The 72089-nt window shown below is 42.2% G+C and overlaps 2 protein-coding genes across 10 annotated transcripts in view; both read left to right on the top strand.

Annotated features, from left to right (window-relative positions):
• LOC125738080 (transcription factor ETV6-like) overlaps positions 1 to 4992 on the top strand; it is a 22877-nt gene extending 17885 nt beyond the window's left edge. For all 8 annotated transcript variants that reach the window (XM_049006640.1, XM_049006637.1, XM_049006636.1 and 5 more), the window contains exons 5-8: positions 1709 to 2227; positions 3391 to 3533; positions 3844 to 3944; positions 4295 to 4992. In XM_049006640.1, the coding sequence (XP_048862597.1) occupies positions 1709 to 2227; positions 3391 to 3533; positions 3844 to 3944; positions 4295 to 4397 (866 nt within the window). In that variant the 3' untranslated portion in view covers positions 4398 to 4992. The remainder of the gene's footprint in view (positions 1 to 1708; positions 2228 to 3390; positions 3534 to 3843; positions 3945 to 4294) is intronic.
• A 6454-nt stretch (positions 4993 to 11446) lies between these two features.
• Positions 11447 to 45147, top strand: LOC125739549 (chemokine-like protein TAFA-2). 2 transcript variants are annotated; one of them, XM_049009775.1, is made up of 6 exons: positions 11447 to 12078; positions 33516 to 33622; positions 37718 to 37870; positions 40428 to 40552; positions 41711 to 41768; positions 44526 to 45147. In XM_049009775.1, exons 2-5 carry the CDS (start codon positions 33517 to 33519, stop codon positions 41738 to 41740), a joined length of 414 nt encoding a protein of 137 aa, XP_048865732.1. In that variant the 5' UTR covers positions 11447 to 12078; position 33516; the 3' UTR covers positions 41741 to 41768; positions 44526 to 45147. The 2 variants fall into 2 exon arrangements, with proteins under 2 accessions (XP_048865732.1, XP_048865733.1); XM_049009776.1 differs by lacking the exon at positions 11447 to 12078 and adding an exon at positions 29461 to 30173.
• Positions 45148 to 72089: the final 26942 nt, after the last annotated feature.

Below are 72089 nucleotides of genomic sequence, written 5' to 3'. Positions count from 1 at the left end.
TAGCAGGAGCCTTTGGGTATAATGGTGGCTTCTCATCCAAATGATGACTTTTATAAAGTTATTAAGAGAAGCATTCCATGATTTCCTAAAAAGCCGGATCTGTTATCCTTTAGTTGTAGGTGCAGTGCTGTTTTTATACACTGTTTATAAGCTGTAATTTCTCATCCACCCCATGCTGACTGTCAGGACACACATCAGGTTGACTAGTCGTCGCGACATCGTCAGATAAATCATCTTGACGTGCCTTAAATCGCCTTGGTAGCGACAGAGTGGATTTAAACGTGTCTGGCCTTGAGGGAATTCCGTTGAAAATGCTTCCTGTGTCACAGTCCTGTTGGGATGGGCATCTTCCATGCACAGACGTAGACTTTGGACTCTTGGCTACTCGGAAACTGGAATGTTGACCGCAAAACCGGTCCTACAAGGAAACGTGTGTATTTATAAACACACCGAGGCTAGCCACTTCCTTATCTTTCCCATTTTTCAAGGTGATTTTCTTTTATTTTAATGATGAGCTCAGAACTTCCCAGTTCTGTTCCAGGTTGCTGTTTAAACTGGTATTTAATATGCCTGACGATCAAAGTAATGTTGATAGACGCACCATGTTTAGGACGATTATGTCTCTTGTGGGGGTGTCGGAACTTTTGATTTCTTTTGAAAATACATACATCAACTGCATTATTAAGAAGGCGGGTGGGTACGTTTTATGATTTAACCATTTGAAATGCCTTGTGAATTATAGATAGTAACAATTGTCAAACAACCTCAAGACTTTTTCTTTTATTCTACAAAGCACCTTTTATTTATCGGTTGCAGGTCATTGATAAATCTTATGCATCTTAAACGATCCGATTTTTTGCCGCTTACCAGGAAATGAGGAAATTAACACTTGTAGGTGTGCCGTTGTTACAGGAGTTTGTGTTTATTTTCTCTGCATACACTGCATTACTTGCATAACTCCCCCGCAGAGCTATTTGAAAAATGTAAAACGAAATTGCTCTCAGCAAAGCATATCCTTAACCCACGACTGGGACTGCCCATAGAAGTCATGAAATTTTAAGCTACAGTGCAGCTATAGTCTGCTAGCCGAGTAATGTGGAATGTAGGATCGTTCCACCTCGAGGGCAGATTTCTCGCTTGGGCCGGATCCCGCCATCTCCTGGTGGAGATCGGAATTGTCAGGCTGAGATCTCTCGACTGTTTTGCTTATGAAAGAAGAGAAGATCAGAATCGACTTTATTGGCCAAGTATGTTTGCACATGCAAGGAATTTGTCTCTGGTTTTGTCGTTCTTACACCGAACAGACATACAGTAAAAACATGTATAGATACAGATACAGATATACAACAATAAAGTACAATATGTACAGTAAGGACTTGAGCCAAAGGACCATAGTACAATGGTGCAGAGTGCAGAGAGGCTGACTACTGTATATACATGAGGTCAGTGAGCCTGCCAGTATATACATATGCACTGTTATTAGTGTTCAACAGAGTGACGGCTTGTGGAACGTAACTGTTCATATGTGTGGTTGTTTTGGTGTACAGTGCTGTGTGAAATGTTATTTGGTAATCATTTTAAAAATGGAAAGAAACCGAAAGAGAGGGTTTCGTTCATGTGATGTCATCTTTGTTTTATGGCTAAATGTAACTGTTATTTTTAAAATGGCTGTTTGTGCAATCGCGTCGTTTTGCATCCTAACTCACAGAAACGGTACGGCGAACCGCACGGAATACAGAGCCCCTCCCCCAGCACACGCCCACCATCGAGCTGCGCCACCGGCCCCGCTCGCCTCTCCACCGTCCTTCTCCCATCCCCTGTTGCTCCCCCGCTGAGCTGACACACCAGGAGGACCCCCTGCAGGCGTCTTCCCAGCTGCCCGACAGCAACCACCACCCCGAAGACCACTACCAACTGTCAGTGTCACCAGCCAATCGGAGCAATGGGCGCTGTACTACCCCCCACGAGGCAGCTCGGCCGGAGACCCCTGGCCAGGAGAGCCCGCGGGTCATCCAGCTGGTGCCCAGTGCCATTATGAACCCGCTGAACCTCAACGCCCGCGTGGGGGGCGCAGACTTCAAGCTTGCACGTGCCCCCCCTGAAGACGTGCGCGAGGCGAAGGGCTTGCCCGCAGTCCAAGCCCGCGAGGACGTCTTCTACCGTAACCACATCATGTTGCCCATCTCGCCCCCCAAAGAGCAGGCTGTGCCCATTGGCCGGATAGCAGGTGAGGTTTAGGGTGCCAGGGGCCGCCACTGTTGTGCCCTCATCTAGAATACCAGCTGTCGTAATAAAATATCACATTTTATGACATCTCTTTTTTTTTTTTTTTTTTTTTTTTTAACAAGTGCTTTTTTTCTCCTGTGTTGGTTCTATTGCATTTAAACAATTGCAGTAGCTAGATGTAACACTTTTATTTAAGGCTTATGTCGTAAAGTCATAAGATCTTTCAGGTTAAGTGCACTTTCAGTGGCTTTCAGGCTTCTGTTTTTAGAGCCGCTAGGGTACGATTGGCAGACCCTTGAGGGTACAGCCCCAATGACAAGTTACGGTACAAATCAGTTATCTATTTCTAATCTTTTTTTTTTATTGCGATCAGTAACTTTCTTAAAAATATTGAAATCCAGCTTGTACTTGCTTGCAGGTGGTATTTTTTGTGAAAATGTATAATCTGTACATCACAGGTTTAGGTTATTCCAACTTTATTACACAATAAAAATCAATTTATATGAACACACACACACATTATATATATATATATATATTTTTTTTTTTTTCCCCTCAATTCTTGGATAGTTTGTTACTTTTTCTCATCTCCTTAAATCTTGCAGTGGATTTCATGTAATACTTTTGTTTATTATAGGAATAAATGGTAATATAACAAAACTAATTAACTACCCCAGAGGCAAGAGCTGTATAATTTCACTCTGTCTTCAAACTAATTTTAAAAATCAGAGAAAATTGATTTTACAGTAATGAGTTTGTGAGAATGACGCGGATATTCCCCTTTGTGTTAATTCTACATTAATTTAGGGCTTCAATGTGTAAATGTTTAGGATTTTAAGGTTTAATGTTAGGCGCGATTAATCACAGAAAACTGTAATATTATACATACATATATATGTAATTAGTATTAATTTGTCTAATGTGAAGTGGCATGTGCATAATAAGTGTTAGGTTTTGCATTTATTTAAAGGGACTTTCACAAAGTCACACAGTCAAGTAATTTAAGAAAGTAAGCAGCAAATGCATCTTTAAAATGTGGTAAATGTCACCGGTCATTATTACTGTGATCATTACAGATTGGGGCAGTGACATCATAAGGATCTTTGTACACATGAAGAGAAGGGGGGGGGTTGTTTACACTGTTTACACTGTTCCTGCCTCCAGACTGCAGGTTACTTTGGGACTACGTGTACCAGCTTCTGTCCGACAGCCGGTACGAGAACTACATTCGCTGGGAGGACAAAGTCACGAAAGTGTTTCGGATTGTGGACCCCAATGGCCTCGCTCGGTTGTGGGGTAACCACAAGGTAACTAGTCCTATTGAGGTTTTTAGAAGACATTGACAGTACTGTGCGTAAGTCAAGTTAAGACTGGCAATGTTTTTCTAGGGCTAATTGTGAGCATTTCCAATCTCTTTAATCTTACTCTGCCATGAAATAAAAGACTGATGGAATTTCCCTTTAAACTCTCCATTCCAAGGTTTCCAGTCCAATTCCACTCAAAGGGCAATGCGTTCTAGATTTAATTTAATAGTATTTTTGGAAAAAAAAAAAAGTTTTATACTCTGTTGGGTTGCATTCTGGGGCCAAATCAGCTTTGTTGTTGTGTGAAATTCAGAACAGAACCAACATGACGTATGAGAAGATGTCACGGGCGCTGAGACATTACTACAAGCTGAACATCATCAGGAAGGAGCCGGGCCAGCGACTGCTCTTCAGGTGAGAGGCCTGACCCTCGCCCAACCCCAGCCTCCTGAAACAACAGGGCTTTGACGTTAGCCTCGGGCTCGCGCATGATGAAAGCGAACTGCTGTATCTCGGTCATTATTATTCTTGATAATTGTTTAAGATCTTGGGAAAATCGTATCGTGGATAAAAAAAAATACCCTGAATTCTGTAGTTTCCTGTTTACGTGACAGACCCTAACAGGTAACGGACCAGTTTATTCACAAGTCCAGTTAACTGACTCATCTCTGCTCCGCCGACACCCATTTGCATGTTATAACCGATTACGGTTTGTACGGAGTTGTTGACGTGTAGCTAAGAGTCTGCGTCTTGGCTTGTTTAAGGTTTATGAAAACCCCGGATGAAATAATGAGCGGCCAGACCGACAGACTGGAGCACCTGGAATCTGACCTGGATGAACAAATGTACGTCAAGGAGGAATGCTGAAAGATTCCCAAGGACTGCTTTAGAAATGGACCAGGCAGCCTGGCGGAACATGGAGCAAGAAATCGCTGGGAAGCCAGGGACTGCGACAAGCACAAGAATTTTGTGATTTCTTGGGTATGGCAAAGGAGCTTGTTACTTGGCCTCAGACCTAAGATTTTATTCATGTTTATTAAAGTTTTTTTTTTTTTTTTAAAAAAGGAAATGCTAACATAATATCCAAAAGACAATCCACTATGTGTGTGAGAACATTCCATTTGTGCCATAGAAACTGCCAGAACTGTCATTTTTTTTGTTCTTTTGGTGTTGGGTTTTCCGAATATTCCTTATACATTGTGGTGTTGCTATTCTGTGCAAATATTACTGGGGGCAGAGTTAGAGATTTTCCAGTATATATACAGAAATAAAACTGTTCGAATTTGGTTGTGACGGCGGGGAATCCTTCTTTATTGTTATTTGTTTGAATTAAGATGAAATTTTGTTGCGTTTACGGATGTCTGTGAGGAGTGTGTGGACCGCTCCTACTCAATGCTTGTCTTCATGGAGTGATACAATCACGTCATGTCTGTGAGGACATTAAAAAAAAAATCACCTTTGACTTTTGTATTTCATTGCATTTTTTTCTTCTTGGGGATGTGGGGGGGCATTAGTGGTACCGGAAACAGAAGTGATATGGCGAACGTGAGATCCGGTCTGGAAAGAAACCAGTACAAAACCCATCAATGGAACCTACTGCAGAACTGCCTTGTTTTCTTACATAAATTCTGTGTGTAGCTTCTTAACATAGGGCTACCCTACAGATCCATGCAGGACAGGCCAGCTGAAAGAATGTTAATGAGGGGTATATACCTCGAGATATTTCACTTGAATTGCCACAGTTACATGCCCATCTGTATAATAAACCTAAGTCGGCTTTAGATAAGATACGATGATTCGACTTATAATATTTCAGCTTTATGATGCGATAGCGATGCACATTCAGTAGTGCTGGGTGATGACGGCATCCATTCAGCCACGTTTCCAGTGCCTGTAGCGATCACGAGTGTAAGCATGTCATACGCTGATGAACAACGTATTTTACGGTGTTGTTTTTTTAAATTTGACCAAATAAACATTCATTTACTTACATTTCAATTACTGGTATTTAGTTAGCTACAGTAGTTATTTATTGACTTATTCAGTGACGGTAATTACTTATATATATCATATCATATATATTCAAGTTTGACTTGCAGCATTTTCCACTTCCAATGGGTTCAGTGGAACATGATCCCACTCTCAAGTCCGGGAGGACTTGTATACTCCTATTGAGTTGTACAGAAATCCATTTTTAATGTAACATTTTTAAAATACAGGTCTAGCTATGGCGATGTAAAGCTTAAAAAGCTTCAGGCAGACTCCAAGTGGCATGTTCCGCCCGTGGTCCCTGCAAAGCCACAAATGGTGGGTGATGGTGAGGATTTCCTGTCTCGACTAGACTGCTTTCCTGCTCTCCAGTTCTCCTTGGGTCTTCAGTACTCGAATGAAGTTCAGTCCTTTATTTGGCCTTAACTTGCTGTCGGTGGAGAGTTCCAAAAGATATGACTCCTCATTCAGTTATCTCCCATATGCTGCTGATATCCAGGCAATGACTCAAGCTCTTTTATTGTGCAGAATATTCCGGTTAATCTGTTTTCAATGAGGTTTTGGAGCTAGTTTGAAGAAATGGATATTCTCCAGAACACTGCAATATTGCCTCTGTAAATGTCGTCAGATGTCTGTCATTTCTGGGGAAGCGATTCACACGATGCAGAGAAAGGAAGAGTGTGATGAAGACAAGCAGGTCTGGAGTGGCAGGTGAGTCACAGGAAGTATCTGTTTCTGCCCTGGGGGGGGGGGGGACATGGAGGAGCGCCGTGTTCATCTCGGAGCTGCATTACCCAAGAACCGTCCTCCATGTTGTTCTCAGTTCCACCATTTCCCCCTCTGGATCTCCCAGCAGCCTCTCTGTCTCTTTCTCTCTCTTGGTTTCTCTCGCTTCCTCTCTCTGTCTCTCTCTGTCTCTCTCTCTGCCTCTCTCTCTTTCTGTTTCTCTCTCTTGGTCTCTCTATCTCTCTGTTTCTCTCTCCTTTTCTTCCATATGGTCTCTCTCTCGGTCTCTAGTTCTCTCTCTTGTTCTCTCTATCTGTTTCTACCTCTCTCTGTTTCTCTCTCCATTTCTCTCATATGGTCTCTCTTGCACTCTCTCTCTCTCTTCCTATTTCTCTCTAATGGTCTCTCTTACTGTCTCTCTGATTCTCTGTCTTGGTCTCTCTTACTATATCTGTTTCTCTCTCTCTGTTTCTCTCCGTTTCTCTCACATGGTCTCTCTCTTGGTCTCTCTGTCTGTCTCTCTCTCTCTCTCTCTCTCTGTTTCTCTCTCTCTCTGTGCCCCCCCCCCCCCATCAAAGCAGGCCCTGCGGCCGGAAATCCTTAACGACCAGCGTGATTTTCTGCGGCACAACGCCCTGCTCCATGTCATCGCACCTGACAGTCGTTTATATTCTGCTCCTTGGCCCCAATCCGACTGCTGCAAGCGGGGAGCCGGCTGGTGAAAAATCACAGAATTCTCCTCAGCACTTCACACGCTTCCTGCTTTTCTCATTCCTAAGCTGTGGGTCAGGACAACGCATCACATGGGGCCCCAGACATCCGGTCTTTAACCCAAACCTGAATATCTAGTCTGTCTGTCTGGTCCGTCTCGTCTTCTCTGTCTGTCTGTCATTTCTGTCAGTCAGTCAGTCAGTCATTAAGCCCACAGCCTAAATATAATGTGCTTTTTTTAGCTAGACCTTGCCTTACATTTGCAGTTCCTGCTACTGCTGGCACTAGCACTGCATGCCAAAGCCGATGGCCTGCCTTTCCCAAAACAGGCTCTGTGTTTTGTGTTCCCCGTTGATTATTTTGTCCTTGACTTTCCTTTGTTCGCAATGGCTTGTCTGAACAGGTCATTGCCAAGGTGCGCCCGTCTCATAAAGCCCACTACCATGCCCAGAATGTTCTCTGAGCAGTAGAGCTGCTTTACAATCTCCACCAGAGGAAGTGCTGACCTCGTTTCCTCACAGTAGGTGACACATTCTGGGTTTTTTTTAATGGTCCTTTTCAGTTTGGTGCTCTGCAGTGGTATTGGTGTAAAGAAAATACAGGAAGGATCCCCAGTAGCACTTCTTAGCACACTGGTGAAATCAGCCAGTGGCTAAATGTGCTCCAGGGTGGCGCCCCCTGGAGTGGAAGGGCAGAATTGTTCATGATGTTGTTCAATTTTGCCATTATCCTCTTTGCAAATGCCTCCGGGGGACCAGGGTCAGTCCTGTAATGGAGCTGGCCTTCCTGATGGGTTTAATCGGGTATTTAGTGTCACCTGAACTGACGCCGCTTCCCCAGCAGAGCACAGCGAGGCAAATTGCTGGCCACCGTGGGCTGGTATAACAGCCCCAGCTGCCTGCTACACACATCAAAAGACATGAACTTCCTCTGAAAGTAGAGTCTGCTCTGGCTTTTCTTCTACAATGTTGCTATGTTGTTTTCCCAGTCCAATATGCTCTTCAGATGGACCTCCATTGACTTGTAGCCCTGCACCACCTCAACATCCTCCCACTGGATGCTGTCTGGTCTCAGGGGCTTCCTGATATATCAGAAGTCGACCACAAGCTCTTTCTGCTTGCCGATGTTGAACTGCAGGCTGTTCTCCCTGCACCAGAATACAAAGTCCTTTGCTAGTCCTCTGTCCTCTGGCTTGTCTCCGTTGCTGATGTATCCTACGACGGAAGAGCCGTCAGAGAACTTCTCTGGATAGCAAGAGCTGGTGTTGTACTGGGAATACAATGTGTAGTGTATAACCAGAATGGTTTCTTGAGGTGTCACATTGTCACTCACCACTATCTCACACATGGTTGAGGAGTATAATGCAATTCAACCACAAACGCTGCGCGTTAGCTCCCCTTAGGAAGGCCGGAGAAGATATCTTCTGTCAGAGAAGACAATCAACCCTTTGTTTGATGTCGGTGAGTTCTCTATTAAACTACAAAAACCTGTGTATCTTGCTATGGACATCTATCGCAGATGTTCATGTGCTTTGTTCTGATGATGAATTATAATTAAACATAATTAATTAGGATTTTTTTTTTAATTCTGTGGAGAATTCCATGTACTATGTAGAATATCTCAAAAGTTCAAAATGGGTGAATACTGTAACGAGGTGAGTCAGAGAATGATTATATACTTACTAGCAACAGAATGGACTTCAGACTTTATATATATATTCAAACCTTTAAATATATATATATATATATATATATATATATATTTAAAGATGTGCAAATAAAGCAAAGCTAATGTACTGTACATTTTTAGCAAATCATTTATTATTTCATTTGAAATTTTGTATGTGGTAATATTTACTGTAAAACAAACATTTTCCATGTTTATGGTTAATCGACTGGCCCATGTGGGTGCCTCTCACAACCTGTCCAGAAACACGTTTCAGAACAGCAGCCCAAACCCCTTATGATCAGCATTGTGAAGATTCTGAGAAGGTTTCTTGGAGAGGAGATTGAATTTTGGAATCCTTGGAGAAGCTTCCACTTCTAAACACCTCGACCCCTAGTCTCTGGTGATATATAGAGGTAAAATCGGACTTGAGAATAAATAATTGCTAGCTGTGTGTGTGTGTGTGGGGGGGGGGTTGTCAGAAATTTAACAAGGCTTTATAATTATGAGCTCCTGCTGATTTAAGCAGAAGGTTCAATGAGGCAGAGCTCAATGGAGAGTGATGACTAACATGTACCTGCTGAGTTGTTGGTTACCTGTAATGTCCCGTATAAACAACACCGTAAGGTAAAACAAGGTAATTTCCATTCCAAGTCTTTTTCAAAATCGCATTTCATTTTCTTTTTTAGTGTTTTTCTTCCAATATATATTACACTTTACACCAATAACATTCATCACCAATAACATTTATCCAAAGTGAAGTTCTTCTGAGAAAGCTGGACGGGCAAGTCCCTGGAGTACTTGTGGTTAAGCTATAGGCGCTGCTCAAGGGTCCAAGGGTGAAACAGCCCTGCTGACTACGGAATTTTGAACTGTTGATCTTTCAATCACAGAGCGATCCCCCCCCCCCCCCCCCCCCCCGAGCAACACATCACCCCTTTCAACTAAGCATCCAGGGGTCAAGAAATGTGCCACTGAAGGGTGATGTGTACTGAGTATCTGCTTTAAAGGCACCTGCTGGTTACAAGTTACAGCCTATTGCCCTAAACAGCAAATCATGCGACTGTAAGGCAGTATATACAGCAGACAGACTGGGTTACAAAGTTCACCGACTGTGAGGCTAAGCATTATAATGACTAAGGTGTGATTATACACCTGATTCTGAAAGTGGCAGGATTGCTGGTAGTGGATCCAATGAACCCAGAATCCCAGAAACCTCCCTCCTTACTCCTTAAAAGTATTAATTTGTACCTTCATTAGTCACTGAGGTGGTACCTTCATGGGTCTGCCAATCGTACCCCATAGCTGTAGGTAAATGTACCTTTTAAGGTACAAAAAAGGACATCCCCGGGGTATAAACAACATGAATGTACCCCCAATGGTACAAAAATGTTACTCGTAGTCAATTTCTGTATCTTATAAGGTACATTTCCCCTTGAGGGTGTAGACCCAGTGACAGCAAAGGTACAAACTGCTATTCCTTTTTCCTGACAGTGTGGGACAGTGAGTGTGCCCTACGATGGGCTGGCCCCCAATCCTGGGTTGTTCCCTGCCTCGTGCCCATTGCTTCCGGGATAGGCTCTGGACCCCCCGCGACCCAGTAGGATAAGCAGTTTGGAAAATGGATGGATGGATAGTCAGTGGCATCGCTGTGGCCAAATACGCATTGCTAATGAGAGAAGTCAGAGAAGAATGGTCAGACTAAATGAAACTGACAGGAAGGTCACAAATGCAAAAATAAGAGCTCAGAACAACTGTGGTGTGCAAGAAGGCATCTCAATGGGCACAGCCCTGGAGACAATTAGTTCCTACCTGAGACTGTGTGGGGGTACTTAATGAAGTGGACAATATCTTTAAGAAGAAAGACTAGAAATGTTCAGAGTATGTTCTTTTTGTATTGTCATATTTGTGAAAGGTGGACAATTAAGAAGTTGACCATGGAAAGTATTTTACGCTTTTTGAGATTTGGTGCTGGTGAACGCTTCTAAAAATACCACGGACTTCAAGGATAACAGGGCGATTCTTGATCAAAATCCAGTCTGAATTTGCACTTGAAATGACAAGCTGAAGCTGTCTTATTTTGAGCGCATTCTTAGAATACCCGGTGTATTGGAGAAGGTAATGTGAAGAGATGGAATAGTTGAAAACAAAAGAGAAAGAAGCGACTAGCAACATCTGCCACAAATGCAGTGCGAAATTATAAAATTAACTGTAATCTTGCGTTATCGGCTAATACTGTGCGTCCTCGTTATTCACACACGATGGCGCTATTGTATCGCTCTTAATTATACATAATTCCTTTTCTTATAGACCTTTGCTGACATATTCACAATCCTGCATTAGGCAGCTCACGATAATATTAAGCATTCATTGATAAGTTTCAGTTTTTTTATTAGATCAAGTTATTCTATTACTTTACTATTAATTTCATAAATACTTTTTGACAAATCTTACTGGAAGATGCTGAAGTTCAATATGTAACATAAACGAATATTTAATTATCTTTTTTTCCTACCATGAAGGGTGTAAATCCTATATTTTCGAAAAATACACGTGTGCTGAAAAGAATCGCTAGTAGCCTAACATCACAGTGCGATTCTACTAATTAATGTTACGCTGAGTGCATCTTGCACTTTGCCAGCGTTAATATAGATGTAATTTAACTGAATTGGAAGTTATTCTGGGGAATCGCACAGTTTAAATTAACCAGTGAAGCGCGTAGGTCAGATCAGAAATAGGCGGGTGTTAATTACCCATTGTAATCAAATGTGCCTGATGAATGCTTTTCATTGCTGGCATGAGTGATCTGTCTTCACTGGTATATTTGTTATTAATTGGAGGCGGTGCTGAAAACCTCTGGATGCTGTTAAGTTCGTGCGCCGGAGACTCGCCGGCTCAGTCTCCGGTGTGGCGCCATAGAGAGAGCAGCGCTTCCGCTGTCACCGGAGCTGTCGGGACGGATTGATGTATTTCACCTGTCGCTGTTACCATTTCACTTGGCAAAGTGCCTTCGACATAACCAGTAATTTCACTGTTTTCACTTTTTTTTTGTTCACGTGTATTGGCACACGCAGGGTTGCCTGATCGCTCCTGCTGCTTCGAGTTAAGTAGAAAACCATTGAAAAGCCCTCTCCAGATAAGAAAGAAACCACAAATACCTTACAATAAGAGAAGAGGGGAGGACTGGGCTCCGTCGATACCGAAGTGTGCGTGAACAGCCGGATTGCGCCTATCGGCCGCTCTTTCGTGATTTTTAATTACTTTAAAAAATCGGATTGTGTTTGTAAAAGGAGCGGATGCTTTCCACTGGGTCCTGGCTTTTAAACATTTGTTTGGGGGCTTTTCGAAGTCTCAGCCTGATGAAGGGAAAATAGACACAGTGGTTTTCGGCAGAGCAGATGGATTAAGCGGGGCTATTTTCTGAAGTCAAGGTCGAGAGGAGGTAGCGGGGTACCAGGTACGTAGCCTATCGCCCGCGACGGGGGCTGGGATTTTACTGCGCCTCTCTCATTTGGGTGCTGTGTGAATGACATCCATACAGATCAGTCCGATGGTGGAGGCGCTAACGAAATGTATCCTAATCAAATGGACAAACCCAGATCTCTCGCTAGTATCTCGGAACTTCAAAGACGTTAAATAATGGACTGTAATGTCAATTATCAAGTTGGTATAAGTACAATTTATTCAAATTATAATGCATACAATGATATTTTCATTATTAATCTCACTAGTACGATGTAAACTGAAATAATAAATACCGGTATTTTCAGGGTAATTGTTTTAATAATTTCATCTTGTTCCTTTTTCCCCCCGACCTCGGCTAGAATACCCTATAATGTTGTGTTCACTTCTACTGCCAGATTATGAATTTGGTATTTTTTTCCCTACCTTTTAACGACATTCCTTTGCTTTATGTCGCGCACCTTGTCATAATAAGAAACCCGATTAAAGGTGTATGTCAGTAGTTATTTTAGAAATGCACGTTCGGCCTCTACGGCAGAAAATCCGATTTTAGAAATTGTGGAGTTAAGAAACTTTCTGAAGTTATTTGCAGCGACCTTTTCATCTTGAACTCAATGTTGTTTTCCCATTTTAATGCCATGGTTGTGTTTGCTGAAGTTACATGGAACAACACGCCTACAAATTTTATAATATTAATATTACATGCCAGCTACATAAAACAACAAAATACAAAGTTTTCAGTCTTTTAAAAACGTAATACCTCTCAATCATAAGTAATAAACCGATAGATCTGTCATTGACAAATCAATGCTTACATTACATATTTGACCCTTGACACCACATTAAACTCCTAAGATTCACAATTTCATAAAACACCCGACAACGATAGACAGGCAATAAACTTTAAATGCAAGTGATTTTCACGTCTGGTTTTACATTGATTACGTTTTTTTTCCAATTGTTATTTACAAAACAGCAATAGAAAGAGATTTTTTTTTAAACTGGCCAAATAAATAAAAGGTGAAATGTATTCAGAATAGCTGGAAACACGTTTTTGGGTGTATTTCACTCTGGTTTTATTCTGTAACACGCGTAGCTTCTTTTCTGACTTCGGCGCTCACCAGAGACGTAGTGTCCTCTGAGCCGGACCGAAAAGCTCAAAACGCCTAAGCGGAAGGCGTCTTCCGTGGTAGTGTGCAGATGTTTCTTTATCCAAAATTATTGCACTTTATCTAGATTAATATACACGCACCTGGACAGCAACCAATAATATACCAGGTGGTTCATGGCAATTCATGAAAATGCATTAAATGCATGTGAATGTTCAGAAATCGGCCCCATGGGTCTTTTACTGACATATTCCAGCTGATGTTTAAATAGTACATCCAAACCTAATGTTTGTCCCCCCCAAGTTTAACAGTAAAATTACAGAAAGGTTAAGCTTAGCAGTGCTAATGACATGGTCATAAGGCAAGACATGAGCTGACATTTTGTGTTCACTTGTCGCATGTCAAAATTTGGTACGATGGAAAGAAGGAAAAATGCAATATAGACCAAAAAGTTCAATTATTCATTATTCATGGTGTGGAAAGCAAATAGCTTAGAAATACTGGGGGCAAGTCCATCAGAAGTTCAATTTTCACTTGATTAGCCGGAATTAGTGATGTCTACAAACTTGCCTCATTTTGACAGGTATGACAGCACTGATATGACACATAAGAAATAGAAAAAAAAACATTATATCGATGTGTTACACGTGATGGTGAGGAAGCCATTAAAAAAAATAGTTGTCTAGGATAATCATAGAAAATATTACAAAAATGTGGGTATTCAATGCTTTGAAATGTATTTTTCTTCCTGTTTTTATTGTCGGCTTAGAATAGAATCTCATTTTAAAGGTATTTTTAGGTTGATAGTGTTAAATTCAACATTTACTGTACAATTCATTGTGACATGCAGCCTTCTGTGTATAAAATACAGGTGGAGCACCTTGTGATTTATAAGAAGATTTTCTATTAAATACAGCGTTTCCTATGGACCGTCTGCGTATATAGCGAATAAATACAGCACATTATATTGTTAGTCATCTGAGTGATACCCAGAGATACACAGATGTCTTCAGACACTCACTTAGTGAGTGAAGCCTTTCCCTGTAATGTGCATTTTAGGTGTGCAGATGTGTCTATCTACCCAGGTCGGTTCACATTGGCTCTGGTGAGATTTTGGGGCTGACTAGTAACGGCCTGTCGGCGTCAACTGCACCGACGCGCCTACTGATGTCCCAGCTCTGTAACCAAAGCCTCTTTAGACCAGATCTTTGGATTGATGAGGTCAGTCTTTGTCCCACGAGATGTCAGTATCCTCGATCGCGGCCTGCCGGAGCGAGCTGCCCCACGGCACATGAAGCAGGTGTGCAGTGAGGCAGGGCCACTGCACTGATGTTCTCCTAGGTCCTGGGATGGATCCGAATCCCGCATAATTCCTGATAACAGCTGTAGGCATTTTTCATATGAACTTTGATACTCGGGCGAAGCTTGGTTGGTGATGTTATGGGGAATTCTTGGGATAACCAGTCATGGAGTGACCTGTCCCACTGTTCTTTTTGTAGACCTGTAACCAAAGAATACCAACAGCAATACGTATATTTTGGTTACCTTCATTGGGACTGAGTGTATTTTTATGCTGTGTTCCTTTAACTAAGATATATGATTTTACACTTATACATTTAGGTTAAGTTACCTCAAAGGGTCATACAATATATGGATATTTTATTGTTCTATTATGATGGTCAGGATATAACCATAATAATAAATTTGGTATAGACCACAAACTCAAATCATCTCGGGCGTGAGGTCGGGCCCAACCTATTTCAACTCTAGTTTCTGGAATTTCACTCTTTGTTATTATTTTGTTGATGGAAATCAGGCTAATTATTCAGGCTCATTTAGTAAAATCTTGTGAATGGAATCAGCAATTTATTTATTTTTGCTTCCTTTTGCTTTGTTCCCCTTTGTAAATGTAAAAAGAGAGGGGATTTGTGCACCATTCCCATAACTATCCAGACCTTGCTGTGTTTGACCCGTCATGCAAGCTGCATTTAAAGTCATTTACCCGTTTACTTGCTATTTAAGATTCTTTGTGCATGTGTCTGAAAGGCCTTAAGCGCACTGTGGGTAGCAGTGCGTCTGTTGGCATTAAGCCTGCCCCGAGCGTCACTGCGACGTCTGTCCCCCGCTTCGGCCAGCAACCCGTGTGAGTGAACTGCTCTCGGCATCAGTGGAATACGATCTGACCTCAGGTAATGGTAACATATCGATCAGCCATTTGGGGTTATTGGTACACCTGTTAGCCTGGCCAGGTGAAACTGTAGTGTACTTATACTGCATAGTTTTGGCGTACACCATAGCATATAAAGCAGGCTGAACCGAAATAAGCCCTGCATGCTGAAATAAATGGTTTTTCCATATGGTGATCATCTTGGAGAATTGCGTGGACAGTTCACCAGTAGTAGTGCACCGCAGTGAGCCGGCTGATCGAAGTACTGTTGTGTTTACAGTATGATGTCACCATGAATTTTTATCTCCGTGTTGTCAGGGCTGATGTGAGGCGTGGTAATTATGTTGATACCTGAATGCAGTATTAGTGGGGAACTAAGTGCCCACTGTTATGGCACCGTTTCCCAACCCGGTCCTCGGGGGCCCATAGACGCTGCATGTTTTCGCTCCCTCCCAACTCTCAAGCTAAAATGTGGACTGGCTGGGAGGGAGCAAAAACATGGAGCGTTTGTGGGTCCCCGAGGACCGGATTGGGTAACACTGCCTTAAGGTTAAGCTTGGAAAGATAAACTTGGAAACCTCAGCTCCTCATCATCCTTAACACGTAAGAAAGTTGAGAGTGATCAGAGAGTTTCATCAGACCGATATCCCTGCAGGGCCTGTTTGTCAGCATTACTATCCTTGTGACTAGAGGATGTGTACACAGAGACACCGGGAGACAGACACACCCTCAGGCTTTACTGCTTACTAATCTGTCCCCCTCCCCTCTGCTGCTGCCAGTACTTCCACTGCCTGTCCGCCTTCCCAGCATCCGTCTTCTCGCCGTCATCCTCACCCGACTCGGCTCTGCATCGGTGCCCCATGGAAGCGGCTGTCACCAATCGGATACCCCTTCCATGTCTTGGCAGCTGCTAATTGGATTTCATAACGCAGAGCATGTGCGGGACCTGCCCATGAGCCGGTGATGTCTGCACTCATTTTAGATGTAATGCGTGAGGCTGCCTTTTTATAAACCACCACTTATGTCAGTCACAGAGGGAATAAATGTTTATCTCGGAACTTAATACTTATAATCAGATTATTTTCATGTAGCTCTGGTAAATTCTTAGAAGCATTAAATACACAATAATGACCGTATACAGCATAAATGGTAGAAGATGATGGATGGATGGATGGATGGATGCATGCATGCATGCATGAATGGATGGATGGATTAATGGATGCATGGATGGATGGATGGGTGGATGGATGGGTGGATTGATGGATGGATGGATGGGTGGACTGAGGGATGGATGCATGCATGCATGAATGGATGGATGAATGGATGGATTTATGGATGCATGGATGGGTGGATTGATGGATGGATGGATGGATTAATGGTGTGGTGCACCGGCTCAGTGAGCAGCACTGACCTGACTCACATCGCCAGGGTTATGTTTCCTAAATTGCTTGTAGTGTGTGTCTTCTTGTCTGTGTGTGTGTGCCTTTTAATGCCATCCAATGCCTTCCCCAGCCCAATTCCCTGCATTTCCTGGGCCAGACTTCACATGACCCTTTTTGGGATAATTGGTTATGGGACATAGACCCATGTATCATGCCCAGACTACTGTTCGCTTTAATTGATAGTGTGCAATTTCAAATACCACTTTTATAGAGATCAGTGGTATTGAAAGGTCATGCTCTTAAACTTTATTGTTCGGGAAAAACAACCGCCTCTTTGGCTGCTACATGCCATGCCATTTCTCTGGCTTGGAGGTGCAGATATTTCTCCGGTAATAACCGTAGCCCTATCTTCAGGTTTGGTGAAAACACAATTATCTTTCCTTATATACATGATTTTCCAGGCCAACCATCACTTGCCGTGAATGTGAATCGGGAAACAGGTTTAGACACTGAATAAAGCGGCATTTCGATTATTTATTCACATATTCATTAGCATATTTCTTTCTACATTCATATTTCACATCCGTTTGTTTTGAGTTACCCCCACAGGTTATAGCTGGTCTCCTTTCTTCTGGGTAGCTGATGTGTGGCAGGTATGGTAATGTGAGGTGATGGAGGTTTTGCTTTGACTTAGAGGGGCCACGTTCTGGGGAGGGGGGGTCGGAGGCGGGGGGTGGTCTTGTTTTGCTTGCTGCGACGAACAACAACAGAAGCCGTTCATTTCTGCTTGTCAAGGTTTCCTTTGCGGTTTTCCTTCATTGTTCCTTCATTGTGACTCAGGCGATCTGAGCGGATGCGATTCCTCTTCCTATCGAGCTCATGAAGAGACGGACCAGCGCAAAATTTAGGAAACAGCAGCGAGGAAAATCAGCATTAATATCACTTCCATATGCATGATGCAGGCTACAGAGGGAGCCTCTAGTTTGTTTCATATGCATTAATAGCAAGCAGAGGTCTGCTCTCTGCTGGAGAACCCGGTAATCCTGCCTCACCTTAGACGAAAGCTCTCCTCCAAATACAAAAGATAAGAAACTAACACCGATCCGTGTTTGACTAGGGTTGAAAGAGCCACACACGCTATTTCATTGTGTCAGGCTCACACATCAGCCAGATGTTCGCTACAGAACCTGAGGCCTACTCTGAGAAAGTTCTCCAATTTTTTTTTTATCTTGACAACCTGTCAGACTGGTGCATGCACATCTGCTCGTCCATACTTGACGGCGTCCTGTTCAATCTTGTTTGTGTAGCTGTGTGTGTGTGTGTGTGTGTTTCTCAGCGCAGTTTTTCTTTAACATGTTCTGCCCTTCAGTGTGAGGCCAGATGCCATGCTGCTCTGGCATGTCGCGAGCGGCTTCTCTGCCTGGGGCCGTCTGACCTTGAGGTTTAACCCAAAGGCCGCAACCCATAGACAGCCAAGCGTGGAAAAAAATATAAATCGCCAGCTGCTAAACCTGCGAGATCCCAGGAACATGCTATTTTAATTGGCTGCATCACAAAATGAGAAGATAGAGGGGAAAAAACCATGAAACATGATAATACATGTACATAAAAAAAAAAAAAAATCTAATATCCTGTACGGAGGGGGGGGGGGGGGTGGAACCCTCGACAGCAATGCTGTCGATAAGCTGTGTTCCTTGGGACTCTGGTGACAGCAGGACGGCATGAAGGAGGCTCCTCAGTGGCTTCTCGCCGAAGATGGATCCCTGTGTGGCTCACAGTGCTTGAGGGCTCGTTCCTACGCTGCAGCCGACCAGCGGCTAATTATCATAAGTAACCATCTGGAACATGGTGGGATTTCCGCGGCTGATAAGAGCGCTAATCTCAAACCTCGGGTTCAAAACCGTTTGCAGAGAATCCACCGAGCTTGTCGAGTGCCACCAGTAGGGCACCAGGGAATCCAGCGGACTCGGCTATTTAACCCGAAATCCGTATGAGGGAATATATGTTTAATAAAAAAAAATATGCTTATGTAGTTTGCTGAGAGCGGAATGCAGCTGCGAAGGTACTAGTATGAATGAATCGGAACCAGGTTTATTGCCTGAGTATGGTCACACAGCAGGGAATTTGTTTCCAGTTGTCAGTGGCTCACATACATAAACACCAGACAAAGGTGACATATAATTTAGTTGATACAGAGCTGATTGTACACTGAGAAGTTTAGTCCAACTAACCCTCCTATCGTCCTGTCCTCCTTCCACCAATACATTTTTGTCTTCTGTACAAAAACTACACATGCCACTTTATTAACTTCTATTGGTCCTTAAAGAGGGAAGATAGGGCTTTCAGATGACATCACAAGTGCGGGGGTGTGACTTTGCCAACTTCCTCTTCCTGTCAATCAAAATGTTAATCAATACTAAAAGAGTTTTTTTCCCCTGGATCTCAGGATGGATACATTATGTAAGACATATAAAACCCTACAGTCCATTGTTGTCCATCTAGACTCCAACCAAAATCTTTCAACATCAGATGTTCTATTTGTCAATGTTTTATATTAATAATGAAACACTAGAAGGCAAGAAACCTGTGTGGTTTAAACCCCAGGCTGCCACACCAAAGAGACCAAACCTACCGCTCTGTTAGATTGAAGCTCCAGATGACAGCATCCAGAATGGCTACAGCATCACTCACATTGAAAAATGATCAGTTCTAAAGCTTGGCTATGTGTTAAAGTAGCAAAAGCTTGATTGTTCCTCGGCACTGCAACTGAAACACCCCCACCCCCCCCCACCCCGCCCACCCCTCACAAACACACGCAATCTACTTGATACTTTTCTGTGCGTCGAATTTTCATTCGTGAACCGCTTATCTTATTTTTGGCTTATTCTTCCTTTTTTAACTCAGTAATTTGATTGGATGTGAGTTCTGTTCCTACTGACCAATTACATTTGTACTGGAAAATGATTTGTTCATAATTACCTTTTTTTATTGCAGCCCTCCATTTACAAGACTAAAATTGTGTTGAACAAGTTTGACACACGTGCCGAATGCTCAGTTAGTTTCTTCTAGATTTCTGTATGTATATGTGGTATGTATAAAGAGGTTTTAAATTATGTGTGTGTGTATCATGATTTTCCCCTAACTGGGAGCCTAATATGCTTTGTGCTACCCCAACTCCAGTCAGGGTCTTTGAATGATCTGGCAATATTGCCACCAGGGCAGATAAAACTCAGTAATTATAGTGAGTCCGTAATTTTTAATCCTGTGTCTCGAGAGGATCACTGGCTCTTTATTGATATTTCCTCCCATGCTCTGTGAGGAAATTTGATTTTGCGGTTGTTTAATTGTATGCCAACCACCGACCCCCCCCTTGCTGGAGTAATATGCTTCATAAGTCACATGTCTTGTTGATTATACTCAACAATAGCAGGGAAGTAGATAACAGCTGATAGCTTTAGGAAACAGAAAACAGCTGCACAGTGAGCAAAGCATGTCAACAAATATCCCCGAGGTTTTTCCTTCGAAGAAATTGCATGTGAAGATGAAACCTTATATTGGTGCTTATTGTGTGTGTTTTATGAACAATGTAATACTTACACTTTTAAATGATCTAACTATATAAGTTAAATATATTTTTTTCAGAAATCTCTGGAATAAGACTATTAATATTTTCACCGCTGTAATAATCAGAACATTGTTTTGTGACTCTATCTATCTATCTATCTATCTATCTATCTATCTATCTATCTATCTATCTATCTATCTATCTATCTATCTATCGTAATGGTCTCTAACTTATAATCTACAACTATGTAGAACTGTACAAAATCCTTTTTCATTTCAAAGACAAACCTTCCGGTGGATTTAATCTGGTGATTGTACTTTGATAAATCTGTGTAGTTGCTTGTCAGCTATTGGTTTCTGCAAACTGCTTTTTATACAGTTCTTGGGGAGAAAGTGGTTAGTCGTTATTTTTGTTATGAATTATGAATTTAAGAGGTTGATTTAAAAATATAAATGCATATCAATAGTGATATGTGTTCAAACAAAGTATGCAATAGGTTGAAACTGCAACACTGCAGATAATAGATTTTAATTCAATAAAATATACCTGTATATATATTATCGGATCATATAAACCTATAATTTCAACACATCAATATGAAGTGCAAATACAGTACACACATCTCAGATCCCAGGTTCAGCCAGGGCAAGAATAAGAAAAGATTTGCTTTTGCAAATTGTAGGGTAATGGGTAATTCGCTATACAAATCACAAAACCAAAAAATTTTAATATTGGTCCTACACAAATTATTTAAAAACCAAAATAATTATGGGGATTCTGCACTGCTTACTCTAGTTAGGAAAGAGCACAGATATTGGACAAATGAATGACATACCACATAATTTCATTAGCACAAATTGATAGTTTTGGTTATAACTTGAAATCAGCCCGAAAACATAACCTAATTAACCCCACCCCCCAAAAACATACCCTGATGAACTACTTCTAATGCAGGGTAAACCCCTGAATTTCATTCCACCCTTTGTGATGCACCACCATTTATTTTCCCTGCTTTTTGCTGGAATAAAAACAGGCATGGGGAATGGTACGCTATTTGGCTGTCCAAAGTTCGTTGAAATCAAAAAACGCAATAAATCGATGCATAAGATATGTAGATACTTTAAGTGGCTGTAAGCTGCCCTGAATTCATTGATTGCGCTACACGAAATATAGAAGGATAACGAAACAGAACTCCGATTTATAACAAAACCTAACTTTACCCAAGGAGCCCAGTAATATTAAGTCTGAGGCGCAGGGCTGACTACGTTGAGAGCTGAAAATTACGCTCACCATATCTGAGCACATTTCCTCTTTCCAGTGAGGCTTAAGATTGCTGCAGCTTCGCATTTAAAGAGCCTGAATTATCGCTACCCGGGGCGCGGTATCTGCAAGGCAAAAAGCACCAGATGTGTCGGATATAAATGCCGATTATGGTCTGCAGTGAAACATGGAAACAGCGAGCGATAACAGGTTATAATAGGTGAATGGTGAACAGAGGTTACTAGTTGTCAGTTAATAGGCCAATAGCTATTTGGAGGTAGGTTTGCGAGATTGAGGTGAACAGGCAAATTCTGCAGGGACTGCTTTCTGGGTACCGGGAAAAGAGCACCTTTCCTTATATTTTCCTGTCATATTTTGCATCCCTAGACTGTACATAAAGAATACGTTCATCAGGAACTGATTTGTAAGGCAGAAATGTCCTGTGCAGCATTAGGCCCACGTGCTAGAGATGTCTGAATGCTGAATATACAGTGGAGGTTGTTTTATTTAATCTAACTTCGGATGTTCAGATGTTCCCTTGGATATATATTAAAAGAAAATTGACTGTATTGATATTCTGCTTTAAGGTGCGTTTTCCATATTCGCGTCAATATGCGGCCAAAACTATTGCAAAATATTTAAATATACACCCTTCACATTCACGGAGGTTATGGGCCGGAGACTCCTGCCAATGTGAAACTTAGTGAATAATACTTGTCCCCCCCCCCCCCCCATCCCCAACCCATAACAGTCTGATAGACTAATGATATAAAAGAAAAATTTATTACTAATTTCTAAATAAACTTGAATGTACTCTACTGTACACCTTGCATTTCAAATAACCTTGTCATTTTCTATCTGGCCTTTATATACTGTATGCTATACAAACCATCTAAATTATGTCCCTGTACAAAGTTACTACTGCATGCACTGGGAGCTCTATACTCATTATTAGTAATGCGAAATTAACGGCACTGAAAACTTTAAAAGTTACCGGGAGGAAGCTTAAATTTGCACTTGAAACACTGAACGATAACTACGCATAAAGATGAAAGGGTTAAAAGCTATTTATTTAAGTAGTAATAGTATATTTACATAGATAAACAGTTTAATAGTTACTGATATCTAATTGGATGAGTATAAGAACAGTACTTCAGGTCCGAAACCTCTCCAAAGAGGCACCCCAGTCATTCTTTGTATTTGTTAAATTTCACCACCAACTCAATTAATTAATTTAATTAGTTAAATAAATAAGCCACGAGTCATAGTTTTACACCGACACAAAGAATGTTTAGACAAATTTTTCTTTGACTGCCAAAGACTTTTGCCCAGTACTGTATATCCACGCAGAACAGACCATTTATATCTCAGATATCACCTGAACATGTCTTTGAACATGAACTGCCTTGGGAGCATGGGAATAGTACTCAAAATAATACCCAGAAAAAGACCCCCAAGGGGTGAGGCTGGACTCAAAGTCGAACCCGTGACCATGAAGGTGTCGGGTAACAGCACAGTCAGTCGAGCTTCTGTGCCCTCCTCTGCTCTCTCTATAGAAAATAATCAGTCCATGTAAAATCCTTCCCAGGTGATTACTGTTCAGGAAATTACACGTTTTCCCTGAGCCGCTTCCACATGTGGCAACAACCTCATCTCACCAGCCATCCTTAAAGGGCCAGGACCCCTCCCTCTGCCAGGTCACATGACATTTTAGTTGCTCTGTTTCTTTTCTTGGGGATAAAGTACAATGTCACAGAGTTAATATGGTGGGTTTGGACAGAGCCTTGCAGACTGTAGCCTAATTCATGCTTCACTTATCTGTGTCCGGTTACAGTCTGTGCATGGTTGTCCATGCAGATTGTTGTGTACATACTACATTTGTTCATGGATACAGACAGTTGCAGTCAGCGCATGCATGTAGGCATAATACTTCACCTGATCAAGAGAGCACAGATATATTGCATATGAAAAATTAGATATGCGAGTACCATCACACCTCTTCAAATAGCTGCTCACCTTAACTACAGCTACACAACATCTGTTCTTCTTCTACTCTTTCTACATTGATGTCTGCTCTGTACAAGTCAGTGCTGCCACCTGCTGGATACACCTGGTCCTTGCACATGTGCAGTCAACGTGCATTGACAAACATAATGTCTGCCAGACATAAAAATCTGGGCTGCATGGGCACAGTTCTCCAGACGCCTCCCATGACAAAATTTACGTCGTCACTTACCCTGTGCCCAGACTGTAAGCACACCGGGAAAAGTGAAGTGTGAATTGGCCTTGATGGTAATTGATTTAAATCCCAGTAAGTTCTGCCTTTGCTCAAGGTACTTAATATGACTCATGCAATGCAATGGAATACTGTATCCCGGACATCTGCATTGTGTTGTTGAAGTCACCCACAGTATCACATGGCCTGACTTACTGAGGCCCACCAATGCAATGAGAGCAGCCCTATGGATGACAGCCATGTAGCAAACCGGAGCTGCTCCATGACCAGATATCTGTCGCCCCCATTTGACCTGGAGGAGCCAAAGATGGCTGGGCAGGATGTCTTGCATCCTGCTCTGTCTTAATACAACCTGAAAATACTCATCTTTTTGCCTGAATGGGAAGGAGAAACAGATGCTGTTTTACTAAAACGCCAATCCACACACAGTCACTCCCTGCCTTCAGTGTCTGGTCTAGTATCCAGCAGCAACTTTTAATTTTGCAAAATGTTCCTCCCATTAGTTCCGCTCTGCGCCAGTACATTTCCACAGTCTTCCATTTCTCCATTTCAGCCTGAATATCAGAGCAGCTCAGGAATGAATTCTAACTAATCCCTCTATTTGGAATTTCTTTTAATTACTTGTCCTGGCTTTAGACACCATGAACAGTTTGCTGAAATAACGTATTTGTAATGGCATCTGGTACAGATTTAGAAAAACCCTTTTCCCCTCAGGGCTGGATGCTGTAATCAGGCGTAGTGTCATCTTTTGAGGGATGCAGAAAACTGACTCTCGCTGCCGCGGACCATCCATGCCTGTATCTGATAGTTCGGATGCGAGGCCAGGACCTCGTAAAATGCATCCCCGCCATCCGTAGAGAGGATGGGCCCTCTGTTGTACTTCCTATGCCTTCTTAGTGCACTCTAATAGAGAAATCCGTGCCGATATCAACGTTCGAATGAAACCTTGTTAAAAATAACATTAAGGCTGTGCATGAACATAAATAATAAAGCGAATTTATTCCTTATTTGGCTTGCAGCACAGCTCATGAGAGGACAGAATACAATTAGAATGCCTGTTTACTATATTGTTATTATTTGGAAATTGCTATTTCATTTCTATGCTTCCGTGCACACATCTCTGTTGAATTTCCAGTGGACTCTCCGTAATTAGATTAGTACTTTTTTTAGGTTCTCCACTCATTCCATTAGAATAAACACATGCATTTTAACCCCTGAAGGAACATTTGGTGGACAGAAGCCTGCTAAGTTTTCACGGTAACTAACGATGCAAAATATGGCTGTTTGATTGGTTATCTCTCTGAACCAATCATTTTTCCTTCTCTCCTCAGAACATTTTTGTGTGATTACAATTCCCACAAGCTGATTTCTCATTTACTAGAGTTATTCCTAGCTTTGGAACATTACTAGATTGATTTAAATAGTCTAAATATTATAAAGCTACTGGACTCTTCTGTGGAATTTATTAGTAGCTTGGTGCATCAAATGTTGTTGTACAGTCTCTTTAGATGTTGATGCAACATTGTACATGCAAGACCTATTTCAGAAAATGAGCACAGCATCTGGCTGCAACATTTACTGTCGCATCTAGTGATGCATTGGTCAGCATGCTGGCTGTATTTTATCATTCAGAAACCTTTAGATGTGTTCCAGAAACCTAATTTTTATAGCATTTTCTTGTGTCTTACAAACCAGTACACTAATTTATGATAAATCTTACACACAACATCATCCCATTTTCATGCACATTTTCACTTAGCAACAAGGCTATCCTTAATGAATAATTTTTGCTAGTTAGTCTCAACTATTCTGGAATATTTACAAAATTCAATAGAAATGCTCATTAGCGATTTTATGAACTGGGTACAATTTGTGCGTAGACGTAAAATTAAAAAGTGAACAAAAAACAAAAACAAAATAGTTCTGCACCTGCAGAGGATAACCTTAAACAAAAGGTTTCTGCTTGAATATTATATTTTTTTAGGTGAAATAATCAAGAAATTAACTATTTGAAATATGCAGCACGTTGGGCGCGGGCTCCATCCTCCACCCTCAGCACTTCCTTGGTGTACTCCTGCCAGTGTCTAATTAAAACCACCGCATAATCACCTGTCATTTTCCGGCTGCCCTTCATATGAGGTATGAATTTCATGAAAAGCCCCTAAAAATAGCTTTGTCTCACTCTGTTGCTTTTCCACACCTTTTGCCAAACAGCCTAAAATACCAGCAGCAAACCTGCACCCCCATCCTCCTGTCCCGTCGTTTCTTTGTCTTGGATCCCAGAAATCTTCTCATTCGGGGGCTGAATTGGTGCTTAAAACAGAAACGTCAAATGAAACGTTTGTCTGTTGCCTATAAAGCGTTGAGCCATATAATTAGCATGAAAACAACCATCCCTTAAAGATCCTGGGCATTTCTTACAACTTACTGCAGGACCCTCATACTGAAGAACAAATTATCAGTTTGAGGGCATGGTGGCCATTCTGTGAGGGTCATACTGCTCGTGCAGAAGCATAAAAACCCAGCAAGAGAGATGTGGCTCCATCCTGGGTTGTGATGCCTGACACAACAGCACAGCACAACTTTCAGGTTCAACACATCCAGCTCACAAGTCTTTGAAATACACTGGTTACATGCAAGGGAGTCTTTGATTTAACACTGGGTACATGCAAGGGGGGTCTTTGATTTAATACTGGGTACATGAAAGGGGGTCTTTAATTTAACACTCAAGATGTGCATGGAGTCTTTCATTTAAAATTTCAGATAAAAATGGGTTCTTTGATTTAACACTGCATGCATGTAAGGGAGTCTGATTCACCACTGGATACATTCAAGGGGGTCTTTGATTGAACACTCGGATATGCCTGAGATCCGCCCTGTGTTCTGCGCTGTATGCACTAGAATCAAATGCAAATATCCATTTTGTATAATAGCCCTTTCTGAGTGATTTTTAATGTAATGTTTGTAAAAGTATTGTTTCATATTGTCATATTTCAGATGTAGGTTAGAGATTGTTAATCAGAGGTTAGAGATAGCTAAATTCGGCCTGGTCTATTTAAAATTAACATCGGGCAATTTTACCTGTATTTATACATTTACAATATTAATTACACAATATAAATTTTCATTTCTACTAATTTTCTTACCATTTTCGTAAGAGGAGACACCGTGTTCTCTGTGTTAAAATCGGGGGGGGAGCGTAAACTTGTGACAGCTCTCTCATCCCACAGCTCAGGCCTTCTGAAATAGCCAATCTGCCGACAATATAACAGCCACAAAATCTTATCATTCACAAGAAATGGCGCCATTTGAATTCTGGCTACAGGAAGCCAGCGCGCCGTGCAGGGTTGCATCACACAAGGTAATTTCAAAGAAATGTCAAGATTGTTTTTTTTGTTTCGTTTTTCCCCCCCCCTCTCCATTCTGGCATTTCCCTGCGAGCAAATGCTATTCTTACTTGCTTGCAAACGGCTGTGGCTGGGACCCTCATCTTTGAAACCAGTTTGGAGAAAATTAAAACCAGGCAGAGAGGCTTGCTGAGGGTGACGGAGGCAGATCTCGGTGGAGGACACCTTTGACTAGTGACAAAAGGGCCATCGTCCTTGTCTCTGAAGACAGAGACTCTAAGCCAGAGGCCATACTTCAGTGTGCTGGCTCACTCTGCGCCCCGCACTGTCCAATCACAGCTGTCCCTTGCAATTCCTGGAATGACCTCCAGGTTCACTGTGATTCTGCACTGGATGAGAAGTTATAGATAGACAGATGGATAAGTAACAACATACATTACGTAAGCTTTTAACTTTATCTCTGAGTTTCCACGTTGCTGATTTCAGTATAACATCTACAACACTGTACATCGTTTGTTGCCTGCTTGACCTTTTATAAATATATTTCTTGATGATCATTTTAGACCGAGCAATTTATTCTGGCTAACCGGAGCTATTCGGCTTTAACGTGCTACCTATGTATTCCGGGGCCTCTTCAGATGTTCCCCTTCCCTCTCATCGCTGTTACTTGGTGCAGGCTTCAGCCTCACTGTCACCTAACACTGGATGAGTAATACGGAAAATAATATATTCACACATGTATGTTTCTGTATTCAATACATTGTGTATATTTGTTTCTTTTGCACATGTAGGTTTTATCGTTAATACAGCTCAGGAAAAAAATTAAGAGTCCACAACTCATATATTAATTTATGGGTATGCGCCTGTGTAAAATATGTTTTTTTTTTTGTTGTTGTTGCAAACTGCAGCCTGGCTCTTCCCTGCTTCTCATAGATGAAGGGCTTCTTCCTTGCTTTATGGGTCTTTACTCCTGCTTCCAGCAGCCTGTTATGAATTGTCCTAGCAGTGCACTTCACACCACTTAATGTTTCCCATTCTTCTTGAAGGTCACTTGAGGTCATCCTCCGATTTATGAGGCACTGCTGGATACATTGATGACTGTTTTTTTTTTTTTTGTCATTCCCAGTGTCTCCTGCTTCACCTCGTTCTTCTGTACTGCTGTCTTAGAAACTTTGAGCCTGGAAGCAGCCTGCCTCGCAGTGTAGCCTTCTGCCAGCAGAACCAGGATTAAACCAGGATTTAAAAATATATATTTTTTAAATATAGTGATCTATTCATTTTTTCCAGAGCTGTAGGTACATCCCTTATCTACCCCTTTTCTACAATGAAACATATCCTTGCAAATAATGCGTAACAGTATCAAATGCAACACTCAGTAAATATAAAAGCAGGTCAGAGAAACAGTGCCCCTAAGCATTGATTTCTTTTCCTGCCCTTACTGACGCTGTAATGCAACGCAATTGCCATGGTGTCCCTTCCCCTTTCCTCTGCTCTCACCTTTAAAAGTACCGCGAGATATACGATGCCTTGCCGGGGTCATTCATAATTCATCCATCCTTCATAAGTGAATATTTACTGCCAGGTCAGAAATAGATCCGTGTGCTTTTCAGACCGCAGCTGGACGGCTTGACACTGTGATGTTAAATGGGTAAACGACTGCGATTTATTTGCATCACATCTCTTAATCGATGATCGGTATTAATCGGATTTAATTACAAAACTGGCTTGGAAAGGTTTTTCCTGTATTGAAAATAAAATATATGTTATGAAAAATGGCAAAGAACAACTTTTAACCCCCCCCCCCCCCAAAGTATCATTATACCGTAATAGATATCACATTAATACTAGGGGGTCATTAATTCATAGGATCTGCGTTGATAAACACCGGGTCACACGGATATGTGACATTTGCGTATCAGTCGCCTATTCCTCTCTGTATCCCGACCCAAGGCCATTAAGCCCACTGGATGGTAAAAGCGCTAATAAAATATATCGCTAATACTGGGTGACAGTTATCAAGCTGAATGATGAATCTGTCGTAGTTGGTTTCGACTGTGATACTTAATTATAAAAGTTTTGTACGTAATGGTAAGGAAACCAAGAACTGCCATGCTTGTAATTATTTTATTAATGCCACTAGCTCGAGATAACCAGACAATTGTTATCTCGAGATAACAAAGCTCGTTTTTTTCCCCGAGATATCCGTTCTCTTAACAAAATGCGGCGCCATCCCGAGAGCGGCGGAAAAGGACGACGAGGCGCGAAATCGCACGAAGTTGCTCTATTAATAAAACGTTTAGAAGCGCTGCATTCAAGCAACAATATAACGATACGAAAACAGGCCCACACACGGTAGGATAATTACACAATGGCTAGGGACATGTCACGATCGCACATACAGCACTAGTAAAAGTACACGCGACACTTCGGAGTTAACACTAAAAACAATTACACCCTGGGCCATTTACAGTGGCTCACGAGCATGCCGGGATATGGTGTACACTATTATGACGCCACAGGGCTGTCATGCCATAGGCAGTATATGCACTGAAACCGTGTTACTTAATGAATGCATCCATGTAGGCCTATTTAATGTTGAAATTGAGTGATGTGCCCATGTGGCATAGAAATCCCATGTCATTTCACTGAGCGCAACATGTGTAGATAATATTCTCGGCTTCCGTACAATAATACGGCATAACCTGTAAAAACACGGGTAATCTTCTTTCTGCATATTGGCTCGCATTCGCTTATGAACAGACCTTTGTGTTTCCTCTCAGGCAAAACATTTACCTTGACTTTCCCCCTGTACCTGCATTTAAAGGGGAATGTAGCCTGAATCCGTAATGTATCCGAGGCCGTTTTCGGGGGCTTCTACAGCGGCGTCCTTTACAGTGTGTATCCTTGAAGGAGGCCACTCAATATGCAGGCTCCGGCAAGGCGGCGCTGGCTTTCTGAGTGTACGTCTTCTTAGCCGCCGCGAGTCCCACCAACCATCTGTCTCTCGTCTAGAGAGATTAAAAGGTGAGTCGTCATTCTGAAGAAGAAGAAAAAACAGTCTGGGGAAAAAAAAATCTGTTTGTCGTCTGGGGGGAGCGTGGTGGTGGTATTTATTGTTAGAAACACTGTTTTTAAATGAGGTGAAAAGGTTGCCGTCTGGAATTAAGAATAAAGCTCAATGTGGGGGTTGATGAGGGGCGGAGGTGGATCTGAGTGGTTGTGTGAGTTTTAATGTATGTTTGGTGCTACACTGCTGCTGGCTGTGTGAAAGGCTGTGACGGGCCCCCCTCCCCTGGTCCACCTGCAAGTGCACACATCTCATTCCTGTTTCTGGTTCCCCCTCAGCAAGGGTGACGTCGCGCTCCCCAGCGCGCAGTTCGATCACAACTGCAATTCGGGGGGAGAATACGGGCGAATGTCACCGCACGGACCGGGGCAACTGGATGGTGTTTCTGTGGCTAAGAAGGGGGCTGAGTTTGAAGTTTTTCCCCCCTTGATTTCCAATTTAATGTTTTTTTTTCCTTTCTGTCATCGTGCCCACATTTGCTCAAACCTCTTCAGCACACATACGTGTCTGGGGAAGCGAAGTCTCCACAGAAACAGAGCAGAGAATCAAACGCGCATTTTCTTTCTGAGGCATGTAAGCAGAGAAGCGAGGTCGGACTCTTTGAACCTCTGAATGCGGACAGCCTCGTTCTCGGCCCATTTGGCTGTTTTCTGTTTGCACGTAACATGATAACATTGATATCCACAGTACGTCTTGAAGAGGTGATCTCCTGATGCGACTATTTCCGTTATTTTACGCCCGGCATAAATTTAATGATGTTAATTGGCAATTTGCTTCCAATCATCATGTAAAGAATTACCTTCGGCTATAAAATGTTACTCATTATACACAGTTAACCATGAAGAAGGAAGAAGACTTAATATTTTTATTGAAGGGTTCAAGTGCATGAAGAGTTCAAGAGCAAAATCGAATGGTGTAATTGGATAATTAAATGACCATACATCTAAGTGATTTGCTGGTCAAGTGGAATTTGTGGGAATCACTGTTTTAAGCTTGTTTCTTTCTTTGGAGAAAGGAAAAAATCGAGAAAGAACCGTAAAAACCTCCTGCTCCTTGTTTATCTTGATTTCCTTGGAACTTTGGACTTTCTAGATGTAAATAGGCACAGTTTGTGACACTGATGTTTCTCTCACATGGGGGAATTCAATAGTTAGAATAATGCTGTTATATATAAACCTCCATAATAATGTTTTGCTGTTATCAAATGCCTGTATCATCTCGTTTTCACACGTCGGCTATGGATCCTACATGCATTTTCAGAGCACATTTTTCGGCAAACAAGCATACATTAAACTTTGTCCTCGGAGTCTAATACGACACGCAATTAAAACTTGCCCGAAGCTTGACATTTCCGGGACAAAGGATTCAAAAACAGTTTTGATGCCGTAATTGCGTGGGTTCATGCTGCACAAATATAACTGTGTGTAAATCAAAGGCAACCAGTTTGTCAGAAACAGGATAGGTCACTGACACAAACAGTAAATAGCAAAAAAATAAAAACGGAAACCAGTAACTCCTGAACGTATGATGACAGTGCATTAGATTTGAATGTCGCCTTTGCGTGGAGTTGGCATGTTCTCTGCATGTTTATGTGGGTTTTCTCTGAGTACTCCAGTATCTTCCTGCAGTCCAACTTCTGTTGATTGCTGTCTGAAAGTTCTCCATATTTTGTTTGTGGGTACCCCGTGACCAGCTAATGTGCTTCCTCAAATAAACTAAATGTTTGGTCTGACCTTGTTACTGGATAAGCAGTTGGGGGATTTTATTTATTTATTTTTTTTCGAACGTTTGCTGTGACCTTTTAACGGCGTCATGATCATTAAGGAGACTGCCCATGCTAAGATTACAGCCCCCTTTGTTGCAAACCACCTGAATAGAATGAGATGGATAAAACGTGCAGATACACTTTTGAGAAGCACAGACTCCCCAGTACAGATAAAGAGGTCAGCAGTTCTCATTCTGGAAAACAGCCAAATACAGTTAATTTCCCTGCTATTTAAGGGTATATGTATTTTAGAAGAGTTACGGCTTTGTTGCAGTTCAGATAGGAACCTGTGGTGCGTATCCGCTGTCCACTTTATTAATTACAGGGACATGAAAAGGAACTTTTTTGAAAGTGCACTGCAGTGTGTGTCATTTTTGCAAGTTGTGTAAAGCACAGCGCAGACCTTTTCAGTGCGTCATTGTGGCTGGGGGCGTTGGCGTGCGGACGACGCAGGGTGGGGCTGGTGATGGGCCTGATTAACGTGTGGTGTGAACACTCTGACACCCCTTAACACCTCCTTGGCAACAGCTCCCTCAGAGTCCAGGCAGCCCCCCCCACTGTAATGTCCAACATCCAAATTAGCTGTTCGTATGACCTGCCTTTAAGGTCCAGCCTAACCCTCCATTACACATGTGCTTATGGGTAATTTGTGGATGGTGTTTGTGGTGATTTTTGCTATTAAAATGCATAATTTTGACTCCAATTACTCCTCATGTGTACATGTTGATTGCAATATTGCAACATCAACATAAAATACAATTACGATGTGCAAACAGGGACAGTGTATCATGGAGGGTGAAGCAAACTTCTGTTGAATTTTGTGCACTTTCCTGTAAATAAAGATTCCCTAAGAGACACATTAAAACAGCCTTATCTGCAATCCATTTTCATTTCCTCTTTCTAACGGTTTAGCATGGGAACAGCAAAAAGGCTTCCCATTTTCCCCAAGCTGATGCCGGCCCACGGTGTTTTAGCTCTCCTGCCAGTCCAGCTTCAGGCTGAGCATCAGCCCTTGGGGTCAGGAGAGTCCAGATTCATGTTAGATTAATCAAGGCAGAATATAGGGCTGGGAAGGTGCTTCAGCCTCGGGGTCATTAAGGGTCAGCACTATGCAATCATGCACTCAGCTATGTCAGTTCATGTTACCAAACATGCTCCCAAAGTCTGGGCCGATCCACCCTATAGGTGACATACTGTAGCCGATCACTTAGGGCACCATTTGATTAGGGGGTGCAAAATAGTAAGTAGGGTGCCAGAACACCCAGGGTCGGCCGGGTAACAAGTTCCGGTTCAAATCCAGAAAAGTCCATCGTGCTGTGGGTAGATATTTCCCACACTTCGTTTTTGCAACATTAACCCATGAGTAATTATGCTCACACATTTCAGCATTAATATTTATATTTCACGTCGTGTTTTTCTTCCTCTCCACAAATGTTGTGTCTTAGAGACTATAAATAAATCCAATCAAAGAGCTGCCACATGTAACGTATCAGCCTCCCACTGATGGGATTCTCTGGGTCTCCTTTCCCTCCAGGATGAGTAAGAGAGTGACGCAGTACAAAGGCAGAAGGGCGTTAGTTCTAATGATCTGCATCATTACCCTGTGGGAGAAGGCGGTGGCGGCCACAGGCAGCCAGAAAGGTAAGCGACAAACTCCCCCCTCACCCCCCCCCCCCCAGCTGCCTGCCCCAGTCCACAGCAAATAAAACCAGGCGTCCTTTTTGGGGAAGCTGAGCCAGGTAACCCACTCAGGGAATCAAGAACAGCTTCGGGTTACGAACCCACATCCTTACCGAACACACAGCCCGGGCGGGAGATTACAGGATTACAGCATCTTTGAGAGGCTTACATGCCTTCCCGCTGTAAAGCTCATGACCTCAACGAGTATCACTGCGACGTGAAACAAGGGCACTGAATTTGTCTGTATAAAGTATTCTGCCATTCAGGATAAATGCAGTATAGCCAGATGAGGCCAACGAATGCATGACCAAAAACTAGTTTTTGTCTAGCTCATTGTATCTGAACTGTTACCACCAGGCCTTCAATGTCCACACTACCAGACTTAAGAGCATTATTTACCTCAACACAGTAGCCAGGCTGAACTGGACAGTGAAGGACTCTCACACATGACCACCACACAGCACAACCACATTCTATTTATCACATTTGTACTTTTGCACATATTGGCTGTTTTCTATGTACTGTTTACATATTACATGTCTCATCTTTTGCTTTTCTCTGCACTTCTCAGGGAGTTGTTAGCTCAGTGTCAATCTGCTGTTGAATCTTGAATTTGTCATGTAGCTTTCGCTACATTTCATTTCCCTTATATTTTTCGTTTCGTAATCTATCTGATTTTACAGTATGTATTTGCATTTTCTGTAAATGAAGAATCTATCTGGAATAATTCCACAAAATATTTACCCGTCGGATCGAATGAGCAGCGTGCAGTATCAAGTCCCAACCAATTCACGGCGAGAGTTTTTTTCAAATCAAATTATCTGCCAGAGAAATGCCGCCTAAATCAACAAAATCAAACATCTCCTTCCTTCGCTGCCACTCCAGCAGTCTGAATTTTCTGAAGGGTCTACGAAAATATTCTCTTTCTTTTGTGTCAAACTGTGACGGCAATATAAACAATAAACAGCATTTTTTCCCTTAGAAGCACACAGACATTCTTCTATGTACAAAAATAGATCAGTACGAAAGTGATTCAAAACGGCCCCTTGAAATGAAAAGTTCAAACACAACATTCGGCTGATTTTAATGATGTACTTCATGCAATAAGCTGAATAAGATACAATTTCATGTAATACAGATCTATACCAGACCACATCCACATAAATACAAACTTAAGTAATGACCGTGCTTCAGCATTCATCCATTTAGATGTTTCTACCCTTTAATAATTCAGGTACTTCTAGAAAGTGAGTTATCTATCTGCAGTGATGGGGAAATTACTCAACCAGTTCAGCTCTCTGTGACTCTTGATACTCAATTGGTTGGTTGAAACACAGCCTTGGTTTGGATTTGCACTTTCTGTGCCTGAACTTTCCTCCTCTGTCTATAACAGTTTACTTTAGTGAATAACTTTCCCAACACTGTCTATGTGCAATGCACTGAAAGACACCTGCTTTCAATCTTTAAAAAAAAAAATGTTACCACTAAGTGTTTTTTTTTAATTAAGACTTCACCTGAAGGACTGCTGACGATTCTCATGTGCAGGTGATGCTAAGCGACAGTCTGGGTGAGAGGATAGAGGTTGGAAAGGAAATGCGCTTCTTTCACACCCCTGCCACGTGCATAACTTACCTCCGCCGTTCTTCCCGTTGCTGTGGCGCTCTGTGGTGCCCTGCCATTTGTTCAGCATCAGATCTAATGACATTATTTATGAGATGTACCGGTGAAGAGTTGTTACAGATGTTCCTGAACTTACTATGGTGTTACGTTCAGATGAATCCATCGTAAGCTGAAAATATCGTAAGCTGAAATGACCGATGATTGAATGACTTTTGAATATTATGGTAACAACTGAGCTCAAGGATATAAACTGTACAGCGTATTACTTATAAAATTTGAAAGCTTTTGTACGGTATTATAATTTGATATATCTGAAAAAGGCTGGGGAAAAGCATTTAGATTTCCTCTCCTACATTAGTTATGAACGTCTAACAATCCATTTACCTGCTTTAGTAAATGTAGACAAAATGGACACCTCTTTCCAATGTCTTGCTGTGGGCTGGTAACTCCAGTAATCTGATATAATGTTACTGATCAAATAGACCAAGGCCAGTTTGCAGAGGGCAGGTGATAAGATTCTGGCTAATTCCACATGTCTGCTTGGTGTGTTTATCACTACTTCTATGGCGTAATTACAGGGAAAACCAACTCAAAACTCCCCTAGTGGACAGGGTGGGGGTTGCTTTCAAATTCTAAGACTGTGAGCAGTCATTGAGTGAATCTCAGTGAATGATTGTACTTGATCGTACTTGTCTACCTGATCATGTTCCTGTGTGACTCGTTTTACATCACCTTCCATTGCCGGAGACCATTTCCAATACTCAAGAACAGAAGTACAGAGGACAGTAAAGATCCCCCGATGCTGATGTTACTACCCCAAATTTCAAGGATACACTGCTTGCATCCTCGCTGAACGAGACCACTCCCATGATTCATTGCGCCCCAAGTTCGTTCTTGGAAGGGAAGTTAGCAAGACCGCTCTTGCCAAGACCACAAGTATGATCTTTGCCTTCTTGGTATTGAGATTCAACCTCTCTGTTGTTCTTCTGGCGCCATGCAGATACTGATGTCCAATTTGACTGCCTGTCATTGTACAGGCAGCTGTGATTATGTACATTAGCAGGTGAGGCTAATGGGGTGGGGGTGTCGGCCACCTTCATGAAGACCCTGGGTTTCTGTGTCTCCGTTTTCATCAGCTTGCCTTCGTGGCTCATGGTCCTGATGCTCTCCCTCAGTTTTCTTTCTCTTGTCTTGATTTGACATGACAGCTGAGTGATTCCGTCTGTCACGCTGTAACTGTGTAACGCTTTAACAGAGTGTGCAGACACCCATTCTGTCCTCCACTGTCAATTTTATCAATCACAAGCAGGTAATAGGAGCCTGGGAGATGCTCGGTAAGGTGTTTAGCAACCTCACAGTAACAGTAATTGCCGGAATGCCACAAGTGCTTCCAATACAGGATGGCATTTCATTAGAGTGACCCGAGACAATTCAGGCTTATTTGGAAATCTTAGAAGGCATAAAGAAATAGATGTCAGGCCAGATATTTAAACGTTTTTAGGAAATGGAAGTCACTGACAGCCTGCATCTCGTAATTAGCGTAACGTGACAAGACAGGAGTGGAACGCTGTGTCGTCCTGCCTGAGCAGCTGCCTGGATGATTTCTCATAGCCGGATGAATAGGCTCCTTTGAGGGCGATGAGTGGCGCAGTGCAGACTCTACAGCGTCACTTTATAATTAGGTGACAGAGGTCTAATCTACACACAGGGGGCTGAATCTGGAAGTGACTGGAAGGTGGCGAGGGTGGCGTTAGCTTTGGCGGGGAGCAACAGTTAAGGGCTTCTTTGTCTAGGGCTGTGTGAACTTGTCTTAGGTCGACATATCTCCCTCAAACGTGGAGCCAAGTTCACTTTACGCCAAAGTCATCTGCCGTGTGGCAAATTTTTGAGCTTTGTGACATCTGTATGAAATTTTAACATGAAAGGTGCCTTAATAATTCTGTTTGATGTTTATGAATGTGTTTCTAGGTTTCCTCGAAGCCTGTAAAACTGTGCTTCCTCTTAGAAATAGAGCTTTCAAATCCCTAAATTAAAATAATGCAAAATTGAATACTTAAGCCATCAGTTAATAAATGGACATATTTATTTATTATGCGTTTACTTTGGGTTCAACAAACCTGCATTGGTAAACAACGTTTTAAGCATTTTAATGAGACGTTCCTGTCTGCCGTTGCATTATGGACGCTTCTGAGACAAGTATTACAACTTCCTAATTAGTCATTTACCACACAAGGGTGAGCTCCTTTCCCTAGACAGATGCTGCTTGAAAATGTCACTTTCAATTAAAAAATAACGGGGCGCATCACGCGTTAAATAATTCAGACGCGGCAGCCTGAGTTGGAAATCGGAGGGGAGGGGGGTAATTGCAGGAGGACCGGAGATGAAAGCGACTTCCTACATCGTCGCACGCTTTATCTCTCCCCTCCGTGTCCGCAGTGCAGCACGTCCGGACTGGGACCTGCGAGGTGGTGGCTATTCACCGGTGCTGCAACAAGAACAAGATCGAGGAGCGATCGCAGACCGTCAAGTGCTCCTGCTTTCCCGGGCAGGTTGCCGGAACCACCCGAGCCGCGCCCTCCTGCGTCGATGGTAATTCCTTTTCAAGGGCGTCTCAGGCCACACTGATTGGCATCCAACTGACATCCTTTTTAGCTTTTGTAGTTCAATTAATCTGTACTGCGTAATTGCGCTTGTGGAATCTGTAAAATCTGGCGGTGTTATTTTCATTCACAGCACAGCTTGCTGTTTTGTGACAGCCAGCATCGACATCCTCCGGTTTCAAATTAACAAGTTTTCCCTATTTTTAATATGTTTGTGTTAACGCATTAAGGAAAACACATGTATATTGCCATACCATACAATGTAATGACGTAAATCTTACAAAAAGCCATAGGTAATATGTACTGGTGGCCAAAATTCTGGAAACACCTAGCATTTTTGGCATTATGCTATAAAAATTACCTCATGAATATTGGCAGTGATGTTTATAAACAATCAAAGAATATTAAATATATCATACAATGGACTAAATACGGAAATGTAGAAGCAGTTGAATAAAGTTCTGGAATGTATAAAAATTGGAAGAGTTTCCACAATTTTTGGCCAGGAATGCATCTGCCTTCCAGCTACTTCAGAGGTACAGGGTTGTGGAGAGTCTGAAGTCCAACCTCAATAGCATGGGACGTAAGGCACCTTGGATGGCATGCCGGTTCAATGCACGTCAATCCAGCAATCTGTCTTTGTACTGTGGTAGAAAGGCCACACGACACAATGACAGCATGCAAACCCCATACTAAGGTAGAAGCAGGATGCAAGCCCCCCAGTCCTGGCGGTGTGAGGCAGCAAGACTGATCCACTGGCCCATCAGATTATAAGAAATGTAATCCTAAAATGAGTACCACAAATTTAGCTGTAAGTGGGCGGTCCTTATTTTGCGCACATTTTATTTGCAGCCCAACACATCAGAGCAGGAGTAAGTAAGGTGCATGCTGATCAACTATAACATTAATACCACCTGCCTAATATTGTGTAGGTGCCCCTCATGCCACCAAAACAGCTTAGACCAATCGAGGCATGGACTCCACAAGACCTCTGAAGGTGTGCTGTGGTATCTGGCACTTATTTGTCCATCTCATCTCACAAACACTCGATAAGATTGAGATTTGAGTAATTCGGAGGCCAAGTCAACACCTGGAACGATTTGGAATATTCTTCCAACCATTCGATTTTTGCCGGGTGGCAGGGCACATTATCCTGCTGAAAGAAGCCACTGGCATCAGGGAATACCACTGCCATGAAGGGGTGTACTTGGTCTGCAGTAAGGTTTAGGTAGGTGGTACATGTCAAAGTAACATCCACATGAATGCCAGGACCCAAGGTTTCCCAGCAGAACATTGCCCAGAGCATCACGCTGCCTCCACTGGCTTGCCTTCTTCCCATAGTGCACCCTAGTTCCATCTCTTCCCAAGGTAAACGTCACACACACCTGGCTGTCCCCATGATATAACAGAAAATGTGACTTATCAGACCCACCTTCTTCTATTGCTCCATGGTCCAGCTTTGATGATCACGTCCCCATCGTAGGCGCTTCCCACAGAGGACACGGGGCATCTAGAATGCACTGTGTTCTAACACCTTTCTATCACAGTCAGCAGTTTGTGCTACGTTAGCTCTCCTGTGGGATCGGGCCTGACGAGCTCGCTTTTGCTCCTCACGCGTATTGATGAGCTTTGGTTACCCATGACCCTGATGCCCATTCACCGGTGGGTGCTCATTGTGGGCAGTGGTGGCTTAATGGTTAGGGAAGCGCTTTTGTAATTGATTGCAGGGTCGAATACCTAACCAGCAAGGTACCATCCTCAAGCACTGCTCCCCGGGCGATGAATTTGCTATCCCTTGCTATGCCACATATGGGTTAAATACAAAGAACATGTTTTGTTGTTGTGTGCTGTGAATCACTAAATTCACTAATTCGAATTATACCACTTTTATTTACTGGGTACCGTATTCCGGGAACACCCCACAAGACCTCCCATTTTGGAGATATTCTGACCCAGTCATGTAGCCATCATAATTTGGCCCTTGTCAAAGTCGCTCAGATCCTTAAACTTGCCCATTTTTCCTGCTTCCAACACATCAACTTCAAGAACCGACAGCAAACTGGCTGCCTAATATATAATGACATTCTTGACAGATGCCATTGTAACGAGATAATCAATGTTATTCACGTCACCTGTCAATGGTTATAATGTTATGGCTGATCGGTGGAGATTACAGGGATTATCGTGTGAGGAAAAGGTATGAGAAAAGTTGAAGACAAAAGAAATTATCTGTACTGTGTTTAAAGTTCAGCTTTTATCAGACCTCCATGGGACAAAACTGAAATAAGTGGATTTCATAGCTCAGTAACGGTTGGAAATAGACCACTATGCAGCAACGAGGAAACATCCCATCATAACGGGCTGAGAGTCGAAGGCCTGGGTGGTGTTTTGCAGAGTGTTGTTTCATTTGTTTGCCTGCTTATGTGTTAATGTAGCCGTGATCTGTCCTGCTCGTTAGCCTCCTGCCGCATTTGGCCACGTGTCTAATGCCTGCTCATGCTCTCTGCACCTCCCCTCTGCTCCCCCGCTCTGCTCCCCCCTCCCAGCCTCCATCGTGGAGCAGAGGTGGTGGTGTCAAATGCACCCCTGCTTGGATGGAGAGGAGTGTAAAGTTCTGCCTGATCTCAAAGGCTGGAGCTGTGCCACTGGTAACAAGATCAAGACCACCAAGGTAGGTCCCCAGATAGCCCGGGAAGCGTCTGGCCTGGGGGGCGCGGGCCGGGGCCCCGGTGGGACGCACTCCAGGGCTACTGGGTATATTTAGCCGGGAACATGGCATGGACACGTACAAAAATACATCTTTACTCCAGGGTTCAGCAGCATTAAAAAAGTTTGAAGACACAAAAGTTACATGCTAAAAAATAAAAAGGGGACCTCTTCCCCAGAGATTTCTGTGTATTACATTAAAAATATGGAAAAATCCAGACCTTCTATTAGTCTATTTTAAGGTTTTCCCCATTTTCGAACTTTTTAGTCACTCAGTGGGGCTGAATTTCTATGTGGGTAAATTACTGTTAGTGCTGAATAAAAGTCTCAGAGAGGCTTCTGCCTCCTCCCCTTTCTGCCTCCTCCCCTTTCTGCCTCCTCCCCTTTCTGCCTCCTCCCCCTTCTGCCTCCTCCCCCTTCTGCCTCCTCCCCTTTCTGCCTCCTCCCCTTTCTGCCTCCTCCCCTTTCTGCCTCCTCCCCCTTCTGCCTCCTCCCCCTTCTGCCTCCTCCCCCTTCTGCCTCCTCCCCTTTCTGCCTCCTCCCCTTTCTGCCTCCTCCCCTTTCTGCCTCCTCCCCTTTCTGCCTCCTCCCCTTTCTGCCTCCTCCACCGTAGCCACGGCTTTGCTCGCATCCTTTTCCATTTTCCCTCTTCCTCCATCTCTCCCTCCCTCTGTCATTCTTGGCCTAACACCAGAGGAAGCAGTATCGTCGGTAGTTTTTCTCAAGGTGCAGCGCTTGCACCCGTAAGCTCGCCGGGGAACTGACGTTGCCGTTTTAAGGGGGCCGCTCATTTGGTCGTTCATCATGCTAATACGTTATTTACGTTTGCTCGGCTTCCTTGATTGAACAAGTGTTGCCATCCTCATTACACTAATTGTTGCTCCGCAAGGTTGGTTTTCCCAACACCCTGATTTAAATATTCATAGAAATAAAGATGCGGTTACACAGAAATAAATTCAGGTTTAAAAAACACTACATACCTGCCGTACCTATTCAGTACCTGGCTGGCAGTCTGGCCGTCATTTGCTTAAATATGCCGAATTGTGAAGATTTACCTAGTGTCTGTCATAGGATGTTAAAATAGATTTTTTTTTCTCCTCTGCCAATGTACGATTTCGTTAAGATTTCCTCGGACAGAGACCAGCTTTGGTAACCTTGGCATCACGAACTTGCAGTCCCAGGTAAAAAGATTCTTCTTTTACTTATACTTTCAATTCACTCTGTTCTTGTTAGTATTAAATGCCCTTTAAAAACATTCTTGTAAGAATTACTCACTGAAGTTTGGTTTACCGTTACAGCAGTTAATATGAATTGTGGATTCTGTGCTTTTTCACTGTCTATAGTCCAATTGTTTACGTTACCTACAATTTGCAGCCAGTCTTTAGTTCTCACCCTTGTGTGAAGTGAAAAAAGTACAAATTATAGAAACCTATTATGAGACTTTTATATAAAAATGGGCCCAGTGCTGCTTGTATTTATTATTGCTATTTCTGTGCATTTGATTTTACAACTCAATTCAGTTCCAGTGAAAGTAAGTTTATTTTTGTCCTGGTTGCTATTACAAGTCACAAGCTATAATCATATCATGTTTCACAGTGTTTTTAAACTCATTAATGCAACTACTGAAAGTAAAAATAAAATGTATTGAATTTTAATTTAAAAAGTTCTTTGCTAGCCTCGTGCCCATAGCTTCCAGGATAGGCTCCAGACCCCCCGCGACCCAGAAGCGGTTTGGATGGATAGATGGAAATTCTTTGCTATTTAACAATCTGTAAATGCACATTGGATATTTGAGGATATATATATATAAGCGTTTAATATACATTTAATATACATCTCCAGTATTTTTAACATATAGTATATTGATATATTGACTTAAATATCAAATATGAAACCTGTTTATTATGAGTCTAACCTTAAACTTTAAAGTTTAAATCAATTTTCTTAAACCTCAAGTATCCAGTTTCGAATTTTATTCAAGTATGTTCTCAAACTTCATTCAATTTCTCCTTTTTAAAATAACAACGTTCTTGCACTTTTTTTTCCTGAATATTGTGGATGGCTTCTGCAGACACCAATACAAATGTGTACAGGAAACTTTAACAGGAACTTTATCGGGAACCTCTGCCCGCTTATGCCGACAGCCTGCTCCTACTCACAGAAACGTCACAATTCAATACACAAAGCACGCGGAGCAGGTCAAGAGGTTCACTCACCCCTTGACAAAGCTTTCAAATGGGCAATATGTGTGAAATAAGCAGTATTGAATGTTATAATTGTTGCTAGCAGGCTGAAAAACGGCCACCGTGCTGAGATTTTTATGCAGTACGTAGCAGAGGGTTTGTGGATGAATAAATAAATAAAAAAGACCCAGCCAGAGGAGGACCTGAGGGCGAAAAACACCTTGTTAATGAGAGTGGTCAGAGGGGAATGGCCAGACTCGTTAAAGCTAACAGAAAGGCCACAAGTGTAAAAATGCCATGGACCAAACTCCATAAGGAAAGTTGGCACCTTAATGAATCCATGCTTCGAAGAATTCAGGCAGCTGTGTAGGCAAAATGGGGGTCTTCTTCAGTACTAGACAGGTGTACCTAACAAAGTGGCCACCGAGCATGCATAATATATTTTTGTTTTCTAGCATCCCTTAAATTATAGGGTTATCTGTCAAACCAAACCAGCCTTATTGTACTCTCTGCCTTTACACGCCGACAATGACAGTAAGTCAATCTTTAGTTTTAAACAGTTCGGGAATTTATCATTAATCACAATGACATTTTGGAATTAAACTGTCTTTGCATTAAAGTGGATTTATTGCAGCTGGCACACGGAGAGAGTGCTTCGAAATATGCAAGTGACGATGCTAACCCTAAATAGCAAAACCACTGTCTGGACTTTAATAGGTTCATTTCGAAGCGTTAAGATATCATTTATCACTGGCAATTTTCAGTGCTCGTGCTTTGCTGTGAACTAAGGTTGATATAAACAACGGCACTATGAGAGCCTCAAAAGCCCTAAGATGCATTTCAGTGTGATTTTATGTTATTCGACATTTTTAGCATGCAGTACACAGCTATTTCGCTTCAATTAAAATAAATATGAGATCATAAAGAAATTTTTATGCTCATACCATATACTAATAACTATTTTTACATTGATTTTTATTATAGTGATAATGTTCGCAAAATGATTGCATCATTACCGGCATTTTCTGCTATCACTTTTGTCATATTGCTCTTAAGTTGTTGGTCTAGATAAGCATGGATTTTAACCTACAGTCGTTTAACTTGTTACTATTCTTTAACTAGTTTTATTAATTAAAAAATAATTCACCTTAACTAGCTTTGAGTTTTGCTTAAAGGGATCCTGTTATGTTCATTTTAACTGTTCATAATTTTATTTTTGGGGTTTACTAGAATAGATTTACATGCTTCAGTGTTCCAGAAATGAATTATTTTTCTCATACTGTACATCTCTAGTCACTCTGTCTATAACTCTAAATGACTGAAATGCTCTGTTAGAGTTTTAAGCCCCACCCCAATAAGCCCAGTCTGCTCTGAATGGTCAGCTTGCCCTACACATTCATTCCCTGTCAGAAAAAGTTGCTGCACAGGCTGCGGGTTGTGTGAAGGTGTTGCAAAGCTTGCAGGTAGGTGGCCAATAAGGACTGTGTTACGAGGTGACCTCACCATGTCATGCAAATGAGGGCTGAAATTCCAATAAGATGTTTCAGGCAGATTAGAGAAGAGTGGGTTCTGTGGTGAGGGTTACTCCCTTCAATGTCTACCTTGGGTCTCGAGACTTTGCAGACCATTTATATGCACATAAAGCTATATAACACACTAAAGGAAAGGGGAAAACCGGAAAAGCATTATAGGGCCCCTTTAACACTTAGCATTTCCAGCTGTAGGCTAACACAGGTCTGCCATGTCTCTTTACAGGTAGAGTAATGCGACGGCATCAATCAACTGTGTAGCTCCAAGTTTACTGTAAATATAAGTGGTTGGCTGAGGTGAAGACCCCACAACCTCTTGGCTACTGAGATGAACTGAACAGACCACATGGAGCGGCTTGGAGAAATGCAATGAAAGAAGCAGCGATCAGGAAAGGAGACTGTCCTCTACCGTTCTATGGTCTTTGCAGCATTGGACAAGTTTATGTCTTTTATAAACAAACGACCAGTTCTTCTCATAGTGGTATTTCTAATGGTAATCCTAAATTGTCATTAAGTATGGTGGTGAACCAAACAATTAACAACACACATATACATAGTAACTAAGTGCTGAGTTTGGTTATGAAGCTTCTCTCTCTAAAATGCATTATGTGTATAAGGAAGCCTAGCTGATCCCCAAAAATGTTTCTGTTTTATGAAGATGAAAGGATACATAGTAAAACTGGCTTTAATTTAAAGAGCCAGATTATTGAAAGCCGATTAATTAATATATATACTTATTTAATGATGCTTTTTCAGCTGGTTGCTTTTATCTTTACCTCGCTGATGCATTTTTACTTGTGAAGTGATCAATAACATTATATAATAATAAATTATGGTTGTAATCATTTCCTAATGTCAACGAATGAATGTCTTCATTACTGTCTTTTGCTCTGCATGATTTACCAGCACCGTGCACCTAAGCGAAGAATTACCAGTCATACAAATGCAGGCCCAACCATTCTTCTTTCCTATACTTGCACCTGCCCTGTAGGTGGCGCTGTAGTTCAGTGAGGGTGTCCAGGTTTCTAACACCGGAAGCATCTGGTGCAAAAATGTCCCTGACAGTTACATACTTCCACAGCAACTGTTTGCCCTCGCCTATCTCATTTCACGTCAAAATAATTAACAAGCTATCATCAGCTCAGTTTCCTGGTACGCTGAAAGTTACACAGCTTTTATAATTGGTCTACGCGTATAATATCTGCCTCTAATTTTTCCTTTCACGCATTATCTGATATACACTCAGATTTCCATCAGCAGAACTCTGAATGAACGACAAGCTTAATTAAAACATGTCATCGGGTTTCTGAAATTGGGGAAAGCCCAATAGCAGTGTCACATTTAAGTACTTAGATCACTGACCCCCCCCCCCCAAAAAAAAAGAACAAAAAACAAAACAAATTTCACACCTTGTTGTGTATCGCGATGTTATCTCCACTAAGGTGTATTATGTATAAATTATTACTAAAATCAACCAAGGGATGACCAGGAACTTCTCTTTGGTGCTTTACAGCAATATTACAATAAGTTTAAATGATGCTATTATTCTTACAAGACATAAAAAAAACTTTTTTTTTCCATACACTGAATATCTGGCCAATTACAAGTGTTGTCTTGACAACAGCACTAACTAGTTCCATATGAGTTCCATTCAAAGAGATACATAAACCAATGGCAATCTCATTGCAGTGCTTGTGCCTCGATTTATTCAATACTTCTACAGTACATAACAAGGACTTGGGGTGTTTTTGAGAACAAAAAAAAAATAAAATACAGACCAGATTCTGGAATAATTTTATTCCCTCTTAAAATACTCCATTGGAGAATTCCATGTACTAGACTTATAACGGAACCCTATGGAGAGACTAAGAGTTGCCTGCCTTTTTATTTCAGTGCCTACACAGTCTCCCCCTTTCTAGTGATTAGTAAAACCCATCTTTTCGTATATTGCAGCCCCCCACTCTCCCCCCACCCTGTTGGCCCCCTCAGAATGGCTAACCTGTTGTACAAGTCATATCGGAAAACCCCTAACCCTGCTATTTCATTGGTAGATATATAGATAATCTCTCAATTCTCCAGTGGGCCGAAAGGAATCAGTAGATTTGAATTAATTCAGTAACTTATTTTTAATTCACAGCCAGCACTCCTTGTACTCGCCTGCCCTCTACCCACCTCCCATCCACACCTCTGAAAACCCACACATAAGTATCAAATACACAAATGTATTATAATACATATTAAACACGGACATATTACATTCTATTTTTGTATGGACATAAAAATACTAATCAATTTTTAAACCCTACAAAACTATTACATTCTCAAACAGACAAATTATGTCAGTCAGTTTGCCTTGATTATAAGCGTCCATTAATATTATTAGGCTTTAAAAACAAATGGCTAAATTTCTCATCTGACTGTTTGGAGTATAACATCGTTTATATCTATGGTAGAGCTCTTCAAATTAAGCCTTGTTTTCAATTCGTCCTGGCAGTTAGTTGAATAATTACTGATTCTGATTGGCCACAGAGTCCTCACACCTGGCTCACAGGTAAAGGAAGGCTGGAAAATCAGTAGGGCTCAGATCATGAGGACTGTGATAGCCCTGATTTAAGGTATTGTGTTTGATGATGTCCTGTAGGTGTCTGGTGCGTTTGCATGCTGGTATAACACAGAAGTTAGTTGGGAACAAGACATACTGAGTCCTTTGAACTGCACGTCTTATTCAAAATGGTCTGAGAAGATAATTTCCATTCATAATGATCTAGGAATATGCAATATGATTGCAGCAATTGGGCATGCATGAACCAAGCCAGTGCACATATTAACAAAACTGTATGAAACAATTAGCTGCGTGAGCTTTTGATTGTTTGTTTGGATGTTGCTGAAGAAAGAAGTTCCCTTAACATGTAATTGGGATAATTTAGATATGAGAAATCTCTATAAATCCCGGCAAAGAGAATTCCCAGCACTCAGGGAAACTACAGTGCAGTTTTGTATATTTCTTTACTTACAGAGACGCTGCAATGATGAGCATTAAAAGTTCCATCAGATATACCAGCAGAACAACTTTCAGCTACAGTCCCCAGGTTAGCCGCTACAGAAAAAGAAATTTAATAAATAAAAATGATAATGACAGTGATAGTAACTGTAGAGAATAACACTGCATATTCCCAGAGTAAGAGACTGATAAGTTAGTAAGTACTGGTAATTCTATCACACTGGGAAAATGTGTGTACATTTTTCAAATGCTTTGTGATTTTTCCTGTGTGTCCCTGGCACTGCACCTTCGCCACCTTTGAGAATCCGGAAGACTATCTCTAGCTGAAGAGCCAACACATGAGAAAAAGGCCGAGATTCATACAGAAAACATATGTACACACTGTGCCAGTAATCAGTATTCACATTAAACATCAGCTCGATTTTAGAAAGTCATACTTTGCGTGCTTAAAAAATTTACTGGCATATACTGCCTAATTTACTGGCTATTCTGTATTCCAAACAGCAAAAGGCATTTCAAAAGCCCCATAAATTCTACCGAGAGTTTCAGTCCATCCTTTGCTAATCACTGAATGGTGAAGGGGGTCACTCCTTCCTGGTTCATGAACTCTCATTGCAGTCCTGTTGAACATATTACTTAAACTTATGTTTTCATAACACGACAATAATCCGATCCGTGATGATTCTGAAGCTCCATTTCGAGAGTTTATCAGTCTTTACAGTTTCAAACGGGATAGACAAAGTCACAGACTTGACAATGGCATCTTTTACACAAATAATCTGTAAATAATAAGGTGATAATTTAACAATAAAAATGATAATAGGTGTGAATTTCTTTCTAAATTCACAGCTTAAATGAAACAAACTCTTCTTCTGTAGGGTCACTGAAATCTCTACTTTCTTATAACAATTTGACAAATAATTGTGACATTGTTACTCTATGGATTACGTTGGTGTAGATGCAACCTGCCGCCAATGAAGTGTGCCATGCGGAGCACGGTAAAGTAAGTGCAGCACAATCTGTTTCACCATTGTCGTGAAATATCATTCCTCAGATACCGCCGATAAAACAGGGTTACAGGGTTACAGGGTTTTCTGCCATCTCCTGTGTATTGTCCTTTACTCAAGTGATACTAGACTTTAGGATCTCTATAAATGTTCAGCTCCTCTCTGAGCGCTAAGCTGCAGTAATTTATTCGGAGTCTCAGCCCTTGAGCTGCGAGGTGGCAATGCTGCTACCTACAGGAAGTGGAGCGTGTGTGAGTGCTGAGCTTGGACATCTGATTCCTGTCCCAGTGCTGTGCGTCTATGCGGAGAATTCGCAGCCTGTTCCTAGGCTCCCGTACGTGTCCTCCGGGTACTCCAGTTTCCTCCCACACTCCAAGGTGAATCATGCATTTTACTTGCTCTTAGTGTGTGATTGTGTGTGTGTGTGTGTGTGTGGTCCAGGTATATGTTACACTATGGGGACCATTTTTTCAGTCCCCTCAAAGATCTGTGAGTGCAGTCAAACAACTAAAAATAGTTCTTTAACTATTATTTGAATGTTCAGATTCCCTGTTTATAACACCGAGGCACATTCATTATGAACATCCATCGGCCATCCACACCGTTTATCTAGTTCAGGGTCAAGGGGAGCCTGGAGCCTATAGCAGGAAGGAGATGAGACAGAACAGCAGGGCTGGGGCTTCGAATTCCAGCCCTCCTCTCTGTGCATAGAATTTCTATGTCCTACAGGTTCCATCCAGGATTGCTGATTTCCTTCTGTAGTTGACAGACCTGCTATAAGGTGAACTGGCATCTCCAGATTCCATGTTGTCCATACTATGCATGTATGTGCCCTGAAATGGACCGGCAGGCCTTCCGGGGTATCGCCTGTCCTATTCCTATTCTTCCTGGGATGTGCTCCAATACCCACTACTACCCTGTGCAGGATAATCCATTGGAAGGATGAATACTGGATGGAATTCACTCTACATTTTGGAAAGGTGGGGTTGAAAGCTGGACCCCCCAGAGGAAACCCATGCAACAACATGCAAAATGAACATGCACTGGAAGGCGGTGGGATTTAAATGCCCACAACATTTTTTGAAATGTAATATCATCTTTAAACCGCATCTGTTTGGGCACTGTTACCTGCTTTGTGCCTGTTTGTGTGAGAACTAAGTTTGGGTAAAAGAAGTTTAAAAATAAATGTTCCTGAAAGCCAATGGTGGGATTCAGTGGGGGTGGGGGGTGGGGGGTCAGAGAAAAGTTGCCAGCTCGGATCCCTTCATCTAATTACTGCATCATTAGGCTACGTCTTTGTCTGTGTTCCAGACACCTTTCAGAAGATAAAACCTTGACAGGGTTCTGACCTGAGATAAAAGCGTGGGGAGAAAGTGAAGATGGGGCAAGTTCACGAGAAGTTCCTGCTGGTCCTCAGCTCGCTGCGTTCCACTCGCACAGTGCAGATAATAAGCCCGGAAAAGCCGCCGCTCTTTCATTACAGGTTCTGTGGTCCATAGGGACGTGGGCCGGGCAGGAGCGGATCGACACCTAATCCCCTTCGCCGCCCCAGCTGACGTGCTGTTCCTTTTGTTCTTAAGCCAGACAGTCTCATTATATGACTCTATCAGAGTGCTTGTGCCACCCCACACGTCCGCAGGCCCATTGTGGGGGGGGGGCATGCTGTGCTCAGCAGGGTTGCATCGCCCTGTAGCTGGCCTGCTGTGTGTTACAGGTGCGACGACCTGCGGGTGAGACAACAGCAGCAAACCGAATCTGGGCTCATTTACATGCCCAACCAGCTAACTTGGTCAGGCAGCCGGTGCAAGTTTACATACATGACCGGCAGACAAACAACCTACGCATATACATGTCCAGACCAGATCATAACCCCAACCCAACCGCTCCTTCACCTTCCGTAACTGCTTAAGGTGGCTGCTTGTGACATGGCTCCATAATCACCATTTTGACACACCACTTGTGCAGGGTCCACAAGGCAAACGTTTTCGTTTGTTCTGATCCCGCCCACTGTCTACGATTGGTTGAAAGAATATGACGCCGTAGGGTTGGTCAGAGGGACTAATTATGCAGTGATCAGCATGCTTTACACAGCGCCGCAATTTAACTGGTGTCAATTAATATGCATATCTGTGTACTTCTGTTAATAGTATATGTCATAACTGTGTAATGTTCGCCAGCCAATACAACCACCCCGAATATCATGTCTCCCCCTCAATGGGTGGAGACCCCAACACCCCCATTGTTCAAGTTATGCCCATGATGAAGCCATTGTTATACACCAATCAATCTTTATTTATATACCACAAGGTTTACAAAGTACTTTACAGACATTTTAAAAGAAGAAAAAGCAAGAAACTAAAATAAGCATTCAACAATAACAGCAAACACAAAAAAAACATTTTTTAACAAATAATATTATTATTATTAATAATACTAATAAAATACAGCCAGAATACAGCCAGTCTTGCTAGAATGCCGCTAATGTGTTCCTGAAAACTCTCCATTCACTAAAACTGCGTATTAAATACACATATGCAAGGGGAAAAATAGGGTTTGGGGAATGCAACTCCTTAACGTAGTAACTTACACCAAACCAGGTGAATTAAATAATAAAAACAGTGTCATAAGTGGCCAATAATGTAATTATATGAATAAATAAGAGATAATAATACATTAATAAATTATTTCATAAAAATCTCAAATGGCTCTTATGAGTCTTATGACAATTGCCTAGTAACTTCAGTTGAACTTGCGAACTTGTTGATTGTCGGGAGTCGGGAGTAGTGAGTCACAGCCACTATGTGGCCGGGCGTGAGTACAGCACAAATACAACAGATTAGGGTGTCGGAGGGTCGCTGAAGGCAACACGGCTACAGTCTACGAAAAGCAAATGTAAGTGATTTGAAAATGGTTGCTGTGATGTTACTTAATTTGTCAAATATTTTTAGATTTTTACAATCTAAGACTTTGACCTGTGCAATGCGTGGATGTACATACAGATTCTTTTAGATCTGAAAAGCAGTTTGGCTGATTCACTGAAATGAACTGGTTCAAAATAATGATTCGTTTTTGCGTGCAAGTAGTGTTTCTCGCTAAAACTCTACCACGTCGTAGTTTGCGTAGTGCTGAAAATACCAATGCGACTCCGCATTGTATTGCACTAATATATCAATCACGTCAGAGCAGATTTGTGGTGTGATGTCACGCGCTGTCGCAGGACTAACTGTGCTACCAAAAAACGTGGGACTTTACACCACCCGTGTTCTCAGTAGCCGACTTTAATCACGATCACACCAGGAACTCTAACCCCTACCTCAATGGTCCCTGTAGCCTCTACCTCACAGGGGACTCTAGCCCCTACCTCAATGGGGTCTCTAGCCCCCACCTCACAGGGGACTCTAGCCACTAGTTCAATAGGGCCTCTAGCTCCTACCTCACAGGGGACTCTAGCCCCTACCTCAATGGGGCCTCTAGCCCCTACCTCACAGGGGATTTTAGCCCCTACCTCAATGGGGCTGCTAGCCTCTTCCTCACAGGGGAATCTAGCCCCTACCTCAATGGGGCCTCTAGCCCCTACCTCACAGGGGATTCTAGCCCCTACCTCAACAGGGACTCTAGCCCCTACCTCAACAGGGCCTATTGCCCCCACCACGCCAGGAACTCTAGCCCCTATCTACCGGGAATTCTATCCTCTACCTTACAGGGGATTCTAACCCCTACCTCACAGAGATCTTTACTTTTTCAGAAAAAGTATTTAAAATCTTTAAAAATCCTACGAGTGAACAATGGTAGCTGCATCCATTATGTCAAATCAGGTGTAAATCCTAAAATGATAACTGGTGGCGATCTTTGCTAGCCTGCTGATGAATTCCAAGCTCACATGGGAATCAGAGAAAGTGAATAAAAGGTGTAAAATCGGCATGAATGATGGAAGATATACCCATTATTTCTGGTGGAATTGTGACACAGTTTTTGTTATAGAGCAGAATCACTTGCTCATATTCTTTGTGCTGGATGTAAGAAGATGTCTTGGGTGAATTTGTTTGTTTTATGATAAACAAGGAGCTTGCCAGGGCACCTGTATGAATACATTACCGAGACTAATTTACATTCACGGGATGCTCTCTTATACGTCACACTTCTTTTCAGAAAAAGGTGGATAGAGCACCTCCAATTCGGGAAATGAATGGTACAACTTGCCTGCTGTAGCAAATTAAAGTCAAACAGTGCATTTAGATCGCGCTTAAAAATATTACCTCTCGGGACGGGCCAGGAGTGCGGAGACCCGACGCAAGTTTCGCTTGGATAAAAACCACGCATTGAACAACGAAACATGCACATGAAAGTGTCAGCGTTTCCTGGGACATTAAAGGTCCCGGTCGTCTATGGATCTGCTGCGAATCCACCGTCCACTGGTCCGTAACTTTAAAGGCTTCTTTTCACTCAAATATAAAAGGAGAGCCTTAAAGGAAACGTGCGATAAGGAATGGCGAGAAGGAATGAAGTATGTGGTAGCTGTGGAAATTGGCCAACTGTGATTTACTTTTGTATTGTGGCTGCGCGGCTCTGTGCCCTTTTCCCAGGGAAATGTGGGTCCCACCTCATTTCCATTTTGTTTGTTCATAAAAGCTGCCAATTCCACTATACGACCTATAACCCTGGCGGGTACAGATCAGCTAATTAATCGTTTTGCTGGGAAAGTTAGATTATCTATAGAGGAAAAACAGAATCATAATAAAGCTTCTCCAGAGTACATTAAATGGACAAAAGTATTGGGGCACCTGGCCTTCAAGCCTACAGGAACTTTTATATTATCCCATTCTGAATCCATCGGCATCCATATGGAGCTGATCCCTCTTTGCAGCCGTAACAGCTGCCACTCTTCTGGGAAGGCCTTCCACAAGTTTATGGAGTGTATTTTTGCCCATTCAACCAGAAGAACATTTGTGAAGTCAAGCACTGATATTGATCGTGAAGGCCTGGCTCACCATCTTGGGACTGACACCTGTTCATCCCCAAGGTGATCGATGCTGTTGAGGTGAGGGCCAGTCAAGTTCTTCCACACCAAACTCACCCAGCCATGTCTTTATGGGCCCTGCTTTGTGCACTGGGGCACAGTCGTCCTGGAAGAGAAAAGGGCCTTCCTTCCCCAAACTGTTCCCACAAAGTTGGAAGCATGGAATTATCCAAAAGGTCTTGGTAGCACTGAAGCACTGAGAGTTCCCTTCACTGGAACTAAGGGGTCTAGCCCAACCCCTGAAAAACAACCCCACACCATAATCCCTCCTCCACCAAACTTTACACTTGGCACAATGCAGTCAGGCAGGTAACATTTTCCTGGCATCTACCAAATGTAGACTCATCCAACAGACTATCAGACAGAGAAGTATGATTTGACACTCCATAGAGCACATTTCCACTGCTCCATAGTCCAGTGGCAGTGTACTTTACACTACTCCATCCACAAGCATTGTGCTTGATGATGTGATGCTTGCATGCAGCTATTCGGCCATGGAAGCCCATTCCATGAAGCTCCAACACACAGTTTTCATGCTGGGGTTAATGCCAGAGGACGTTCGGAACTCTGCAGTCATTCAGTTAACAGAGCATTGGTGACTTTTACACACTATGCTCCTCAGCACTCTGCTCCCCCACTCTGTTACTTTACATGGTCTGCCACTTCATGGCTGAGATTCTGTTGTTCCTAAATGCTTCCTCTTTGCAATAATATCACTTGCAGTTGACCATGAAATATCTAGCAAGGATGAAAATTTCACAGACTGACTTATTGCAAAGGTGGCTTCCTATGAATCCACTGAGCTCTTCAGAAAGATGTCTTTCGCAAATATTTGTAAACCTGAGTGCATGGCTAGGTGCTTAATTGAATTGAATTCAATAAGTGAGAGGTGTGTCTCAGTACTTTTGCCAATAAAGTGTAAGAATCTAAAACGGGTTGGAGAAATAAAGCTGTAAACTGCTTCTGTGGAAGAAAAAGGAAGCCAAACTATTTCTCATCTATTGGGATTTATTTCTAGGAGAAATTAATATAACAGGTCGAAACAGAATTTTCCAGTTTCAGTTTCACGTTCAACAGTTCCTTCACTATATTTGCCTTCAGATAAAAACAAAAAGATGAAAGAATCAGTTCATCACAATAAAATCAGAAATCAGAATGTCTAAAATCAGATTGTGTGAAATAAGCAAATTGCAGACACATAAAGCAGAGAATGAAATGGGAGAGAAATAGAATCAAAGGTGAACTGTCAGAAAGGAGGTGTACGCACTGCAATTTCGTTATGGGCTATAAAGCTGATTTTGTGAGGGTAAGGAAAGCAGCTTTGGCAGTGAAAACAAGTTCCCGTTGCATCAAAAACAGATAAATTGATGCACCCCTAACACCTATAATAGAACTAGTGATGAAAACTCCACCCTTGATAAAGAGAACACACTCAGTCAGGAAAAAACCTACACTCAGCAGATGAACTGTCCCTCGGAGGGGTTGTACCAGTGTTAGTATGGACTTTCAGATTATCTCTTATAGTCTCAGCTAAGTGATAGACTTTGAGGATCTAAATCTCACTGCACCGATCTATCTGCTGCTGATGGGGGGGGGGGGGGGGGGGGGGTCTCCTTGCTCTCAGGCCCTGAAACCTTTACAGTCTCTCTGACATGATTAGTTGAAGGCTAAAGTGTCTAACACCGGCAGCAGGTCACGCTCTTCCGTAGATTGTGGGAGGTGCTGGCATCGTAATAAACTGTTCTCAGTGACGGTAAGCAAGACAATCTCAATAAATACAATAGATAAATAGACAATAAATAGACAATAGATAAATACAGAAGGAATGGAAGGAGGAAAAGATTCAAAAGCTTTATTCTCATTTGTACTCGTACCAGTAATGAGTACAATGAGATGCTTTGCCTGAGTGATTCCTGCAGTCAGGCACACTGACAGGTAACAAGACATAAGACGAGCACTTAGTTACAGGTCTTAGGTAAAGTAAATATAAATATGCAGGTATAAATATACATTTGGAGATATGGGTGTATCTGGAAGAATACATATGTATAGATATGGATAATATACATGTGTAGCAACAAACAATAGTGCAGATATACTGCAGAGTCAGGGAATATTAGGGGTTTGGGGGATGTAACGCAAACTTGAGGTAGCAGGTTAGCATCTAGGGTTCACCCAGTGATTCAACCTGATCTGTTTGTATGTATTACTGTGCCGTGCAGGGTGCCTCCAGGAAGAGTCTCTGCACTCTGTACTGGACAAGTGATTATGGAGAATGGATCTGTAAATAAGTAACTTATCCAGTTTCAACACTAATTTGTTGTTCATCATTTCTATTTTCACAACACAGCATGCCAAAATGTAAAGTTGGCAAATTTGCCATTCTTACCAAGATATGTCAATAAACCCCACAAACGGAGGATCTTTTTCCTGCTACGATCTGACACAAGTTCTGAATTTAACGGGCATGGCACTTTGTGTCAAATCTCCCACCATTCTCAGATTTTGTGACATTTCTTAAAAAGTTGAAGGTGCATAGAATGTCAGTAATGATGCACTTTTATATTTTTATGTTGTCTGTTGGGGGAATCTTTTCTTGCGTCTGATTGACAGTGTTTATTAAAAAAAGATGCAGTTAGTGATAATTGAAAATAAACCACCTCCATACACATGCTTTATTGTCAACAGTTGTGGATTTTCCTGTGAATGAATCCTGTGCATTTAAAAAAAAATTTAAAAAATGAAGAAAGATGATCAGGGTGAGTGTCTCTAAGAAGAGAATTTGAAGGGTGAAATTTTCGGAGGTACTCTGAGCCAAAGAACGTCCTCCAGCAGGTTTTAATTGCCTCCACAGGGGTGGGGGGCAGGGTCATTTGGCATGGCAGTGTTTTGTGCTGTGTTTGCATTGCTCTCTCCGTTTGCGCACTGGGACTTTGAGGCTCAATGATCCAGCCTGGAAATTGGCAGACATCCGGGGATGTTATATATCCTGGTACCCAAGTTGGCAGTATTAAGTCTTCGAGTTAAGGAACGCGTCCACAATGTCGCCTTCAAACATACCATCATACAACCAAATTACAAAACTAAAGAATAAAAAAAAATCCATGAAATCTTCGTGGAATATGAAATCACAGTGACCTTAAGGATGACACAGCTCTCACATATACGATACGCGAGCTGTTCACTTTAAAAGGGTATTAGCTTCATCAAACATTGCCATATATATTTATGGGGGTTTTATAAAATGATGTGTTGTGCTTTAACACCTTCTTAGTTGCAGCCCTGACCCCTGCAAAGGCTCTTGGTCTTGTTATGGTCCGGCAGGAGTTACCCCTTACAGTCTATTTAAAGAAGTATTGCAGAGCAGTGTGAGAGGGAGGCAGCCATTTTGCTTTGGGGCGGCGGGATCACTGGGCCCCCCCTGGATGCGAAACAGCATGTCACGCCTAATAGCAGTGCTGTGGTGTCGATTTCCAACACACTGTAGCTCTGCTCGATATCACAGGGGAGATATGACAATGCAGCCCAAGCTAAAATAACCGTATGTTTGCTTGAACGTAAAATGAAAATAAATGTGGTTTGAAGTCTACAAAAGGCAAATGTCCCCTATTTGGAACTAATTTTTATTCCCTCCAAGCAAACAAAGTCAGGTTAGACAGCTTGGTTTGAATTATTTTCTTTATTTATTTGTGGCCAAACACAAAAAACCTTATAAAGAATCACATTTCTTCTTCTACGTCATACACAGCAGAATAGCTGTGTTGATCGACACTGGGGCATGTCATGTGACCACGCTGAGTATTTCTGGACATTCTGAACACCAAGCAGCTCACAGTCAATACAATAAACCCGTATAGCTACCCGTAATCCATGTTATTGATGGAGATGGAAATTTCAGCTTTCGTTTACACTGTAAATATGAAAAATGCATCATGGTTTCTTTTTATACTTACTGACAGTATTTAAATCACAAAACGCACATAGCACAACAGAATTGAGTAATTTGTGCAATAATAAAAGTTGTTTCACAGTTTTGAACTCTGAGAATTAATACTGTTCCGTTTTCTCACCTCAGGGCAGTGGGGTCGTGTAAATTGTTTTGAACTATTTCCCGTGCATTATGCACTTGTCACCACTTTGAAAAAATTTCAGACTGTGAATTGTCTGAGTACTTGCATAGTACTTCCGCATGCATTACAGAAAACATAACATTTTTGCCGTTATCCATCTTCTAACTGGGGGGGGGGTAACCCAAGCAGTACAGAATTATGATGGTGCTTTTCCACTGCCACCAAGAACCAAGCCGCTCCCAAGCCATAACCGAGCTGACATCGCCGACAGTGTGACCAAACAGAGCTGGCTGCGTCACCACTGTCTGGTTGGTTGAAATGCATGGAGATACCGGCCTTCTGCACATGGATTATCTGAAGGAAAACTGTATATTCCATATATTATTTATTATTAGCAGTATCACACATCATGATACATTACAGGAAACTTGGAACTTGAAAATATCCTAGGCGACAGTGCTATCCATTGCACCACCACTCCACCCAGCACACAATATGCATTTTGAAATACAAATGGCCCAAAAATTTGCAGAAGCATATATAATATGGGGATACTTTGGGGAACACTGTCTTTAATTTGGTACTGAAACCTCAACAGAGTACGCGGTTATACAGAACCGTTTATGGAATTAATCGTGTGCTGTTTGGTCTGCTCAACTACAACAAAAAAAAAAAAAAATCATAATCATGATTATTTTGGTCAATTTCACGGTTATTTAAAAATAAGGGTGTACGGCGTGGGAAAACCCCCAAATCCCCAGTAACCTACAGAGCTCCTTAGGTGTCATGCTAGGAAAAATAGGAATTCGTGCTGTCGAGTTACTAATTCGTGCGTTGGTGTTAATAATTCGATCCATCGAATTAATCACCAATCAGAGAGCACGAATTACTGATTCGTTTTTTTTCTACCATGACACCCAAGGGACTGTAGTAATCTCATTCTGTGCACTATGTTAATATGTAGCAGAACTTTTTACAGTCAGCCCAGCTGCAGCTTGATTAATAGCAGCCACCGTCCAGGGAATTTCGGCTTCCTTCCCCAAGTGTGATCTCCTTTCTTTCATAATCAGTCTTAATCCTGCTTGCCATTGCTCGATGATTTAAGCAGGCTTTGCCCCAATAGACACCGCTTTCTCCCGTTTCTACTATGTAGTAAAATAATACATATGTTAACAAAAGACTCGTTTTATATCTGTCAGCTAAACTGTAGGTGCCATCCATCGTCCATTAATAGGCCCTCCAGTACAGGGTCGTAGTTTCATCAACTAGGTAAAGTGTCAAACATTTAAAATGTGGAAAAATAAATGTTTAAAGTAAATTTGACGATCTGCTTTGCCCTGCGTGGCAATTGCATGGCGTCGGGAAGCGTGATCCTTGATCGTTTGTCATAAAAGCACGGGATCGATGCAGATGATTTATAAGCTGTTCTGCTCGGCTTGGGTTTGATGGCTAAAGTGCAGCGCTAGCCGACTCTCCTGGGCCGCTCGTCGCCTTGTTTACCTTGCTTCACCTGTGACTTTAGCAAGGTCTTCCGTGCCTTTTTTCCACCCTGCGTCTCGCTCCTTGCGTGAGTTGTCTCATTATGTTGATGTCAGCGAGCCGCTCAGCTGAAAGACCTGCTGGGAAATAGGCATTATGTCGTGCCTTATACGCCTGGCAGGCATCCGCCTACCTTACCAAGCTGCAGACAGGAGAAAAAGCCAAGCTAAATATTACGATTAGGCTGCGGTTTTTCCATCGCTGATCTTCATAAAGATTAAGTTTATCGCTTATGATCGGAACCGCCGCAGTAAGTCATAACAGAGAAAATATGTCAATTATCATAACAATAAATGTGAATACACTTATCCATCTTCTAACCGCTTATTCTGGTCAACCCCCACCCCAGAAAAAAATGACGCTAAGGTCATTTATATTCATAACCAGACAGTGAACTACACCCCCTTGTTTGTTGCTTCTAAAGCAGTACTTGTACTGTGATGTGAATGAAACAGATTTATGTGTATCCCTGTTTAAGGTGAATATTGCATGAGAGTGACAACAACCATAGAAAGAATAAAGCGAAAAATACTCATCCATCCATCCATCCATCCATCCATCCATAAACTGCGTATTCTGGTGTGAACATAAAGCAGCCCCCCCCCCCCCCCCCCCCCCCCCCCCCCCCCCCCCCGGACTGAATTTTCTGTGGATCACAGCATCTTTTCTTTACAAATGACATAAATATATCTTGGCCTAGATTACCGCCACAGCCGATTTATGGTTGCGGTACATTTCCCTTTAAAAGAAAGAGTTTTGATTAAAAGCTGTACAAAATAGAAAGACCAGAATTAACTTCACATTAAGAGTAATTATGGTGTGGATTCTACCATTAACTGTCCAATCATATTATGCTGGGAGATTATCCTTAAGAGACCCATTAAGAGGATAAATCAGACCCGGCATCCTTTTGTGTGTAACTACCTGGCACATGTTTGCTGGGTATTAATATTCGAGACTTATGTGGATGTGCAACGCAGACATGAAGATTAGTAAATTAGATGTAACTCTGTTTGTCGCCAAAGCATCTGGTGGTCTTGTGATTTAGAGAATTCTAAGTGGGGTAACATAATAAGAATACTAATCTACTACTAACTACTACTACTAATAATAAATATAATAATAATAATAAATCAGTTCAAATACCAGAAAGGTTCCTTCAGTGAGTTTATCCTAATGAACCAGTGAAATGATCTTCACTCTTTTTCTGCAGACCGTATTCTTGGGTGGTGTTTGAACCATAACGAACCTCAAAGAGCAGAGATGAAACCATGATCAACAATGAAAACCTGCAACTTAGAAACATATTAGAAAAATAAATACTACACCCATTGTTACATCTCATCTGACCGTCCCTGGCGCAGAATCACAAAGGCAATTAGTGCTGGATCCAGACAGGTGCGCGCTAGCGTGGGGTGACCCCCCCCGCAGCCTGTAGAACCGACCGAGATGGCTTTCGAGAAGAGCCAAGGAGACGATACAGGAGGAGGAACAGAAAGGATAAAGCCAAAAATATTGAGAGTAACGGCTTATTCACGAAACAGACACTGCCGATGGAGCCAGTGTGAACTGCAGGTGAACTTGCTAATTAGCAGACGACTGAATAAGGAGGACCTTCCGGAATGATGTGTCACATGGGTGAAACTGGGCTGGATTACCGAAGAAAACACAGCACTGAGCAAAAATGCAGAGGGGTCTGGTGTTATGTCACTGAATAATTCTGAGGCATGGACTGAAGATTATTAGTTTATTATAAAATGTATAATTCAGTGTTGGGAACTCCCCATTGACTCATTTTGTGTTTTGCCCCAGTGAACCGTTCAATCCAAATGGCAGTAAGGGATTTAACAAACAGATTTCACCAGCAAAACAACAGCATGCCTTTGACCTTTTTATGGATACATCTGGAACCCACACATTTAATTCGTCCTACATTACAGTTCATTGACCAAAGAGTTTGAATATTATCATGGTACAATGGTAGTGACGTGCTAGAAGAGTCCAGAACTTTCTGTTAGAAGTCCTGGAATTGATGCCTTTACATAAGCTGTTAGACAGCAGTTCAACATGTCAGACTGCAATGCAAACAATGTTTTATTGCTAAATTAGTGTAAACAACAGCACATATCTATAGCATATTTTGGAATTATTTTCTGTGTGATGTTTTCTGCTGGTTATCAACTGGAAAAAATCTAAGTAATATGAAACACTGGAAGAAAGTGGAGGAGGAGGAGAAGTTTCTAAATTGAATAACCTTAAATACAGAAATACCCAGATTGTTGTCTTCATCTCTTCTTTAACTAATGTAAGCAACATCACATACACAGGTTTGTCCTTCCGCTGAACTTAAGCACCCTGACTCTGAATGTCCTTTGACTAAGAAAAAAATTTGACCAAGAAAAATTCTTTGGATGGGATGTCAAACAGAACCATGTAGTTTGGTACAGGACTTATTGGCTAAAAGTGGATGTGGAGAGTTCAGGGACAGTGAACAATAAATGTAAATACCAGAGCAAGGAGCTGGATTTATGAAAGAGAAATAAACACATGGGACTTGGGCTTGGGATAACTGGGAACTGGAATCCAGTGTGAGCTCTGGGTTACTGGGGCCTGCTGTCTAAATGGGCTCTAGGTTACTGGGGACTGGGAACTGGTGTCCAAGATGGACTCTGAGTTACTGGTGTCCTGTGTGGGCCATGGGATACTTGGAACTGGTGTCCAGTGTGGACTCTGGGTTACTGGGAACTGGTGACAAGCTGGAATCTGGGTTGCGGGGGATTAGTGCCCAAATTGGGTTCTGGGGTACTTAATGTAGGACTGGTATCCAGCTCATATATGGGTTACTAGGCACTGGTGTCCAACCTGGACTCTGGGTTACTGGGAACTGGTGTCCAGTGTGGGCTCTGGTTTACTGGAGACTGGTGTCCCACCATACGGAACCCCCATTGTGTTTTATTCATTTCACAAATGACTCGTTCACTCTGGTGCCTTCCCCACAAAGTTTTCAAATACCTCACACTTTAACTTGATTTTTACTTACAAGTTTGTACTATTTGGCTGAAATGTTCTTCAGCATCGCTGTCAGTTAAATTATTGACTCAGTCAAGTGACAGGCGAGTCCAAGCACATATGGGACACATATGATTATTTACCTGAGTGTTTGCTGTAATGATAAAGCTGAAAGATTCACTGGTTGTTAACCGTCCAAGGTCAGGGCTATCATATCCAAACAAGCTGTAATCTAAACACATCTTTGCCAGATGTTCTCATTGGAAATCCAGGCCGGCTGATGCCGTTAAATCTTCGCTGTGAAATATATTATACTGACTTTCAGTTGTGTTTCCACTTAATTTAAGACATCTTCTGTATATCTGTCGTATCTGGGAATATATAGTAAACAGCAGCCGTTTAATTTTATTCTTGAATCATAAATGTGAAATAACGTGAGGTTTTTTTGCGGATGGATCCTGAAAAGCGTACCACAAAGACAAGACCACGAGAGTCATGTGCCGGCATGGAGGTGTCATGCACTTTGATTACTTGAACGTCTTTCCATCGATCGAGCCCTTGGGGTCTCAGTTTCAGCTCCGGCTTCTCATGAGGAGGTGTGGAGAGAACTGACTGTGGGTGAGCAAAAATGCCTGATGCTGCCGCCCTCCGTCTCACCTTACGCGGAAGGACGCTCTGAACTTGAGCTTGGTGGACGATCGAGCGCTGTCTCTCATGGAGGTAACCTGGGCGACCTTCTGTCCCAGCTTCGGGGGGGGGGTGGGGGGGGGGGGGTGAGGGGATTGAGGAGAGCCCACTTTCATCCACGTCACAGGTGTGCTTCCCTGTGCCCGACAAAGACCATTTCCTGAAGCTAGCAGAGTCTGCAAGCTAATTCTCTCCTCTTTTTTTTGAAAGTAAGCTGGACCGGGATCAAAACCTCGACATACTCGCCGGTCACTTATATAACGTCTCCAGGTCCCTACAATGTCCACAAGGCAGGAAGTTCGACATGTCAACAGGCAGTCTTGTTACTATATTAAAAATAAACTTAAATTAAACTTAGATAAAACTGTTTTTTAATGTCTACCATGGGGGTTGTTTAATAAAGTGCTTGGCTATTTCAGAGAATATACTGCAGAAAATATATATTTTTTATATTAAGCATACACAAACACCCTATCTTAGGTATATTGATTTCAGGGAGGTGGATATAGGAGAACCAGGACGCAAGGAGATTGCCGGCTGTGAAGTTTCTTTACCAGGTGGGGGGGTCGTCAGGGTGAGGGGGTGGTAGGGTAGATAACGTGGTAAAATTTCCCAAGCTTCTTGAAAGTCGAATGACGTTACATGATTTTAATGGCATATATTTGGGTGTGGACAGTCTACCAATGTCGTGGGGGTACTGTGTGTTTTTTAGGGGGGGGTGGGGGGCGACAGGGTGACTTGGTTCCTACCAAAGTTGAAACCAAACCTGCACCCTTTTCTTTGATTCTTTGTGGACAGATTTCCAGGACATTCATGGGTGTCCCCAGACCTTCAGGAAGAGGTGGGATGCCCACATATATTATTCAAGATGCCTGCCGTTCTACAGTTCAAGGATTTTCCAAATGCAGAAAGTAACTGAGGGGCAGAGGACATGCATGTGTTCCCACAGTTTGCTGGTGAAGAGGAGCATCACTGTTGTACCCTTGAGCAATATTCTGAACTTGAATAACTTCACCGCAATCCTGATCTATATAAATGCAGACTCTAAAAGATGTGAAAATTGCTACGGTGAATAAATAATTGCAGAGCAATAGCGTTGCTATGCTGGTGAACATTACGTCTGTATAAACACTTCGTATTTACCATAGCTAATGGATCTGAGAAAGGGAATTCAGCGCAGATGATTGGCAAACTGATATTCCTCAGCTTGCTCACTAGTCATGCTCAGTCATAAACACGGAGGTTAATTTCCCTTGGAGTAAATGAAGCAGGTAATCAGTCATCAGAGGCCAGACTCTCCAGCGTGAACCAGGGAATGTAAACAACAAGATGTAAGTTCTCAGGACTGACCACAGTCATTCGCACATATAGGCAAAGTGTTTGCTTTTCAACTGAAAAGTGGCGCTGGATTACAGCACTTCTTTAACCAATGATTGTGTTTTTCACTCATCATTAAGGTACTGAAAAAGAAAACTCAATTTGATCATGCTGTTTTCTAGAAAATCTCATGATTGGGGACTTTTCCTATTACCATTTTTAAAAAATTATTTTCATGATTTGCAAGCTTAAGTAACCTGGGTTTCAGGGCAACAACACCAACAAATGCTTATTACTGTTCAAAGTTCCACACAAACTCCAAACGTATATTGGACACAAACAAACCACCCTTTACTTGTAATCTAAATGCTTGTGAAGCAATTTTCACGTGGGGAACTCGCCATCTCTAGAGAATTTTCTGGATGTGCAGACTTCGAGCAGATTACAAGATGCAATTTTCACAATCTAGATAAGAGCCGGTGCCTCACGCGTAGCACTCGGCGCGCCGGGACCGATCACAGTGCCGCGGACTCTGTGTGGTTCACATAGCAACGAGAGCTCCTCAGCTCCGGATATCTCTCTCCGGGGACTCTGGCGGAGCTCAGCTGTCAGCCCTGGCAGCCGTCCAGGCGGGGCAAGCGAACCAGGAGCTCGCTGCTCACCCCAACGCCCTCCCCCATGCCTGTCTGCCTGAGTCTGATCTCACAAGATAACATTATTTTCCCACAAATACCCCACTCCTAGTCTCGATGTTTTACTAGGTTAAACTAAACATCTGGGAAAGGGAAATCCCAGTGGATGCACTTATTCGCTGCTTAAATTACCGGCGTTAAACGAATAATGTCCTTGCCTTTGTAGGGCATTAAGAGATTAAAATAAGAGAAAAAAAAACACACTTAAATAGTTGAGTGTAAAACAGTTTCTTAAATGGCACAAGATGGAGGAGTGTCATCGAAGCAAAGTGGCACAATAACAATATATTATTCAGACTTATGAGACACATTTAATATCATGCATCATGTAACAGTTCATTTCACTATTTTTGTTTGTTAATATGATCTTTCATAATACTGTGCAAAATGCATTTAACAGTCAACAAAGTGTGACGTGTGGAACCAAGTCCAAGTCCTGTAATGAACTGAGTATATTTTAGTGTGCAGCAGTTGTGTTCTGTGCTTCCTCAGATAGACCCCAGGATCACTGAGACCCTGTAACGCATAAGTATCAACAGACAGAAATGAATCTGTAGATTTTTATATGTATGTTCAAACGGGTTCTATCCTTGTACTTCCATTCATGACTCACTTGCCATAAATGATTTGATTTGTAGATTCCTTCTTTATGGGTGGCATGGTGGTGCAGTGGTTAGCACTGCTGCCTCACACCTCTGGGACCTGGGTTCGAGTCTCCGTATGGGTCACATGTGTGCGGAGTTTGCATGTTCTCCCCATGTCGTCGTGGGGTTTCCTCTGGGTACTCCGGTTTCCCCCCACAGTCCAAAAACATGCTGAGGCTAATTGGAGTTGCTAAATTGCCTGTAGGTGTGCATGTGAGAGTGAATGGTGTGTGAGTCTGCCTTGCGATGGGCTGGCCCCCCATCCTGGGTTGTTCCCTGCCTGGTGCCCATTGCTTCCGGGATAGGCTCCGGACCCCCCGCGACCCAGAAGGATAAGCAGTTTGGAAAATGGATGGATGGATGGTGATTAGCACTGTTACTTCATACCTCTGGGGTAAAAGTTCAAGTCTCTGCAGTGACTCCATGCGTGTGGAGTTTGCATGTTATGCCCGTGGGTCCCCAGGGAAATGCATCCTTCACACTGCATGATCCTAAGCCGGAAATCATTATTCATGACAAACAAGCGTCTACCAAAATTTAAATGCTGCATTAGGTATAAAACATTTTTGTCCCAAACAAGCAGGAATATAGTGTTATGCAAAAAAAAATAAACTTTAAAAAAAAGTAGAGCGTAAAGCCTGTTTGTGATGCATTTTCGTCATGGGATTCCCCCCATGGTCCACAACCATGCTGAGGTTAACTGCAATTACCAAATTGCTGACAGGGGTGAATGATGTGTAAGTGTGTCCTGTAATGGGTTGGCACCCCTTCCTTGGTTGTTTCTCTGCCTGTAGCCTATAGGATTGCCTCTAGATCTCCCATGACCCTGAATAGGACAAGCAGTTATAGGAAATGGATGGATGGATTTGTTCTGTATTTTATAGTAACAAGGAGCAGAAACCTCACAAAGTTACAGAGGAGTCAAAATGTCAAGAATCAGGCAATTTATTGTCATATATTCAGTGCCGACACAATGCAATTTTTCTTTACTTGAAAACAGGAAATAATAGCACAGAAAGTGTTTAAGAGGATGGGGCGGATGACTAAAGACTGGGAGCAGCTTGTTGGTAATATTTAATAATGGTTTGGATTACCATACCCTGTTAGTGACTGCGAAACCAGTAAAGAACTCAATGGGATGAGTTTACCAGTTTACCCCTTAAACACCGTGAGAACTTATACTGATTTTATTTTCATTAACCCAGCACAGAAAATGCCTCCCCCATACCCTACAGTGTCTGCTGCCGTAATTTTAATCATGTCTCAGAAATTAAAAATATAGAATTATGGATCCGCTGCTGGGCTATGAGCGCGATGCTCATAAAATCAATTTTGAATAGCAAACAAAACAAGAGAAGCGATAGTACTTATTCTGAAGTGTGCCTCATTGATCAGCAACTTAATAGCATTAAGTTTGAGGTCACATTGCATATCGCTGGTTATTACAGTTCAAAGTACTGCTACATGCACATTGCAAACGAAACACATTTTCTGCTTTTGTTGATGTGGTAAGTGCTATTTACTGCCCCATATGAACGAATAAACCCTTGTGGGTGACATTGTCGGGTGGAAGTACACTGTGTATTGGGATAGGAATCACCCTTTCTGACATGCAAAGGCTCTGGCTGCAGGAGCCATCAGAGAGACTCAAAACACTGGCAGCTTCCTAGTGAATAGCACAGAAATGGGCATTTTCAGAGGGAACCCTTGCGCTGATTCCTAACAGTACATCGCATATTAGGGTCAGAGGATCAGATCTGGCCCCAGCTGTGTGGAAACGGTATGTTTTCCTTCTGCATTCTCCTAAAACCACATGTATATCCCATCCATCCATCCATCCATCCATCCATCCATCCATCCATCCATCCATTCATGCATCATCTAGCCATTGGTATAGTAGTATGTTAGACTAATTGGTGTCTATAAATTTCACACGTCTGAATATGTATGTACTTTTGTATAGATAGATAGATCGATAGATAGATAGATAGATAGATAGATAGATAGATAGATAGATAGATAGATTGATCTTTCTTATTCCTGAAGGAAACCCGTAGGTTTGCAGTAGCACAATGCGCACATTTAAACAATAAAGACAATTAGACATTAATAAACAATAACAATAAACAATGGCAGTATATTCCTTGTGATGGACCGGCATCCCATCAAGGGTATTCCATCTGTGACCCTAGCTGAGATTAAACAGATGAAAGAGTAATGGATGGATGAGTTTGTATACTATACTGACATTTCCTACTCAAATGCTCACTATTGCAGTGCAGCGCTCTTCCAGGAAGTGACTTCGCGGCCACGGAATAAAGACTTTCAGTACAATACAGTCTAGAACACGCAAACACGGAGCAGATGGGGCACCAGGTCGCCTCTGCAGCCTGTTTGGTTGCGTCATACTTCCACAGTTGCAGGTCTGAATCTGATCCCAGCTCCGCTTGTGCATCGAGAGTAAGCTGCGCCGTTCTGGCCAGTCCAGTGGGTCTCCAGGGAAATGCATCCTTCACACTGCATGATCCTAAGCCGGAAATCATTATTCATGACGAACAAGCGTCTACCAAAATTTAAAGTTAAAATGCTGCATTAGGTATAAAACATTTTTGTCCCAAACAAGCAGGAATATAGTGTTATGCAAAAAAAAACCTTTAAAAAAAGTAGAGCGTAAAGCCTGTTTGTGATGCATTTTTCTCTGAGGTAAGCTGCTCGTTTGATTCTGCGAGGCTTAACTGACTGCGAGACTCCAGAAAAAGGAATCCTTGAAGACTACAACCAAACACTTATCACTGAACACTTCAGTGCAAAATCCCCTCCTTGAGTCGGAGGGATGCGGGGAGAAACTCACACACATATCTGCCTGCCGCAGGTTTAATCTGTGTACAAAGGGAAAGTACATTTATCAGGCAGCAATGCACATCCCAGAATGTTTAATTATGTGGGAACAGATTTTGCTCGTAATCTAATGAATGTCACACAAAATGTGTGCTTCCGAATTACCCCCCCCCCCCCCACCCCCGTCAATCCCCCCCTCCTGTAACACTCCTGTGATCCTGTGTGCTCAAGGTTGTTTGGGGTGAAATACCAGCTTGAAAAATATCAGGAGGAAAACTTCTGCTTGAAAAGAGAAACTGAATGAAAAAAAAACATTATTTCACAGGTTCAACAGCCTGGCTAGTCGTGGTTTTGCATCCATCTATTCGTTGTACTTTATATACTTTCTATGCTGATTGAAAGTGAGTGTTGATCAGTTGTTGCCATCAATCAAGTTATCGGCACAAAATATTATTATTACAGCCAGTTAAATTAGCATGTGATGTTTAAGACGTAAAATCCAATTATGGCTACATATTTAATTAAGCTGGCTGAGAAATAAGATTTTGGTGTGTAATTTCACAAGATGACTTCTTCAGTAAACAAGAATGGGTATTACTAGATCACTCAGTATATGGGTTGCTGTGCTGTTGCTGTGGAGGAAGAAGGGATTGAAGTGAAAAGAGACAGTAACTGCTCTCCGAATTTAATACCCTGAACATTATTGGAAAGGGGGGAAAATGGACAGAAAATTGTTTACGTAAGTGAAGCAAAACCAATCAGGTCTTTCATTACTGTAACACGAAGTTGTAATAAAAATGTTTAACTTTTTAACAGCAGGAAATGTTATATACATTGAAACAAATGTGATTTGAAGGAGAACTTTGCTTTAGAACATTTAAACCGTATTTAAGCTATCATATCTAATTATTCGGAAAAATACGGTGGAAGAGTTCTTTTGATTTCAGAGAGAAAAATCAATTCTCTTCAATAAATCTGGAAGTATCCATAATTTGATCAGACTTTATGAAAACATTTTCAGAGTGATTTGAAAGTGTTGCTGTGTAACAGAGTCAAATTATTAAATGTTTGAATGTACCAACCGCACTGACACACATCTACATTATTGAGCTTTTATTAGCAAATCTGATAATGAAAGAAAACTTGCTTTAAGGTTTGGAAAACCGGAGCGTTGTGGGATAAGTGAAGGTTTGAGGACCTTAGAGGGTGAGAAGTAACACTTTAATGACTTAAAAAAAGAGTTATATTATAAACCTCTAAAGGTGCCCCACCCGTATCATATTAATTTTCATTAGTTCTAATTACAGCACCAAATATTGGGCTAGGTAGGCGGGGAACCCCATGTCAGTTTTAATTGGACAACGCCGACCACCGACTTTTGAGGACGCCACAAAGACAATGTATCCAGGGAGATGGGCAGAGATGATTTACATGCAAAAGAGCGTCCCGTCCATCTCAAAACCCGACCGTAGACAAAATGTTTGATTCATAATCGCCATGGTAATGACATCCCTGTCAAATGGCGAACCAGAATTATTAGCGTGGTTTTATTCTTCTGCCCAGTTAATGTTATATATGCCTTCGAGGGCCCCCAAACCCCCCCAAATTGTCAGGCCGGCTGGAAAAATTATAACTAGCCAGGCCCTGCCCTAAATGCCGTGCAACCAATTTGAATAGCGAATGACACCATTTAAAGGGTGGTGCCTGGTTTCAAAGGTCCCCGTTCTTCATTCCGCGATAACTGAGAAAGACAGCACCCCGGGACCCCTCTTTTAATTAAACCGCACACTCTTTGGCTCGGACACTGATTACCAACAAATCTCACCGGCCTGCATTTTTTGCCTTTTGTTATATCTGACAGGATGCTCCAATGAGCTTGGGGGGGGCTTTCCTTCTCACACATAATTTATAATTTCATTCATTGCTGGGGGACGAGTTGATATGAAGAGATTTTGGGTGTGAGTGACTGAAGTGTCACCCCAGCTGTGTCAAGGATCACGGAAGAAACTTCAGAAGGGTGATAAATGCATCGGTTTTCTTTCCGCAGCCCAAACGCATGGGGCTGCGTGAATTGATGTCCTTAATGTGTGTGTGCATTTGCCGTATGATGGAATAAGTTCTGCAGTATATAATACTGATACTTCATTCATCTCCATGGAGGAATCCTCTTTTTGCCCTCCGCATTTTGCTCTGCCTGAGAAAGTTTGGGGGTCACAGTGCAGGGTCAGTCAGCATGCAGGGCCCCTGGAGCTGGGGGACAAGGGCCCTGCTCAAGGGTCCGATGGCAGCATCAGTCTATGGGCCCCAGTATTCAAACTGATGGGAACTAGGAGAAGAGAACACTGAGTTCTCTACGGGGGGCATACAGCAACACATTCTCCTGCTCTGTACTGCATTACCTTTCAAATACTACAGTTTTTTTTCTGAAATAATTAACACATTGCTATTTTTAATAAGAGACTGCCACACATCTCGTTATTAATTATGGATGAACTGTGAATTTGCTAATCTCCAAGCTTTGCCGCGATGAATATTTCTGAAAGCTGTTTGCTTTCTTATTTCAAACAGGCAACACATTTATTTCTGATTGAAAGAAAACAATGTCAGAGGCAAAAGTGCAAATAAACGACCACGGCCAGCTTTGGTCTGATGTTGCAGGGTCACGTTAGGAACTGTCTGTGTGTTTTATTTAATGAAATTCAAGCACATATTATCCTCGGCATATATGAAGATCAGAGCACAGGGTCAGACAGAACCCCCAGACCAATTGGAGATGAGGGTCTTTTTCAGGGGATCAGTAGTAATCAGCTGTGGGATTTGAACCTTCCAATCGTAGGTCCTAACTCACAGAACCACATACTGGGTCATGCTTATAAACCCAATAGGTTTATGAACTATACAAATGAAAACAAGACAAGATATTGTAAGATTATCTCTAAAGCATTCCGGTTAGTTTTAAAGAGGGTGGGGCAGTGGCTATCAAGGAAGGGTTGGGGTTAAGGTTATGTATGAAAAACTAAGGCGGTTTTGTGAAACGTAGCAAACGGAGCCTTTAGCCATAATTTGGTAAGACATATAAAGACCAGAGCCACTTAAAGATGTGCTATATTTAAAGACCCCTGACAGCACAGATGCATTTCATTGATGCCTTAGATATTTGCTGTAAATGCAGTGAAGCAGAGGGAGTCTGCTTCATATGCATGATGAAATACAGTCTTTAATGTGGAAACCAGCTCATTTTAGCCCAAAGTCTGTTCTAAGAAGGACAGGACAGGCAGGATATACTCTGGATGAGATGCTAAATAATTACGCTATTATTTTCAGTTATGGTACTCTGTACCTGCTCTTCATGTACAACAAGACAAGGTTCATAACTTGTTATTATTTCAGTGAATTATTGCTGCAACAGTGGCACTGTTATCCATCCTGTTTGTGAAGTTCCTCAAACATGGAAAAAAGCTAATTTTTGTATTTTTTACCGATCTAGATGAAAATGCCGTATAGTTCACCATCAGAAATTTGGTTTTGGCGAACCAACGCTGCCGTTAAAGTCCCCTGTGTTCTTTTTCGTATAAAGTCTCGGCAAGCCTCGCATTGCGACTTGCCACGGAGCGTCCCCCGTGTCACCGCAACGTGAGACGATCCCGATAAATGTATTTCTGTCAACATTGGTACGGGGCGTCTTTAATACTGCCCCGGAGGATTATGGGTATAGGCAGCACCCGTCCAACTCGATTCGCCGGCCCGGGAGACGATGTCACAACAACACGGAGGTCACATGCGGCTGCCGGTCGCCTCCCCTGGGTGGCGCTGTCATAGGACCCTTGTGGTCCAATTCACAGCGTGCATCTCGGTCCGTCGATGCTAAAAGTGCGACCTTTCTCCAAGAACGAGTGTGAAATAAGTGCTAATTAAATTCAGCCATGTGGCCTGACAAAAATATTCACATGATGGTTTCATATTCGTGGA

Source organism: Brienomyrus brachyistius, chromosome 3 (genome assembly GCF_023856365.1).
Source record: "Brienomyrus brachyistius isolate T26 chromosome 3, BBRACH_0.4, whole genome shotgun sequence".
NCBI classification, from domain to species: domain Eukaryota; kingdom Metazoa; phylum Chordata; class Actinopteri; order Osteoglossiformes; family Mormyridae; genus Brienomyrus; species Brienomyrus brachyistius.
The sequence above is the reverse complement of the archived record's forward strand: the minus strand, read 5'-3'. Positions and strand labels throughout refer to the sequence as shown.

Coding starts and splice junctions, on each gene's coding strand:
- LOC125739549 (XM_049009775.1), top strand. CDS start 33,517: ATGAGTAAGAGAGTGACGCAGTACAAAGGCAGAAGGGCGTTAGTTCTA. Junction 37,871..40,427: donor CGCGCCCTCCTGCGTCGATG/GTAATTCCTTTT, acceptor CCCCCCTCCCAG/CCTCCATCGTGGAGCAGAGG. Junction 40,553..41,710: donor ACAAGATCAAGACCACCAAG/GTAGGTCCCCAG, acceptor GATTTCGTTAAG/ATTTCCTCGGACAGAGACCA.